General features: G+C 45.3%; 2 protein-coding genes across 15 annotated transcripts in view; both read left to right on the top strand.

Moving 5' to 3' along the window:
• TIAL1 (TIA1 cytotoxic granule associated RNA binding protein like 1) overlaps window positions 1–11079 on the top strand; it is a 21305-nt gene extending 10226 nt beyond the window's left edge. For 5 of the 12 annotated variants that reach the window (XM_025994329.2, XM_025994355.2, XM_025994347.2 and 2 more), the window contains 10 exons: window positions 2021–2170; window positions 2444–2498; window positions 2656–2743; window positions 4636–4711; window positions 5910–6018; window positions 6341–6436; window positions 6541–6625; window positions 6856–6979; window positions 7315–7454; window positions 8266–11079. In XM_025994329.2, coding sequence (XP_025850114.1) covers window positions 2021–2170; window positions 2444–2498; window positions 2656–2743; window positions 4636–4711; window positions 5910–6018; window positions 6341–6436; window positions 6541–6625; window positions 6856–6979; window positions 7315–7454; window positions 8266–8392 — 1050 coding nt within the window. In that variant the 3' untranslated portion in view covers window positions 8393–11079. Of the gene's footprint in view, window positions 1–2020; window positions 2171–2443; window positions 2499–2655; window positions 2744–4042; window positions 4174–4635; window positions 4712–5909; window positions 6019–6340; window positions 6437–6540; window positions 6626–6855; window positions 6980–7161; window positions 7221–7314; window positions 7455–8265 lie in introns of those variants that run through there. The other 7 variants (XM_025994339.2, XM_072740226.1, XM_072740227.1 and 4 more) reach the window with 4 other exon arrangements.
• Window positions 11080–27214: 16135 nt separating this feature from the next.
• On the top strand, window positions 27215–67015 carry RGS10 (regulator of G protein signaling 10). Of its 3 annotated transcripts, none has more exons than XM_025994309.2 (5): window positions 27215–27351; window positions 39832–39950; window positions 41439–41525; window positions 52540–52683; window positions 66666–67015. In XM_025994309.2, exons 1-5 carry the CDS (start codon window positions 27270–27272, stop codon window positions 66810–66812), a joined length of 579 nt encoding a protein of 192 aa, XP_025850094.1. In that variant the 5' UTR covers window positions 27215–27269; the 3' UTR covers window positions 66813–67015. The 3 variants fall into 3 exon arrangements, with proteins under 3 accessions (XP_025850094.1, XP_072596324.1, XP_025850102.1); XM_072740223.1 differs by lacking the exon at window positions 27215–27351 and adding an exon at window positions 28005–28158; XM_025994317.2 differs by lacking the exon at window positions 27215–27351 and adding an exon at window positions 33245–33425.
• The last annotated feature ends 3428 nt before the right edge of the window (window positions 67016–70443 follow it).

Below are 70443 nucleotides of genomic sequence, written 5' to 3'. Positions count from 1 at the left end.
GAGGGGAGAAGGATTTGAAATGAATTTTTATAATTCATCCATATTCTGCAACTCCTACATTCAAATTTATAGATAGCTGTAAAATCTCATCTTGACGTTTATGTCATCCAACAAACATTGGTGACTGCTAATCAAGGTAAGGACACAATTGATCTCTAGAATGTCCCTTGGTGGCATAATTGGGAAGTGTCCAAAGAGCTAGGCGTTTATTTCCCTTTTCATAAATTCCATTTCAGTATATGAAAAATGCTTTTTTCCCTTAGTTTTGTGATTTTAAAATTTTTTTATTTATTTATTTTTTACTTGAGATATTATTTGTTGTAGATTCTAGGTTTCTCTCTATACTATCATGTTATGTTACCGATTTTAAGGCTAAAGAATTCTCTGACAGTGGGTTGGGACAAAAATCAGTGGTGTCTTACCTGGAATGCAGTGTGATGTGAGAGAGGGAAAGAGAGAGTGTGTGTGTGTATACACATGCATATATGCATATATTGAATGGGATTGGCCTGCTACTAGTTAGGTAAACTTGAAGTCAGTCTTCATGAGTTAGGGTAGTTTACTAAAGTGTCTTGTTATCATGGATCTACCATTGGACTCCTGTATGTTTTGCTAGAATTACCAGTGTTTTCTGTAAGGACCATCAGGGCTGAGGAGATAGTAAAATGAAAAATTAGCTAGCATAGTTTTTGTTTGCTATTTACCTTTACATCCTATCTACAAATGAATGTTATTGATAAACGTTAACTCTTTTACAAGAGGAATTTAAGCATGTTTTTCTTTGGAATCTTTTCCCCATTTCCTTTCTGTACCTCTTAACAGAGTTCACATGGCTACGACAGTGGGATTTTATATGAGAGCCCGTAGTTTTCTTGTCAGTATTAATGATCACACTTTTTTCCCCCCTCAAGGAAATGCCTTCTGGTTGCTTCGTCACTATTGTTTTAGACGTCTTATTTTGGATTTTTCTTCTAAAACTTTCCCGGAATGAAAAACCATGGTTGTTGAAAAGATCTTTATTTTATCTGGTATTATGTACCCCTTGTAAGTGCAACTAGAATTCCACATTTTAAAATAGTATTATTTTTTTTAGGGCGTTTTACGTTGAACAGTGATGAGTGTTTTTAGCCTTATGCAAAAAAAAATGTATTTGTACAATTTTGTAGTTCTTCAATACAGGTTGCAGTTTTATAGAATTCAATTCTGTTTTGGTTGTTATAAAGTTGTTATAACTTAGGTCATACTTTCTGATTGTCTTCATAAATGTCTCTTTGCCAACTCCTGTCAAGCATAATATTGTATAAAAAATTTAACGAAGATTTCTTTTTGTGTGTGTGATATAAAATTGTAGCTTTGTCCTGGCATATTTTATTCAGACATTTTCAGAAATCCTTTTCTTGATTACTAGCATACTTTTCTGGCTTTTGAAGACTGGATTCAAAGTATATAGAATCTCCTGTTCGTTAGAATAGTTTGAAAGATGGGGAATTCATTTCAATAGCAGATTATAAATTTGAAATTTTTGTTTTTATTTTCATCCCTTATCCAGGAAAGGAGCACATAATCATCTCATATGTAGTATTCATCCTAGTTTTTCGATCATAAGTAAAGTTTCTCAAGTTCGTTCATTTCTGTATTTTTTTTTTGTCATGGGAATAGTTTATGAAGGATTATGATGCATAAATAGAATTCATCCTTTTGAAAATTATGTTGGGAGAAAGAAGAGCAGTGGTAAGGAGTGGAGTGGTCCTTAAGGTTTTGTTAGGTCTAATATAAAATTCTATTTTATATTTAACATATTCCACCAGGATTCTATATTTTGCTTTAATAATGATAGTCATGATTCTATACCACTTTGATGGTTCTGTTTGAGTACAACAGTATTCTGAGGTGCAAAGTCAGGTGTAGCTATAAATCTTATTTTTTATTTTTATAAGTGTTAGGCTTTCATAAGCTTATGCAATCTCACCTTGTACATTCCTAGCTGTCAGTAATGTTTTTTCCTGGATTTTCTTCTCAGCAACCCGATAGCAGAAGGGTCAACTCTTCTGTTGGATTTTCTGTTTTGCAGCATACAAGCAATGACCCATATTGCTTTGTGGAATTTTATGAACACAGAGATGCAGCTGCTGCATTAGCTGCTATGAATGGGAGAAAAATTTTGGGAAAGGTAAGATAATACAATGATGGCACCTCATGAGTAATATATTTTTGCATGTCAAATTAGCTTGTGTGCGTGGTTTTTTGTTTTTGTTTTTAGCTTGTATTATTTTTAGCAAGTTTTTAAACAAATATTCAGCTCTGCCGAGTGATGGTTTTGCTTTATTCAACCTAGTGTTTTTACAAAAATTATCCTGTTTGATAAATGATTTAATAAGTGGTAAGTGTTATGGTTCTTAATGACATGCCTAATAATTGTATTAAATATAATCTTTATTTTTAGGAGGTCAAAGTAAACTGGGCAACAACACCAAGTAGCCAGAAAAAAGATACTTCCAGTAAGTACTCCTGCTGCATTTTACTGTGGAAGAGTTCTGAAATTATCCTGGCAGCGCTACCAGCTTAAGTAGGGTTTTTCTTCCCTTAGTATTGCCTGAAAAAGGCTTATTGTAGCTAACTTTTTAAGTATTTGATTACCAAATGCTTTGATTTCAGATCACTTCCATGTGTTTGTTGGGGATTTGAGTCCAGAAATTACAACAGAAGATATCAAATCAGCATTTGCCCCCTTTGGTAAAATATCGTAAGTATCATAATCAATACTATACTCTGTAGTGATAGGCAAAATTATATATGATTAACTTGTACTGGAATTAAGATTTTCTTTCCCTAGTTAGTGTGATTTTTTTGTTTGTTGGTTTGTTTTGTTTTGTTTTTTTTGATTAGTAGATGTTGTTGAAAATGTTAATGTCATTTCAATGTTTTGGGGTCTTGTTTTCATCTAATCCTGTGTATAATATGTTAAAAAATTTTTAAGTGATTGTTATCTTTGAAGCAGATGTTTGGGTGGAAAGCCTATTATAAAGTCCAACTTTCTGTCAAATGTTTTCAAAATTTGGTGGTTAACTAAAAGTGAATGTGATGTATACTGTGTATTAAACCTTTATAGGAAGAGTTTATAAATTGGGAAAAAGTAGGTAAATCCTTGGGTATATTGTGGTTAAATTGCAAATGTACATGTTTAATTATAATGATAAGTGTGTTTTGATATTTTAGCTGAAAAGTAGTACTATTATAATACTAAAATGTTTCATTGTCTGAGCCATAAATGTGGGATTAATTAGTGGATGTTTTTTTCTTACTGGTATTTGATTTCTGCTAGTTAGGGCCTAAATGTTTGATTTTTAAGAAAGTTTATGCTCAAATCTCACTTGTATGTTATGTGATCAAATACATTGGAAAATTTAAAGTGGTTTTATAAGTTCTATAAAATGTTTATTGCGATTTATCTTTCTGATTTAAATCTGTATATTTTATGTATTTCCTGTAGATTTAAATGAAACGTTATAGTACTACTTTACAGGAATATGTTTCACCTAAGAACAACAATATTTTTCTGTATACAATTTGTTGTTCTGTAGATTTATTTGAAAGAAAGATTTAATTCTTAATTTTCTATTTTGATATGTGCTTTGCTTTTTAATCTTTAAATGTGGTAAGTAGTACTGTTTTAAAAATCAGTATAAAAAATAATACAGGTTGCTGTTTTTCGATCTTTATTTATTATACCTGAGACCTGCAGTTTTTCTAAAGTCCAAGTCACAATTAAAAGTAATAGCATTCTGGTTATTTTGCAGAATTGCTCATAAGAATGGACAGGATCTTGAAGGCTAACTGCAAGGAACTGTGCACACTGGAACTCAGTTGTAGATTTTTTTCTCATTTCTATTTATTCTTATTATACATTATTTATATATACATATTTTAGTATTTACATTTTAACATTCTATATTCAGTGGAGTTCTATATTTCCAATCATTTTAACTTACTCACTAAAATTTCTGTGTAAATTTGTTGTTTTCGTACTGGTGTGCTTAGCATTGTTGTTAGTTTTTTATTCTCCTTTCTTAAATTTCTGAAAATGTCAATTTTTCAAAATTTACAGCTGCCCAAACTCCAAAATGATGGTAGAGAATTGACCAAGAAAAATAAAGAAATCTGTTAACAGGCCATGTATGCCTTTTTAATTCCTATTTTTACCTCTTTTTCAATTTTTTAATATTTCATATATTTTGTATCACTAGGCAGAAGACATTTAACTATTTAGAGATTGCATGGTAAAGTAGTTAGTATTGTTACAGTAATTTATAGAACCAGTAAACCTTAGAGGACACTAGCCAATAGAATATTAGAAAAGGAAACTATTGTTCCTATTAATCTTCCAATTTGAGCATTTAGTTTAGAAAGTGCAGGCTATTTGATTAGGTTGCATGTTTATTACATGTTTTTGTCCTACTGCTTTTTTCTAACAGGTAAAGAAGCGTTAGGGAGAGTTCAGGAATGGCAGTAGTTAATTAGGGCTAACTGGAATTTTATTTAAAAAAAATGCTCACAATACAGTGTGTGTGGTTCCTTTTAGTTTTTATTTTGAGGATGACTCTTACTTCCCTCATTTAGCTGTGCTTCTTTTCACAGGGATGCCCGAGTAGTTAAAGACATGGCAACTGGAAAATCCAAAGGCTATGGTTTTGTATCTTTTTATAACAAACTGGTATGTTCTTTCAACTCAATGTAAATTTAATACAAAATTTAGCCGTTTATTAATTGGAATCTTGAATATTCTTAGATGTTGACTATAAAATTTCTATGTAATTTTGTGTATTTTAATAGAGTATAATTGTTTTCTTGGAAATAGCTAGAAAAAGGCTGATTATAAGAAAGACTATTATGGTTGCATTAATGCATTGGTGAAGGTAAGATGCTGCGTTGGAAGTCAAACTCGACTAGGACGTATGAAAAAAGAAAAAAGAAAAGACTAGGACATATGAACTCATCTCAGAATTTGGAGGGAAGTTAAATTATATTTAATAGTTTTAACTTTTAAATTGTCATCCATACTTTTGTAGTTAGAATATTAATGACTATGGCAAATTATGTAAATGAAAATTAAAGTGATTCATCATGATTTTTGCATGTATTCTTAAAGAAAGAGGTACCAGGCTGTCTAAGCATTTGTAGTAACTTTAAAATCGGATGATAAAGTGGGCTTTGATAGTATTTAGACCAGTTTTAGCGACTTTTAAATTACCTATATCTTATTGAAGTGGCAAGATAAAGGTTAGGAGCTGTATTCTTTTGTTTAGATTCATTGCAAATTCACATTAGTTGTGATAATTAAATTCATTTTTATTGCCAGCATTCTAAATCCTAATGTGGAAGTCTTCTGTCTTAAAATGAATTCTTAATCTTGTATCACAGTCATAGTCCATTGCTACTAGAATATAGATTTTGGAGTATGTAATTTAGACCATAGTATTGGGAGTTTCTGTATAGTCAGTAAAAGTTACGTTTCAGATCAACCATTAAATTAAGGTATTTGTGAAGAACTTTGTTTTATGGGATTCTTGATTTCCCTCTTTCTGGTAATCAGTGGGATTATGATTTTTTTCTTACATATTTGAATTATAATCCTTTTCCCTTGATGCTTAAATGCTGTCCTAGTATTTTGAAATCTGTGAATAAAAATAGTTTTGGCATATCGCTGAAGTTCAGATTTTTTTTTTCCTTTTTTTTTTTTTTGGTGATACTAGTTCAGTTTTGTTTATTTAGGATGCTTAGTGAATTCAATCCCTTTACTGGTAAGATTTATTGGCTCAGCAGTGCCAGCATTTTATTTCATCTTCCCGGGTCTTATATGCCACAATTTTCTTCTCTGTTTGTAATTGCTTTCTTTCTCTTTTTCTCTGTAGGATGCAGAAAATGCAATTGTGCATATGGGAGGTCAGTGGTTGGGTGGTCGTCAGATCAGAACCAACTGGGCCACACGTAAACCACCTGCACCTAAAAGTACACAAGAAAGTAAGATGTGTCTACTGTGTGTGTTAAAATTATGGATACTTCACCAAATCCTGAATTAGGATAGTCTTAATTCCTTAAAATATAAATGTTATTACCATTGTAAGGCTCGTTTCATCTTGAATTTAATTGTCTGGTAGTAATTGGGCTTTGATAATTTGATAATTAGCATATTTGGAGCTGTGAACTAGCTGATTGTTTAGATCAAATCATGGCGTCAAGAAAATTCAGTTTTCACCCTCAGTTAGGTGTATCTCCGTACATAGTAATCAGTTTGGTAACTACTGTACAATCATGAACATTTTTGTTTTCCTTCTGTATATAGATAACACTAAGCAGTTGAGATTTGAAGATGTAGTAAACCAGTCAAGTCCAAAAAATTGTACTGTGTACTGTGGAGGAATTGCCTCTGGGTTAACAGGTATAGTGTATGGTTCCCTCCTCCCCTTCCCTGCAGAGCTGTATCACTCTTAGTGTCAGTATCGTAAGCCTTAAGTATTTTATTTGTGTGTTTTTGTTTCTCAGATCAGCTTATGAGACAGACTTTCTCACCATTCGGACAAATTATGGAAATAAGAGTTTTTCCAGAGAAAGGCTATTCATTTGTCAGGTAAAATTCTACCTACAGGTTACTCCTTTCTTTGACCCATGCCTTTCAGTTACATTACTTGATACCCTCAGGTATCAGGTAGGTTGGGCAACATAGTACTTTAACCTACCTGTATGCATACTGTTCTTTAGGAAAATGCCAAGTTGACAGTTACAAACATTTCTATATTTACTGTGTAAGTTCTTTTTTCTTTTAAAAAAGGACAAAACCCTCATATCTTCCCCTTTTAGATTTTCAACCCACGAAAGTGCAGCCCATGCCATTGTTTCAGTGAATGGCACCACGATTGAAGGACATGTTGTTAAATGCTATTGGGGTAAAGAATCTCCTGATATGACTAAAAACTTCCAACAGGTAATTCGATTTTTCACAGCACTTTTTAAGGTTTCCATCTTACATATCTACATAAAAGCTTTAGAAACTCTGTAAAATAAACAAGATAAAGCATATAGCTGCTTTCAGTTTATTATATTAATGCTTTTTCAAAAGTGATTATTTTGCGGTATTAACTGAATCTTAATACTTTCTTTCCACAGGTGTCACCACCCCAATAAACTTAGACAATGATAAATAACAGAGTCCTATTCACATAAGGGTGCTTACTTAGTTTTTCTCTTCCTTGTCTCCCACTTTCTTCAAATACTGTGTTTCTTACTTATTCCCTAAAACAGTAATTTGCTTTTTCCTAGGTCGACTATAGTCAGTGGGGCCAGTGGAGTCAGGTTTATGGAAACCCACAACAGTATGGACAGTATATGGCAAATGGGTGGCAAGTACCGCCTTACGGAGTATACGGGCAACCATGGAACCAACAAGGATTTGGAGTAGAGTAAGTTGTTTGGGTTTTTCCAGTATAGAAACATACAGTTTTGACAAAAGAAATCAGAAGTATGTTTTTCTAGGGAGAATCTATCTCAAGTAAATTCAGCAGGCTATCTGACATTTTTTAGAGTTACAGAAATCTTATGAAAAGTGATTTATAGTGCTAAAAATGTGCTTTTTATTACCTAGGTTACTTTGAAGTAACATTTGTGTCCTCCTATCTCTATAAGCTGTTGGTAGAATTTCATTTCATTTGCATTTCTAATCTATTTTATCTCCTCGTTTATTTTTGCATGGAAGAGGTCTTTGTCTAGATATGTTTAGAAATGTAATGATTTCTGTCTGTTGGGTTGTGTGAGAAGTCTAAGAAATTATGTGGTACAGAGTAGCTTGCTTTTTTTCCTTTGTTCATAAAATGGTTTTGTCCTTTGCTTCTTCCCCAGGTCAGCCTAGATCTTTATTTTTACTGATTCCTTCTTCCTTCTTTTTCCGGCACGAATTTTGTGTTTTTTAAATTTCTTAAATTGATGTACCATGTGTGCAATAAAGGATAGGTAGATGATCTGTCATTTTTAAAAAATCAATTTTGAGATGTTCTTCAGAGAAGTCATTGTGTTAAGTTGTGATTATGTTAACAAAAATTTGAGACTAATGTTAGGATATGGATTCTACATGTGTGGATGTGTGTCATTTATTTCTTTGTTCTTTGTTGTAGATATGTTGATTTCTTGTTTATGATGGGGCTCTGATTTTTGTATAAAAATATAATTTTTTCTTTGTGTTTGCTCAAGATGTTTTGTTTTGTTTTGTTTTCCAAGTCAATCACCTTCTGCTGCTTGGATGGGTGGATTTGGTGCTCAGCCTCCCCAAGGACAAGCTCCTCCCCCTGTAATACCTCCTCCTAACCAAGCTGGATATGGTATGGCAAGTTACCAAACACAGTGAGCTGGGACTCTAAACAAAATTGTAATTCACGATAGCTTCAGTTTCCTGTGACACTCTGAAGACATGAAAGTAGACATCGGAAAATGAAAATATTTATTTTAAAAATTGAAATGTTTGGAACCTTTAGCACAGCTTTGCTTTGGTGAAGGACACATGTCTTCTAGTTCTGCCTTTTTAAGTTTTTGTTCATGATGGATATGAACATGATTTTTCTTTGTGTACAAAAACTAAAATAAAGTCAATAAAGACAATTCTGACTACAAATTTTGATATAATAGGAGAAATGGGTAATACATTTTGATTCTTAAATACTATTCCATTTTTATCTTGCTGTTCAGTATTTTAACTCACTGTGTTTTTAAAAGAGCAAAAAAAAGGGAGGATCGTGAAAAACTGGGAATCACATATAAGTTCATCCTGAACCTTGATACTCCCCTCCCCTCCCCTGAGGTGGACCACATTCGAAGTCAGCAGGAAAAAAGTGTGATATTGAGAAGAAATTGCATGTTTTTGGAGTCGCTTTGGAGGAAATACTTTCTTTATACCTAAAGAAACTGAAGCCAGACTGATAAAGAAATTTTACAAACTAAATAAGGAACAGCATTATCTGAGTTACTTGAGTGAATCTTGGTGGTCCACATTAAGACATATTTTTAAAACTTTAAAAAGTGTTGATTATTAAAACTGTAGTAAATTACATTTCATTTGGGGGGGAAATTCCAAGTATGGTGTTTGTATTTAAGTCAGACAGTCATACTTGTGCTTTTACATGAAGTTTAAATGATATACATTGTAAATATTGAATAACTACAGTGTTTAAAAAGCATGCTTCAACATAGAAGTAGCAGCAATGTAATTATTTGAAGTAACACTTAACACACTCCACTGCATTGAATGCAATGGATTGATAAGAATGTTTAAGACTGACACTTCCAAGGTTGGCTACTATGTAAAATTAAAATTATACAAATTACTATACAGAAAAAGCCTTAATTTTAATTTCATACAAATCTTTGATGCATAAGTACATTTTAAAATGTCATTGGAAATTAGATTTTTTTTTCTTTACATCACTTGGTATGTAAATACCTTGATTAAAACCTTGTAAACCTATTCCAAGGTTCCTATAAGTTGTATAGTACAAGTGTTTTTAAAAAATCTTGGGGTGTTTTTTAAAATTAGATATATTTTGCCCGAGAATTTTTTTAACAAGATTGCTAAAACATCTTATTTAGACAGTTTGATGTACCAATTTATAATTGGGTATTCAGCTTAAGTAGTACACAGAGTTGTGACTTTTATTTTTATTTAACTTTTTTTTCCTTGTGGGTAGTGTGCATGGGATAATAAGCCTGATCAGAGGCTGAGTTGTATGTGTGCAGAGTTTGTAAATGAACCAATTGAGTAGATGTAGAATACTGAAGTTTGCTTCTGAGATATTTTTTTCAGGCTGTGTGGATAAAACCTGCCTCAAATTTCTATCGTAACAAGAATGTAAAAGATAAAATCCTATGTATTCGAATTCTGACAGCTAGAGGGTGCAAATGTTTAGGCAGTGTATTTGAAATGTTGCTTTGAGGCCTGGGCACCAAAATGAGAAAACCTTTACCAGCTAAGTAGTAAGATGCAATTAATACCCGCAAATTACTATTTTTTGAACGTTTCAAGTCTTACAATTAGCTTTAAAATAATGATGATTTTATAAATTGGTGACTACAATAATTCTGGTATTATTTTTCTTCTTCCCCCATTTACAAGAACAGTCAAATGTATTAAACATGAATATTTGTGGGGTCTGAAGTTCATCTTTGGGCCAGATTTGTTATGGCACTTTAGTTTTAACCACAGGAGTCATCTGTGACCCTCTTCTGTGTAAAATTTACCCTTATTTCTTTGTTAATGGCTAGCGTCCTTGGGGGATGTTATGGAAAAGTTACTTTATATTTTATAAGGAGAACACTCAAATTATATCAATTATGCCTCCTAGTTTAAAATTTCTTGAATATATGTGAAACTTGAACAACTAAAGACTTTTTTTTATATATTGATATTCTCAGTTTGCCTTTTTTGGTCTGCCAGTAAATTAAGTAGCTTATTGCAATAGCAGTTAAACGTAGCTGCAGTGTTTCCTGGTTGTATATTCTATGATTTAATAAAATTATCCAGACTAGTTATATCGCCATAGTAAACATATTACTGAAGTGTCCTTCGTCTCAATCTGAAAGAGAGAAAGATTTCATGATCAGTTAGTGGAAGTTATTTCATATTAAATGGTTTTTAAAATACAAAGCTACTTATCCAAATGAAATGCACCATTTTAAAATACAACTGTCAAGCTAACACAGACTCAAGTCTATTTTATAATAAAGTGAAGTCAGTGCTATCTTGATCAACTTAAGCCTAAGAATCGTTGTCTTTTCCATGTTCATTAAAAACAACAGCAGAGATTCTTTGGCACATGACAAAATGTTTCTTATTTCTTAATTATTTTGAGATTTATTTTGGTGATGTGTTTCTGACTGCCATCTTTGCTCTAATAATCTCTCTACTAGTATTTCCCCCATATCATTCCCACTTGATTTTTATGTCTGCTGGCAGTGAGAGGCTAAAATGACTGGCCAACGTAAGCCAAAGCTGTAAACCACAGTTGAAGTAAGTCTTTCAATAAAGACTAGACTATATGATAAGTGGCTTTTTCTTATTGTCGTTTATTACTTAATTATTCCTTCCAGGCTGCCATGAAATGCCAAGCAGTTTTGTTGTAACTTATTAGTAAGGTATATGGAATATGCATATATTCAGGATCTATGTGTTATGTATAAGTGTCAAAAGTCCATTGGCTTTGTTGAATTAAATTTTTTAATTAAAATTTAATTTCTGCATATGGAGCAGTAGAAACCTACATCTTTCTAAATTTGTATGCTCTCCTGAATATTAATATAGTAAAATTTTATTAGAGTCCCCAGATAATGGAAATCATTGTTTTACCATGTCTAGGTTGATCTTTGGGAGTATCTGCGAATTAAGTTTGCACTCAACAGACAAATCAGAAAAATTAAATCTTACCTGTTTGTTAAAAATTAGTATTTGGACTTCCACTTAATACAATTTAAACCTTGAAGTTGGTTTTTAGTGTGCATTGGAAAGGTGCAAAAACGATAAAGACTTTATATAAGCCTTCTGTTCCAAATGAGCAGGTTTTGTTAAATGTGAATTCTATGTGTAGTAATGAAGTGTCCTACTTTGTCTGAATAGGTTACCATGAGTTAGAATGCCATCCATTCTATTTTGAAACAAGGAAATAATGTGAATAATCACGACTTCAAATAAATGTGTTCATTAGTACAGATTATTGTGAAATGTGGGCTCCAGTCTGCTCAGATGGATCTACTTTGGCAATTAGTATGGAGGCTAGAAGCTAATTCACAAGGTACTTTGCATAAACATCTTTTTGGGGGGCAAGAATGACTTGGTTTTAAAATTGCCTAAATGTGAAGAAGGTTCAGTTTATATCTAGGAAGTTTAGGAGGGGTGGGGATGTATATATAGTTGGGGTTTTTTGTAATCTTGGGCAAAAGAGACAGGGCAATAATAATAATTGACTTTTTGATCTAGTCAATATTTTGAGGGAAGAGAGCTTAATCCACATCCTGTTCACAGTTTGGTTTTTAAACAATGTCAATGAGAGTGACTGTTGACAAAAGTTATGTATCAAATTATTGTCCTTAAATGTTCTAACTCAGTTCTAATACAGTTGCTAAATTTGACTTTTCCAAATTGTGTTTTTTGCAATCACTAACCATTATTTCTCTGAAGTGTTCTCTGGAAAAGTGATCACCATCTAATGTTTTGAAGTCAGCTTTGAAAGTCTGCCAGACAAATGCAACTGGAGTGCTGTCTGCTGGCTGTTAGAGGAAGGGCAGGCTAAGCGACATGTTGAATAGTAATCTCGGTGGAGCTGTCCAGTTGATCTTGCAGTTGGGCTCAGCTCGCCTACAGATCTCCTGTTTTGACTCTGCTTTGTTCTGGTGAACTGACAGACATTCGCAAAGAACCTAGTTGCCAGGTGATACTCAAAAACTGCATTTTTGAGGTAACAGGTTTTGCCGTAAGTAACCAATTGGTATCATAACTTGCCCAATTAGGTTTTTTTTTTTTTTTTTCTTTTCCTCCATCTTTCTTCCTGGGGTTTTGGTATACCAATGAAGAAAAGTCCAAAACCATCCTGACAAAATGGGCATGAAGTATGTAGCCTTATGCAACCTGCCTGTTTTGAGAGTTGATACTACCATATGTTTTACATTTTCACAGTTCGTTTTACTGTTTGAGAGTTGTGATTTGAATTGTTTGATAGGTGGTTTATTTTTTATTTTTATTTTTTAAAAGATTTTATTTATTCATGAGAGATACAGAGACACAGGCAGAGGGAGAAGCAGGCTCCATGCAGGGAGCCCGACGTGGGACTCGATCCCGAGTCTCCAGGATCACACCCTGGGCTGAAGGCGGCACAAAACCGCTAAGCCACCGGGGCTCCCCCAATAGGTGTTTTATATAATTACTTTTGCTCACAGAAGTAAAGCTAATTCATAAATCTTAACATAGCTAAACAAAATTGAGAATGCCGTTTTAATGATCTTAGTTTGCTTTTTGAAAAAGACTAAACTTGTAAAAACATTGTTAGTTTCCTTTAGCTAAGTAGCTAAGCTATATTTTAGCCTGTGGCCCCTCTCAGACTTGGTTATCTGTTTAATGAGGATTTGGACTGGATGACTAGGATAATAAAGGGGGCTGAGGTCCTTGATTTGGTGGAAGAGTGTTGATATGGGAACAGACCGCACTGAGCAGGTAGAGCAAACCATGGTGATCAGGGCTTCAGTGCTGATAATTTTATAGGTTATTTAGTTTAAGACCATAGGCACATATGAGGAAGACTAGGAGACTCACCAGGTCATTGAAAATAAATTATCACCAACACTTTTGTCTTATTTACTGGCCTTGATCATTTCTTTGCAGTTTCCTTTAACGTGTATATCTATTAATGTACCTATATGTCTGTTAGAATGTGGGGTAGATGCTGCAATACTAAAATACTGCCTTTGAGTGTTTTCGGTAAAATGGGATTAAGATACCTTTCAAAATCCACATTTAGTTTATTATAACCAGGAATCTTTTATTTTTAAAAATGGACAACTGCCTTTCCAGATTGCTTTGCTATTTTTGTATCTTTGGTTCTGTCAGTCGCCCTCTGCTAGAATGTAAGCTCCATGGGGGGCAGGGACTTTTGGTGACTGCTCGAACCCTGGGACTTACAGAACGGTGCTTGGCACATGGTAGATGTTAAGTAATGTTGAATGCCAAGACTATGATGTAGGAAGTAAAGGTAAACATTTTAGTCTCCCTCTTAAAAAACAGAACATCTAGTGTTTTACTAGAGTAGAACTTGGCCAGAATCAACTGGGTGCTTGTCAAAATGCAGATTCTGAGTCCCCACAGTTGTGCTTGAAGGCAATCTGAAATAAAGTTAATTGGTGTGGATTCCTTTTTTCCTCTTCTAACTCTTGTCCAGGGAAGAAACCCCTATTGCCCATGGTCACACATTCTCCAGAAAAAAATGGATTTTGGGGAGTTCATGATCTCTGTAATCGCTACCCTATATAGCTTGTCGGACATCTTTTGAAGGTGATTATGTTCTCCTTGTAATGTACTTGGGTGCAGCAAGTAGGAGCCATAGCTGCTCTTCCATGGCACTCTTCTAAGAATGTGATCCTGGGCCACAATGCCAGATAGTTTAAGGATTACTCTTTAGGAAGAGGGGCTAACAGCAAGGCAGGAATTGGGTTCCTGGACAGGCAACATCTGAGTATAACAGACAACCTGGAAATAGCTGTGGGAAGTGACACAGTTGAGATTCTTAAAGTGGCAATTGTATATATAGTACATAGACTACATCTAAAGTCAGTGTGTGCCTCAGCGTATTTACTGATTAAACTGGTTAGAGCAGACGGCAGTTTCTTAGTTGTTTAAGTGAGGATGAGAAGACAACTTATAAAAGACTTGTACAATGTTGGAAAACAGGTCATCTGAACAGTGATAGTCTTTCATGGCATGGTGTCTGCCATGTGAGCGCACAATTAAAATAGTGTCTTGTTTAAAATTTGGTTTGCCTTTCTATCCTGAAGGGTAAATATTTAGTGAAGACCTTATATTCTGTATTCTTAGTTTGGTTGGGTCTTAAATGTGCCCTGAATCTGGCTCTGCTGTCAAAGGTTTTAAATTTTCATATCTGGAAATTACTTGGATTTACACACCAGTAATTTATTACCTCTTTCAAACAAATGTTTTGTTTGACATTAAATTTGCTGATGATTTTGTTAGACTTACTAGGCAGGTGACAAAATGCAAAAGCAGAAATAACCAAAGCCTGTCATCGTGTAGATCTTGTGTCCGCACCCCCTCTCCCCCCACTGCATTCTTCCCCCCAGTCAGACTGTTGTCCTCCATCTGCACCACTGCAGGAGCTCCTACCTCATAGACATAAGTACGTGCCTGAACATTCCACAGGAGAGGACACGTGTGTGCACAGCTCTGAACTCTGAAAAAGGGAACACAGACGAGATGGCATGAGATCGGGCAACGATGTTGCTAGCACCCAGAAGCTTGCCTGCTCTTCTGGATAGCTCCATTCTTCTGCTAACATAACTGGTAGCCTGATTTCTGTGACCATAGATTAGTTTGCTTATTTTCTAACTATGTAAATATGGAATTAAGCGGCTTATATCCTTTTGTGTCTGATTTACTTAATGCTACGAGTTGTTGCATGCCACTGAGTTTTCAATTCTGTATGTAGTATTGTGTGAGTGTCCTGCAATTTATCCATTCTACTTTTCATTAAGCCCATGGCTTTCCATTTGGGATTTACCTATAGTGCTCTAATGGATTTTTATAAATGTCTTGGGGAACATATGTACTCATTTCTGTTGAGTGTATACCCAAGGATGGAATTCGGGGTCCTGTCGTGTGTCTGATGCATTTCAGTAGCTGCTGCCCCACAGTCTCCCAAAATGGTTACATCAGTTTGCACTTGCACGCAGCATGTGAAAATTCCACGGACTCCCCACATTACCAACAGTAATCATTGGTCTTTTTCATTTTAACTGTTCTGGTATTTTTCCTAAGTTTTAAGCCCTTAGTTGTTCTGACACAGCAGCCAGAGTGACTTTAAATTTTAATTTAATTTACTGTTCTGTAGATAATTCTTAAGCATGATACCTAATTCAAAAGATACACAGTAAAACCCATTCCTCCCACTCCTCTCTCCTAGCCATACCATCTAGTTCCCTCTCGAGATGCTGTCTGGTATTTTTCCAGAGATACTCATTTATGCATCAACGTTTATTTTCCCTTTCCCCCAGAAATGATAGCATGATGTACATATACTGTCGAACACCTTTCTTTTTTCACTTGATAAATCTTAGTATCCTATAAGAGTGCATCGATTTTTTCTTTAAAACCGCTACTAGCATGTAACCTGAAAATGCCTCTGTAACTTCGCATTGTACTTAGCATGAAATCTTAGCCTGCTTCACAGGCTTTCCAGCTCTGCAGGACCAGGTGCCCACGTAATCCAGCCTTCCCCACCCCTCCATGCCCTCTCCTTTAGCAAGCTCTAGTCACCCGATCGATCACGTCCTTTATTCACTGGGCACTCCCACCCCCGGGCCCTTGCATATGCCTTCTTAACCTAGAAGGTGCTTCTACTGCTGTCTACCTGGCTGTTTACATCGGCCTGTCACTGTTCCCAGAAGTCTCTGTCCCTCAGCCCTATGTGTAATCTAAGGGTCCCTCAGTTATGCTTTCATTATCCCTGTATTTTTTTCTTTATGATCCTTGAGATGCTAGACATGTAGTTATGTGATTACTTGATTAATGATATTCAACTAGATTATTAATTCCACGGGGGTAGGGACTTTGTCTCGTTTACCACTCGTGGCGTCTATGAGTTAGGTGTTTAATGAATAGTTGTTGAGTGAATAAATGGATTTATGTGAGGTAAATTTGCAAACATACAAAGGGCTTAATGGCAAGTAACAAAGTAGGACTGGGGCAGAAGGAAAATAGGTGCTTGTGTACAAATTTGCTGTAGCAGTCTGATGGTTAGAGTAAGGCAGACGTGTTGATAAAGCAGTACAGGCCATTCTATCTTCCAAGATGTAGTTCCTATGCTTCCCACCATGTTGCTTGGGTATGAGCCACCGACAGCCTCCTCTGGCAGCCCGGGCGGCTATTGCTGGTGAAGAGAACCCCAGGTCTTAGGTGTTCTGGGAACAGGCAAATCCCGCTTCTTCCTGAGAGTGCCAGTTGGTGTTCTCGAAGGTGCTTGTGGCAGTGGTTGGAAAGGAAATCTCCAAGGGAAGCCAGTTGGAATGCCAACATCTTCCCTTCCGTCCCCTCTTCCCCCTTTCTGACGCTACCAACCAACCGTTCCTATGTTTACCATTGAGTGGACCCTTTCTCAGCTTCCTGATGGACTAGAGTAAGGCAGGGTGTTCAAAAGAAAGAAGTCGAAATTAAAATTAAAAAGATCTTGAAGTTAAAATTTTTAAAAGTTCTGGGGACCATTCCACCAACAATATGCATTTATTGTATTTGAAAAGTTTCAGACAATTGTTGCCAATTTTCTTCAACTTTCAATAACTTAAGCTGAAAATTTTACCATGGATGTAAAATTATTATATAATATATATTATATTATATATATAATAATTATTATTAATAAATTATATATATTATAAATATATATAATTGTATGTATATATAATGTAAGTATATATGTGTATAAGTGTGTGTGTGTGTGTATATATATATAATGTATATATTTTATTTTACAGAGGAACCCCCCCCCCCCCAAGCTAACAGGTGTTGGTGAGGCTGTGGAGAAATTAGAACCCTTATGCATTGATGGTGGGGATGTAACAATGATGCAGCTACTCTGGAAAACAGCATGGAGCTTCATCAAAAAATTAAAACATAGGATTACCATAAGATCCAGCAATTCTACTGGGTATATATTCCAACAGAAAGCAGATTTTTGAAGACATAGTTGTACCTATGTTTATAGTAGCAGAGTTCACAACAGCCAAGAAAGAGAAGCTACTCAAATGTCCATTGGTGGATCAATGGAGACACAGACTGTCAGCCTCGAATGCCGGGAACATCTGACATGCGCTGCAACCTGGATGAACCTTGAAGACAATAGCTAAATGAAATAAGCCAGTCACAGAAAGACAAATACCGAATGATTCCACTTACATGAGGTTTCTAAGGTAGTCAAATTCATAGAAACAGAAAATACAGTGGTGTTTGCCAGGGGCTGAAGGAAGGGAATTGTTTCCGGGGTGTAGTCTCTGATTTGCAGGATAAAAATGTTCTGGAAGTCTGTTTCACAACAATGTGAATGTATATAATTATGCTGAACTGTATACTTAAAAATGGCCACAATGGTAAATTTTATGTTGTGTATTTTTGCTGCAATAAAAGGATATGATTTTTAAATTTTATAGATCACATATAAAAGTTGTAATAAGCAGGAGAGCCACTCCTGCTTGGTTGTAAATACTTAGTTCCCTTTCAGGTTCATCCACTGCTCTCCAAATCTGGGTCTCTGTGCAAATGTACTCAGCTTCCCTTTTGTTAGGTGACTGTTCTTAGATACTTTTCCTCTTGAGAAACACTACACTTCCACATCTTTGCCTTATTAAATGTCCATTTTATATGAAAGAATTTAAGTCTTTGACATTAGGAGAGTTAAGATCTCAGCTAGTCACCAGGTTATTGGTGGATTGCCTTTTGACTTAAATTGTTTTACAGTGATTTTCATCTACTGGCATAAAAATATTAGACCTGAAGAAAGAAGGTGGATCCAGTACGAGGAAGTTCTAAATGCCTGCAAAATGTAGCAGATAACATTTTTTATGCCTCAGCTGCCCCGTGTCCATTTAGACTATAAAGTCAAGAATGGTATGTTTGCGCTCAGAGAATTTACTGCTGTTTATGTTGAGGGTGAAAAAAAACTCTCTGGTGACCATGACTAAAAAAGGTTGAGGATAATGGTGGCTGAGAACAGACTTGGCCTCAGCTGGGAAAGATTGTTTGAGGTTGTAAATGGTGCCTGGCAACAAATTTTACCTGTATCTATAAATCCCTTCAAAATATGGCCTCTATCCAGAATGGCACTTTATAGCCTATTATGTAAATGTGTGGGACTTACAGTTATTAAAGAAAGTGTTTTGGTATTTATGACTGGAAGCACATAAAACTAAGTACCGTTAATGGGTTCTCCTGTCTTTATCAATAGAGATCATCTAATGATACGAATAACCAGAAATTTGTGGTATTTGCCTCACTGTCCAGGTAACTCCTTATGGAAAGATCTTTGGGCTTAAACTCTGGATCTGACGATGGCCAGATCTCTGTGTGGAATTAATTGAGACATAATTACTCTTGAGAGACATAAGCTGTACAAATTGTTTCTGGGTGGCTCAGCGGTTAAAGCATCTGCCTTCGGCCCAGGGTGTGATTCTGGAGTCCTAGGATCGAGTCCCGCATCAGGCTCCCTGCATGGAGCCTGCTTTTCCCTCTGCCTGTGTCTCTGCCTGTCTCTGTGTCTCTCATGAATAAATAAATAAAATCTTTAAAATAAAATAAAATAAAATAAAATAAATAAAATAAAATAAAATAAAATAAAATAAAATGCATTTAGCTGTGGGCTGCCTGACTGGCTCAGTTGGAAGAGCATGCAACCCTTGATCTCAAGGTGGTGAGTTCAAGCCTGACTTTGGGTGTAGAGATTACTAAAAAAATAAGTAAACTTAAAAAAAAACACACACACATTTAGCTGCTGTGCTGACAACCCTCACTGCTTTTCAGCTAGCTTAAAACTCATTTAAATATGTATATATACATATGCATACATATATGTGCACATTTGTGTTCATATGTGTATACATACCTATACATATACACACGTGTATTTTTCTACCCCAAGTATATTCAAAATCTAAGATACGGCGTTGTATATTATTTCAGTTTTTTCTTTAGGGTGCAAAAATTCACATGTAATGTTCTGTTACACTGATAAACTGACACTGATAAACTGAGAACATAACATGGTCAACATTTCCTGAGAACTTGGTCAGTGTGTATGCAGAAGTAGTAATTCAGGAAAGTTTCCATCTGGCTAAGATTTAAGCAAGAAAGGCATGATTTACAGTCCCCGTGTTTTTGTCAGATGAGTTTCTTATATGTTTACTAACTTTCTTATTGATGTATTTTCTACAATTACATGTAAAGCAGGTGTAAACTAGCTTTCAGGTGAAATTGGATGGCTGGTCAAAAGGTACTTGGAAATCATACATGGTAACAGTTTAATGATCTATCTTTTGAAGATTGCTTTCTAACTGAATCTTGGTGGGGTTTTATGATTTTAAAAAGCATTTTAAGAGTTTTCGAGATCAATATAGAAGCATAGATAAATAACTGGAAAATAAAAATCATTAAAACTTTTGCATTTTTTAATATCAATTAGGCCTGGGTAAAAAAAAAAATGATTATAAAAATGTTTTTTATTGAATTCTGTCTTGGGCACAAGGTGTCCATTGTTTTTATTAAGTAGTAAGAACATTTGTGGGTTTATTATATAATGGCGATAAACTTTAGTCATGTAACTTTTTTGCTTTTGTAAAGTGAATCTCTTTTAACCATGCCAGATTCTATATATCCAAGATGTGAAACATACATTTGTCCTTAAAAGGAGTCAGCTGGAATTCTCTCTTCCCAAATGCTGATTCCTTTGAAGTCGCTTTTGAGCTTGGTTTATAAGCCACATGGGTCAGTTGACCTAGTGATTTCACATCTGTGCCTTCTATCCCCATGCTGGCTCCTCACTGCCACATCTCACACCTCAGTCTGCTGATTTTCATCAAATAGTTTTTTGGTGGTTTCCCAAAACCAGTTAGGTCCAGAAGATAATGTTCACTATTAGAAATACCTATGAGAATATGACATTCCAAAGGAGAAGTTTTTGAAAAGGTCTCAGCAGTGGTGGCTCCAGGTGCCTCAGTAGGGTGTCTGCGTGATCACGCTGAATGGGCCACACTTGGTGGGAGATGTGTGTTGCAGTGCAATTGTTCAGGAACCCCCAGATAGTATCACGTTATAGTCACGCCTTACGTGTGTATGTGTGCATGTGTACCCATGCGCTTTGTGTTGTTTTTCTTGTTTGCCTTTCAGAGGATATTTTTGAATCTGGATTTGAAGGAAGGTCCAGGTTAAGAATCTTAGATTCTTTTTTTTTAAAAGATTTATTTATTTATGAGAGAGAGAGAGAGAGAGAGGCAGAGACACAGGCAGAGGGAGAAGCAGGCTCCATGCAGAGAGCCCGACGCAGGATTCAATCCTGGGACTCCAGGATGGTGCCCTGGGCCAAAGGCAGGCACCAAACTGCTGAGCCACCCAGGGATCCCCAAGAATCTTAGATTCTTTAACATTTAAAAATAACACCAGGGTACAGGGTTACAAAGTAGACACCTGGAACAGAGATTCTTTTTTTTTTTTTTAAGATTTAATTATTTAATTAATTTGACAGAGAAAAAGAGAGAGAGAGAGAGAACAAGCAGGGGGAGTAGCAGGCAGAGGGAGAGGGAGAAGCAGATTCTCTGCTGAGCAGGGAGCACGATGCAGGGCTCAATCCCAGGACTCTGGGATCATAACCTGAGCCGAAGGCAGACGCTTAACTAACTGAGCCACCCAAGCACCCAACAGGCATTTTTTTTTTTTTTATAATTTTTTCCTGGGTGGGAGGCAGTTGTGGAAAGAACACTGGGAGCCAAGAGACCTGAACTCCAGCCCTCCTTTTTCACCTGTACCTGTGACATCGAGTAGTTCTCCAGTCCTCCCAGAGGTCTTGGAGATGTTTTCTACATCTATAAACTCCCATATCACTGTGTTAGGGAAGATCGCATGAAAATAAGCTTGGATGTGCTTTTTAATCCATGAAGAGCCACAGTTTTAGTTGGTGATCTAGCCATCCTTAGAGACAGTCTAGGATTGACATCTCTCCAACAGACTGTTAAATGAGGAATATTTCAAACAGCATTTAGAATGGCGCATATAGTATGTGCTCAGTGAAATGTAGCTATTACAGTTATTAGTGCTATCACCAAGTCTTAACTCTTTCCTTATGTATGAGGCAGGTGGTGGTTGCTGAAATTTTTAAAAACCGATTTTTATTTTCACTAAAATAGTGTATATGTGTAAGAGTCTTAAAAAGTCAAATGGTATTAAAAGCCAATGAAAAATAGCAGTCCCCTTCACTGTCCTTTCCCAGGTTTACTATTCAGAGGCCACTCTTTTAAAACTTGAACGGTTTCTTCTGATACTTACCTCCATGTCTCATGAACAATACACAGTGCTGCTGTTTCTTTTTTTTTTCTTTTTTCTTTTTTAAGATTTTATTCATTCATTCATGAGAGACACAGAGAGAGAGGCAGAGACACAGGACAGTTTGGGTTCTGAACCTTTGTATGTGATCTGTTTTTGATCTTTGTAAATTAAAAAAAATTTTTGACAATTTTGTTGAGATATAATTTATATGCCATAGAATTCAACTATTTGAACATAGAATTAAATGATTTTTGGTATATTTGCAGAGTTGTGCAACCATCACCATAATCTAATTTTAGGACTTTTTCATCATCCCCCAAAACAAGCTCATAATTGTCAACAGTCCCTGACCACTCTCTTTGCTTTGGGTTTGGGTAACCACTAATCCACTTTCTATCTCTTACCAATTTGTCTATTTTGGACCTTATATAAATGGGACTATATGATGTATGCTATTCTATGATGTTTTTAAGGTTCATCTGTGTTGTAGCATGCATCAGGACTTAATTCCTTTTTGTTGACAAATAATATTCTATTGTAAGGATACAGCATGTTTGTTTATCCATTTGTCAGTTGATGCACATTTGGGTTGTTTCCACTTCAGGGCTATTATCGACAATTTTGCTATGAACGTTCTTGTACAAATTTTAGTGTGGACATTTGTTTTCATTTATCTTGAGTAGATATGTATGAGGTAGACTTTCTGAGTTAACGGTTTCTGTATTTCCATCTGCTTTCAGATTTCTTGAAATCTCTCTCCTATTATTGCCTCCTTTCCCATATACCTGGTCCAGGTGGGTTTATACCCTACTATAAAAATATACCTTGTTTTTAACAGCTTTTCTGTCAACTGATTGGGATTTGAGGAGAGAGGAGATAAGGATTCTCTTGCGTCATCAACGCATTTCATTGAGTCCTTACTCTGACAGACACTCTTCTAGGTGCTGGGACTATGGAATGGAAGGTATCGTGAATGTAGGGGCTGTAGGGAGAAACAGAGTAAACATAACAAGTAAAATAAGTATGCCAGAAGGTGCTACATGCTATGCAGAAGCCCATGGCAGGGGGACACCTGGGTGGCTCAGTGGCTGAGTGTCTGCCTTTGGCTCAGGTCATGATCTCAGGGTCTAGGGATTGAGTCCTGCATCAGGCTCCCTGCAGGAACCTGCTTCTCCCTCTGTCTATGTCTCTGCCTGTCTCTGTGTGTCTCTCATGAATAAATAAAAAAAAAAAAAAAAAAGGAAGAAACCCATGGCGGGGGTGCAAGAAAGGGGGCGTGGAAGAACAGGAGGTGGGGTTGCCATTTTAAACACAGATAAGATAACATCTGGATAAAGATCTGAAGCAAGTGAGGGAGTGTGCCATGCACACACCCAGGGCGGTGTGTTTCAGAGGGAATAGCCAGTGCAAAGATCATGAGGTAGGAATATGTGGAAGCATTGGAAGGATGAGGAGGTTTAGTGGGAGCAGATGAGTTGGGAGGCAACTGAAAAGTTGCCTGACCTGAGTTGGAAGACCTGAAAAGGAAGTCAGAGGGGAATGGAGGTCTTGGTCATGCGGGGCCTTGTTAGCCTTGATAAGGTCTTGGGCTTTCTCCCCAGTGCAGTTTAAGCAGAGGGTTGATATGGTGAGACTTCCCTTGTTTCACTGATACCTCTGGGTACTGGGTATATAACAGACCAGAGTGAGGCGGAGGCAGGGAGGCCCATAGGAAGCTGCTGCTCTAGTCCAGGCAGTGAGTGGCACCTCGGACAAGGTGCTTATAGTGGAGATGGAAATGGTGAAAGCATGGACTTCTGGGTTTATTTGGAAGGTAGAACCTACAGGATGACTTGATGGATTAGACGTGAGGTGTGAGAAAAAGAATGATCAGAAATGACTCCCAGATAATTGGTCTGAGCAACTAGAAGGGTGGAGTTGCCCTTAATTGAGATGAGAAGCCTGTAGGTGGAGCAGGTATGGGCCAGAAGGGGAGGATCCATTCTGGACACACTCCATTTGAGAGGTCTCATTAGGCATCCAAGAGAAGATGTCAAGCAGGCAAGCCCAGGCTGGAAAGAGAAGTGTGGGAGTTCTGTGCTATAAAAATGGGATTTCATATGGACTTAGGTGACTATGATGCATCATGTGGGTTCATCAGTTGTAACAAATGTACCACTCTTGGGGAGGTTCTCATGAGGGGGTTGTGCATGTTGGGGGGCAAGATGTATATTGGGAACTCTTCTGTACATTCTGTTCAATTTTGCTATAAACTTAAAAGTGCTTTTTAAAAAGTGTATTTTTTTTAAAAAATGGTATTAAAAGCCATGAGACTTGATGAGATAGTCAGTGAACTAAGTATGTAAGAGAAGAGCTCCAAAGACCAGGCATGCAGTGCCCACTTTTACGAAGAAGGTGGCAGCGGCAGGAGCAGCAAACCGGGAAGAAGGAAAACTAGGAGAGTGGGGCGGGGAAGAATGGGCTCAAATCTCTCAGGAGACCTAGGAACACATCCTCTCTAAAGCTTTCTGGACCTCAGTTTCCTGATCTGCAGGGTAATAGCTGACCTTCAAGGATCCCTCCGGCTGTGGGATGCCATGAATGTGTCACTTGAAATGCAAGGGAGATCAAAGATGGGAAAGGCCATTGGTGTCTGCTTGCTCCATCCATGGGAAATGGAGAGTCTAAAGACTCATGTTGTAAAAATGTGGGTTTAAATATTGGTAGGTTAAGCCCTGAAGAGATTTTTGACCAGTTTCCAACTACTGATTTTTCTTCCTGATTTAAGAGTATATACACCACAGAAACTTTGCAAAACTGGAAAATGTAATAATGAAAATTAAAAACACCCCTTATCCCATCTCTAGATAAATGCTAGTAACATTTTGGTGTAGTTCTCTGCAAGTTTTCTATATATAAAAATAGACTATATTTCCTCTCCTTCCCCACTGAAAAACTTCTCTATATCTGTATCCTGATTTTTTTCAATGAAAAAAGCAGTTCTTACAACTGTTAAGTATCTCATCATAGGAATATACTGTCACTTAGTCACTCCATTAATGAGTGTTTATAGCAACTATAAACAGCACTGATGAAAGAGGAGTTAGGATGTTCAACTGTACATAGAAATCTTTGCCCCTCAGTCTTTCTTCCACATAAATTACCAGCTGTAGAATTATTCACTGGTCCAGTGGGTATAAACATTTTGAAAGCTTTTATGTATGTTGCCAAATATGCATCTTAACACATCTGCCTCTCTTGCCTTCCAGAGAGGTCGTAACAATTTACTTTCTTCCTTTCTCTGTATCAATCGCATCACTGTTACTAACCCTTCCCATTCTCCCTTTTTTCTTTTAAAATGCCACTTCTCAGGATACCTGGGTGGCTCAGTGGTGGAGCGTCTGTCTTGGGCTCAGGGCGTGATCCTTGGTACAGGGATCAAGTCCTGCACTGGGCTCCCTATGGGGAGCCTGCTTCTCCCTCTGCCTATGTCTCTGCCTCTCTCTATGTCTCTCATAAATAAATAAACAAATAAATAAAATCTTTTTTAAAAAGCTGCTTCTCACTGCATATAGGCTAAACTTTACACTAAAGCAGCAGTGGAAGGGGGAGCAAGAGTAATTCAGGTTCCAGTATATTTTGTGTTTCTATATGTGCCGGGTACTGTGCCCAGTGGCTTTCTTGTTTATTGCTGGGGAACGCCACACCCTTAGGATGGAAGTGGCATCCTTTCCCCGTCCAATCCCACGACGGTGTGTTTGAAGACACTTAGCTGGGCTGCTATATGCCCAGGACTGGTACCTAGGTCTTGACTCCAAGGCAGGCACTTACTTATAAATCTTACTAGACACCTCACCTGCCTCAACTGGCCCAGAGTACTCTTTAGGAGAGACCCTAAAACATAAGAAACTCTATAATATATTCACAGCTTACTAATTTTTTAAAGTTTCTGAGTAGAACAAAAAAATACTGAACTCCGAAGTCAATGATCACTCTGACAATCCTGGGCTCTCTTTCTCCTTGCCTGGCTGAATGAAAATTGTTCAACCAAGGATGAGACCAGCAGGGGTAGAAAGAGGTCAAACTGCTTCTTCCTATCCACATTGGTTATCATCATTTGAGAAGGCTTGAGATGAGCTACAGAAAGTGAGTGATGCTCTCTGGATGGTGGGCACTGTCAGCCCACATGCAAACTGCAGGGAGAACTTAATCGTGTGTGTGTGTGTGTGTGTGTGTGTGTTTTCTTTTGGCAAGCTTCAGGAATCGTGAAGCTCTATACTTGTCTATTTGGTCTTTTATACAGTGCATGTTGATAACTGGCTTCTGGATCTTGAGACACTTAAAACAGATATTTAAAGCAACTTCACTAAGACAGACTCTTCATGTCCCAAAACAGAAATTTTAAACTGTACATTAAACCTTGACCATGGTCTTTATTTTTGAACTCACCATCTGATTTGCTAACAGTGCAGTGAAAGTGGTTTGAAGCTGGGCGGTCTTCCCCTTACATCAGAAAGGCCTAGCTGCCTTCTTAGCTCAGAAGGCATTCATGGGTATGTCTTAGGCCACAGCGGGCATTTCAGGACACTGTGGGGCTGGACCTGGCAACTGGCATATTTAGCTATGCCTGATGCTTACCCATTGTGCCCGGCTCCTTATTTCCTGTGTTAGGATTACCTGTAATTTTACCTGTAATTTGGTCTCCAGAGTGGTTTTCTGGGGAGGTGCGCTGCACAGATACCCTTGGCATTGCTTTGAGACTGTAGCCACTTCATTCGGATCCAGGACTCTGGGATTTTCAAAGCCCTGCTCTTAGGCAACTGATGAGGCCGCTGCCTGTGGTTGCAGTATGTTACAAGGGTGTGGAAGCAGGTGGGGAGCCCACCCCCAAAGCAGGCTAAGGATAGGAGGAAGAGGGTTTTTTGTTGTTGTTGTTTATTTTATTTTATTTTTTATTTATTTATTTTTTGTTGTTGTTGTTTTAAATCGAGGTTTTCTCCCGGGCTCTAAGCTTATTCCTGGTCACTGTAGTGACCATCCTCACAATCCCCATGGTCATCTTCAGGAGCCAGAAAATCCTCTTCTGGCAAGAGAGGAGAGGGGGTGCTTAGAAATACTTTGAGAAAAGTGGCTTTGAGGGGCCAAAAGGACAGAAATGAGAAGCAACAGTAGAAGGCCAGAAGATGGGCTGGAATTGGGACTGAGCGGGTGGGTAGAAGGAGGGAGGAAAAATGAGCAGAACGGGCAGCTCAGAATAGATGATATAAAAGAAAGTGCCAGCTAGTGAAAACACTGCAAAACGATGGGTGGCAGGGCCCGACGACTGGGGAGCGGTTTAGAAAAATAGCAATTAGCACAGCTAAAAATAAAGACCAATTTGGAGACAAAGCCAGATACACAAGGAGAAAAATAAGACTCGCCAGAAAGACAATTCTTCGGGAACCGAACGCTCAAGAAAATGAGGCTAATGACACCCCCTTCGGGGCTGTTTTGCACGGAAACGAGACAATGGATGGAGCGGGGCGCGCCGCGCTGCGCAGGTGACCGGCGGCGGCGCGGTGGGAAGCGGAGGGAGCGCCCAGCGGACCCGAGCGGAAAGCGCCGCCGGAAGCCGCACCACGTGTCCCCGAAGTCGGAGAAGTGTCCCCGGCCGGCGGCGGTGCGGGGCAGGGGCGTCCAGGGCGTCGGAGCCTCCGCCGAGGCCCGCCCCGGAGCCTCCGGGCCCCCGCAGGTGCCCCCCGCAGGTGCCCCCCGCGCGCAGCGGCCCGGGGACCCCGGAGCTCGCGGCGAGGAGCCAAGGCGGGGCCCGCGCCCCGAGGGAGTGCCCGGCCCGCGGGGAGCCCGGGCTCGCAGACCCGCCAGGCCGCGGCTCCCGGGCCCGTGCGGAGGGGGCGCCCCTGCCCGCCGCGCCGCCGAGGCGCACGGGGCCGCGGGCTGCAGGGACACGGCGGAGCGGCGGGGGCCCGGGCCGGGCTCTCCCTCCGGGCCTCGGCGTCGGGTCACCCGCGGCCTCCCGCGCCCCCGGGGCTGGACAGCGGGGCCCCCGCGCGGGCAGGGCGGGCAGGGCGGGCAGGGCGGGCAGGGCGCACGGAGCGCGCCACGCGGCGGGGCGGGGCGGGGCGGGGCGGGGCGGGGCGGGCGGCGCTGAGCAGGCTCCTCCTCCTCCTCCTCCTCCTCCTCCTCCTCCTCCTCCTCCTCCTCTCCTCCTCCTCCTCCTCCTCCTCCTCCTGCCCCGGTCCTCGGGCTCAGCCGCCGCGCCGCCCGGCCGCTCCTCCTTCCTCCCGGGGCCACCGCGGCGATGTTCAACCGCGCCGTGAGCCGGCTCAGCAGGAAGCGGCCGCCGTCAGGTAAGCGGCCCCCGGGCCCGGGGCTGCGGGTCGGGGCGCCCGGAGCTGCCGCCTCGGCCGCCGCTGCCCGCCGGGCCCCGGGCACCCCCGCCCCTGTGCCCGCCCCTGTGCCCGCGCCCCCCGAGCGCCCCCGAGCGCCCCCGAGCGCGCCGCCTCCGCCGCCCGCCCGCGCCGTCCCCCCCGGAGCCCCTGCGGTCGTGGCCGCGGCGGGGCAGGGCCCCGAACGGCGCCCCGGGGAGGAAGTTTGGGCAAAAGGGGGAACAACGGCGGTTTTCTTTTGAGTGATGGTCCGGAGGGACAGGGGATCCCACGCGCCCCCAAACTTCGGAGGGAGCGCGCGCTCCGGACCCGAAAGCGGAACGTGGCGCGGGGCCCGCCCCGTCTGGAGCTCGCCGCCCCCCGCGGGTGATGCTCGGGAGATGCTCGGCGGGGCCCGGGGCGGGCGGGGGCGGGCGGGGGCGGGCGGGGCCCCCGGCGAACACCGGGGTGGGGCCGGCGCATCTCCCCGGCGCCCGGGGCGCGCTGACACTACCCCCGCCTCGCCGGGCTGCCACACTGGGCCAGCCGGAGCCTCACTTCGGAGCCCATTTGATAAGACAAAGAATCCTCGGTGACGGTGAGCCCGTGGCTCCGACGCCAGCCGTCGTGCCCCTTTCGTTCCCAGTTATAGCTGCGCTCCTGCGAGCCCCTACTGTGGGCCCGGGTCTCTGCTCCCCAAGTTTTGTGTCTTGTCTGCACCCTGAGGGGCGACCCTGTGAGATAGGGACAGGCAAGGCCACTTTGCACAAGAGGGAACGGAAGCCAGGAGCTATTAGGTGACTCGGCCCAAGTCACACTTAACTGGGTGATGGAGAATCCTGGAAACCCAAGTTTGCCCAACTCTGGAGGTCAGAGGCTTTTCTGCCCCTTCCCACTCCAAGAGTCGCTTCTTTCTAGTGCTAAGACTCTGGACACATTGGTCCGTGTCCTGTTTTCACTGAATATCGTATTTTATGAGAGACGTTGCAGTTGAGAGGATAGACTGGAACCAGACCCGCTGGGACAAAAAAATCCCACCTCCGCTGCTGTTGAAACTTTGTACCTGTGCAGATAAAGATCTGCAAAATGGGAACCAAACAGCTGTCCCTCTGTGAGCACTGGAATGGACCTGGTTTCCCACCCAGCAACGTAGGCAAATCTTCGCATTTAATATTCAGGACACCTCTAATAAAGGCGGATTTCATAGGGTTAGTGGAAAGAGCTTATATTTGTGGCAGCGGGCTCGTAAATCTTGCTGTGTTGTCTGTGGGTTAAAGGATTCCTTTGTGGGAGGGTGTTCATTTTAGGTGTTCCATGTCGGTGGGTATTCACTCACAGGAGGGTAGTCAGAACCTGGACCCTAGAGTTCAATTCCTGGCTCCCATCCTGGCTATCATTCAGTGACCACTTGACCTCTGAGCCAATTGCCAAATTACCAGGAAATCTGAGAACTGATTACTACGTTTCACCATGGAAATGGGCAAATGCTAAAAAGCAAGCTTTTTTTTTTTTTTTCCCCTAGGATAGCTGGTTTACTAGCACACCCCTGCATCTGTTTTCCCCTCTGTAAAGTGGGTTTCATAGAGTCCTGGGATTAAACACACCAGAACATATGAAGTCCTTAGTGCACATAATAAATGACTAAGAATGGTTAGTTTCCCCCTTTTATATTATAAACAGAGCTGCTCTGAACATCCCTGCCTGGTTATTCGTTGCTTTGTGTCATTTTCAGGCATACTGGTTTTGAAGAGTGTTCCATGTGTGAGGATTGTACCCCCAGAAAGATTGGGGCACTTTGTAGGGACATCGGTGGAGTATACCTCTTTCAGGGCATCTACTTTTCAGCCTTACGACATGGGATGAGGTCACAGATAGAAAGATTGGTAGCTAAGCATCATGGATTGGTATTGGGGGCCTGGCCTCCAAGAGCCCAATCTCCTTGGGATTTTTAGGCTTAAAGTGTGCCCCACTGATGGGAAAGGCAAATGAGGCCCAGACATTTGGGCATCACCATCCAGCACTGAGAAAAGGAGTCAAGTGAGAAAGGGAATATGGGACCCTAGGCAGAGATGCTGGGAAGCCAGCCAAGCGATCCACGGGACCCTGTACATTTTTATTTGGTAGTTTTGATTTTTTTTTTTTCCTAAACTGGCTCTCCAAATTGTATAAGCTTCCAGCCCCACAAGTGCTGGATCCACCCCCTGGAGGCCCCTGATATGGACCTGGCTGCTGTCCTGCCTCCCAGAACCTTCTACCGTAGACTTTTCCTGCTTTTCAGCAAAACCTATTGGAGACAACGTCTTCAAGCTCAGAGTTTGGAGTCTCTAACCCCTAATTGCAAGGTTCAAAGTGTGATTTCCTTATTTTCCTTTTTTAGATTTCCCAAAGTGTGTTCGTGAACAAACTGAGGGTGGGAAGGAGGTTGATAAAATGCAGCTTTCCAGGCCATAACCTGGACCCACAGATTCAGTCTTGGGGACTCAAGGTGGCAGGGAGAGTAGGCTGAATTTTCAATAAGCGCCCTAGTTGATTCTTAGGCCACTGAAGTGTGAGGACCCCTTGAAGGAATCTGGCCACCCTCTTGCCCCCCACCACGACTCACACTGTTGGTGGCAGTTGTGATGCTGCTCACTTGGAAAGCAAAGCCAAAGCCACAGCCTCCCCTCTGCGAATGGACTGAGGGGTGACCCGTCGAGGGAATCCCCACCCTGCAGGCAGGCCTCGGCCCTCCCCCGAGGCCTGTTGTCCATTATCCCATTAAACCCTTGGGACCAGTTTCAGATTTATTACTGGGCTTAAGTTTTTATTTAAAGATGACAGTCAACATAGCAACTTAACGTCTTTGTTTTAACAAACCCAGCAGCAGAGCAGTCTTGGCCTCTGGGGAAACTTGCCCTGCAGATCATCACTGGCTCAGGCCAGTGGGTTCAGGGAGAGCAGTTCAGGGACAGAGGGGCTGGGCGGTCCGAGGGGTGTTGTCTTATAGGGGCCGTGAGCCGGCTGGATCGGTGGTGTCAGCTCTCAGTGCCACCCAGAGCGGCCTGGAGGCTGGCAGGTGTCAGGTGCTGCTGGAGCTTTCTTTCTCCTCATCGACTCTATGTGACTGATGTCTCCTTTCCTCACTGTTAGAAGTTGGGGGGACCCCAGCAGGTTCCTGGTGGGCCATTTCCTGGGGCTTCCTGGGAGAACCGAGGCACATCTCCTACCTCGATGGAGTAATCCCCTCCACCCCGGGGGCCGCTGGGCTCGGAAAGTTGCTGTTTAAATTGTACTAAATTTACTCTCCCTGGTTGTCTTCTGCTTCCCCCAGATAGCTCTCCACGGCAGCAGCCCCGAGAGGGGCGGCGGGGGCAGGGGGGGCCTGGGCAGGCCGCAGCAGCAGTTCCTCGATAAGAGCCGTCAGGAGGCATCCACTGCCGGGGGTGGGGGGGTGGGGGAGGACACGTCTCCATGCAGACTTCTGGGGCCTCATGCCCCTTCTAGGCCACTTCGAATCCTTCCAGGGCCTTGCCAGGCGCCTGCAGGTCAGCCGTGCCGCCCCCTCTGCGTCTGCGCAGCGCGCGGGGACCCCTCATCTCTCCCCGGCCTGCTCCCGGGCTCTCACTCCGCCCGTGGGTGGCTGCGGGTTCCCACTTCTGCCCCTTTTGTTCCTGCACAGTGTCCTCTCTCCTGAGCCCTCTCCCAGAGCCGGGTCTCCCTGTTCCCGCAGGCCCGCTCTCCCGGCCTCCCTGCCCCTGAGACGCAGCCTGCCCACTTTGTCTGTCCCTGGGCAGCTGCGGAGGCCACCAACGGGCAGAGCCACCCATTTCCCACGGGACAGACCAGAGAACGCAAATGTCTGACCCAAGTCCTGAGCCACCTGCCTGAGTTCACGCAGTATCCATTTAGTCATCGTGTTAAGTTATATTTAGAGTTAAAAAAAATATATATATATGTATATATATAAATACGAACATGGAGCTGACCACTTTTCTCCTTCCTGTCCTCCCACCCCCTTCTTCCTTTTCTCCCCTTTCTTCCTTTCTCCAGTCAGGACATTGAAAACATGCCATCATCACCATCCCTGAACACCCCAGATAGTTTCTCATGTCAGAAACGTCCTGATCCACAGGAATCTGCTAGGGGTTGCTGTGTCCAGGGAGAGGCAGTGGCTGGCTGAGGGACAGGCCAGGAAGCCCTGCTCCCCTGTACTCCCCCTGTGTCTCTTGATTTTGGTACCATGTAAATTAATACAATGATCTCTTTCCTAAAAACAACCCGAGGCTGTCTTGACCATGTCAAGACAGCTTACATGGTAAATGTCTCCTTATCCTTATTCGCATTTGTTCATGAACCAGTGAAGATAACTTCATGCCAGCCTGTGGCATTGTGGGCAGGCAGCCAGCTGGGAACTCCTGGTCTCATCTTCTCAATTAATTTTAAGTTCCGTGAGAAAAAGGGCCCCGCCTTTGACTTCTTGCATCTGTCACTGCCCTTCCCTTTCCAGGCTCTGCGGCCAGACGGCTTAGGGTGGTTGGGTCCCACCTCATCCTCTTCTTTGCTTGGAGCACATTACTGAACCTCCCCGTGCCTCAGTTTCCTCTTCTGTAAACCGGGCCACCGAGGAGCCCGCACCTCCAAGGGCTGCTGTGAGGTGGAGGCGGGATCTATAGCAAGGGCTCAGCCAGGCAGCTATTTTTACGGCTGTCCTGCTCCCCTGCCTCGCCCCCAATCTATCAGAAAACGTCCATCAGGGTAAACACGAACAGGAGTGCCAGACACAGCCGACCCTGGGGAAGGCACAGCTCCTACTCGAGAAATGCTCAGCCTCCCTCCTCCTCGCCGGGCGGGTGGGCCCCGGTGGAGCCAGGACACATTTGTGCATGAGTGTCAGGCCCTGGGGGCAGCACAGGGCTTCTGGGATGTGAAGGAAACGTGAAGGCCGGGGTCTTCCTTTGCACCCCCAGGATAGGGCTCCTGGGTAATTTTATTTTTTCTGGGCCTTTGCCTAGAAAGTAGAGATTCTAGGGAGGCTACAAACAACAGTCTGGCGTTCTGATTTCCTTCCCTCTGGTAGAAACTGGAAACCAGTGGCCATCTGTTGTTTAGTCCACTCAAAAGAGGATGTGGATGGAGTCTTGTTTTTCCTCCGGACCCAAGGGTGCTCAGGAGCCCCCGCAGCCCCCGGGCAGAGACACGAAGCGTCTCTGAGAAGGCAGTGGGTTTCTGGGCTGCGTGAGACGCCTCGGGTGGACCCCAGAGCATGGAACGTAAGGAGTGGCCCCCACCCCCGTCGGCAGATGTCCTCAGCTCGCCCACTGCCCGGGTGACGGCGGGGCAGGGCAGGGGCCCGGGGGGGACTGTGGAGGGCAGACGCAGGTGCAGAGGCGACCTTTGCAGACACCGCCTGAGCACTTGGCCCCTGAGGTCTGGGCTTCACGTGCAAAATTATGCCAAGATGCCTTTTCTGAGCCCAGCCAATCCTGTTTGCAGTCTGCTCTCCTTCTCTGGTCTTTGATGCTTGCTATTATTATGATTATCTTAATACTTTTTCGTTCTTCTTATTATATTCTGCTAATTCCAGTTCACACAAACCTCCCCACCAAGGGAATTGCATGCTCGAAGGGTAGTTATTCTCAGACGTTAGATACTGGAGCCGATAAACACTTAAGTAATATTTAGATAGAGTGTTTCCATGACCCAGTTTCTCCAGAGCCTTACATAGATCACCAGTTGTAACAAACCGATTTTTTTTGCTTCTAAGTTTGGATGACTTAAAAAAAAAAAGTAATACATTTGATGGGGTGTAGTTGATATGAGGTTTTAAAGATTTAATGTATTTATTTATTTGAGAGAAAGAGAGGGAGAGGAGGGGCAGAGGAGGAGGGAGAGGGAGAAGGAAAGAATCTGAAGCCGATTCTGTGCCGAGTGTGGAGCCCAACACGGGGCTTGATCTCACAACCCTGAGATCATGACCTGAGCTGAAACCAAGAGTTGGACGCTTAACTGACTGAGCCCCTCAGGCGCCCCTGATGTGAGGTTTTAAATAAAGTTCTGAGGGTGTGCACTTTCCTTGAATATTTACAGGAGAATGGTGTGTGTGTGTGTGTGTGTGCGTGGGAGGGGGTGAGTGTGTGTGTGTGTGTGTGCGTGGGAGGGGGTGAGTGTGTGTGTGTTACACCAAACCGCTTCAGAATTTCGAGTGAACATTTCTGCCTCTTCCTGGGCTTGAATATTGGGTTTGTTTTCTTTAATAATGCTGTAAGTTTTAGGGGTACTTAGGATGGACTCTTTGATGATGTGCATTGACTTTGCTTTGAGGAAGCTGTGTATTGAGATATTCCCAGGACGTTTTTTGCCTTGGGAAAATTGTCCATGCAGGATCATTAGCCAGGCCTTCCTGCAGACTAACAGGAGGGATCCACGCTGTGGGCATTCAGTTCCGAGGAGTGTTACAGATGCCTTTTGCGTATGGATTTCCAAAGAATTAATGTCTGGCGAAACTCTCTGGTAGATATGACATCACAGCATCTATAAATAATGCATTACGAAATATGCTGCCAGCAACCAGCCTCAGCCATCTGTATCTTTGAAATAATGGCTTTTGCTGAAGTCAGAAACCACCCAGAACAACATCAGTGTAAATGGAGAGTGTCTGTACTTTGTGTTTGCATGTGAGATGATTCTGGCCCACTCTTGTGTGGGTTTTCCTCTGCACCGAATTCCCTCTCGGTTTCCTCAGTCTTTTCCCACGGGGCAGCTGCTGTCTTTCTCTTCAAGGCCGTTGTCTTCTGGCCTCAGCATTTATCAAAAACAAAGATGGCACAGGGCCTCGTGGTAAAGCACATGTGCTGTGGGCCTGTGCTCTGAGCGCGGTCCCCCCTTTCCCAGCTGGGGGACCCTCCCAAGTCACTGTGCCTCATCTGTGCTTCCTCCTCTGTGAAGTGGGGATAATCGTAAGCTCACCACAGGGCCCTGGGAGGTGTGAAGGATTTAACCCCCCGTTGGAACAGCACCCAGCACAGCGTAAGTCATTTATAAGTGTTCACTGTTGTTATTAGCTCACGATAGATTAATCTGAACATAAGTTTATTGAAAAATAAGTCTTGGGACCCCTGGGTGGCTCAGTGGTTGAGCATTGGCCTTTGGCTCAGGTCAATGGGGGTCTTGGGGTCCTGGGATTGAGTCCCTCAGCAGGCTCCCCACGGAGAGCCTGCTTCTCCAAGTCTCTGCCTCTCTCTGTCTCTCATGAATAAATATATAAGATCTTTAAAAAAAGAAAAATAAGACTTGTGCCTACAAAAATCTGATCCAAAATGCTTTAAAGACCTCAGGAGGTTAATTTTTTTTTTTCTTCATTGCAAGAATATTTTAAAGGTGAACTAAACAACAAGACAAGATAAAAAAGAGCCGGACAAAATGGAAACAAATGTTATCACCAGTAGTTCCCTCCTAGCTTGAGTGATCTTAACGCTGCTAGAAAAGTAGGTTTGACTTTTTTTTTTTCCCACCTGTGCATTCAAGGCTTACTTACTTTCTTTCTTTTCAATATTTTATTTATTTGCAAATGAGAGACACAGAGAAAGAGGCAGAGACAAAGGTAGAGGAAGAAACAGGCTCCCGGTGGGGAGCCCCATGTGGGACTCAATCCCAGGACCCTGGGATCACGCCCTGAGCCAAAGGCAGATGCTCAACCACTGAGCCAGCCAGGTGTCCCTCCAGGCTTACTTTCTTGTGTGATCCATCTAAAATGGCAACTTTTATCAATGAAAAAGCAAAGAAGAAAATTATACCTTCATGGCTTCAAGTGCCAGGAATTGGGAAGCTGGGAACTCTTGGTTTTCCTTTATTCTTTTTTTTTTTTAAGATGTTATTTATTTATTTATTCATGATAGACAGAGAGAGGCAGAGACACAGGCAGAGGGAGAACCAGGCTCAATGCCGGGAGCTGGACGTGGGACCCGATCCTGGGACTCCAGGATCACGCCCTGGGCCAAAGGCAGGCACTGAACCACTGAGCCACCCAGAGATCCGGTTTTCCTTTATTCTTAAGCTTGGAAATAAACCTGCTTACTCTGGAAAAAGGTTCTTCCTTTTTCTGATGATTACTGGACTGACTGTAACATTTAAGGTGAACTTGTCTTAGGAAACCTTTACTTACATGCATTGGGAAGTAGCAAAAGTCTCCTGAGGAGGGGACCCTGAATAAAAAAAAAAAACGCCCCAGGTAGAGCGGCAATCTCTCGGGCAGTGCCAAATGGGGCGGCCCTCGGCTCAGTCTCACAGGAGGTCCGGATAATGACTTGGAGAGAAGATACACCATTAAATGAATGGAGTTTGCAAATGCTATTCTATTTAGAGCTATCTTTTTATATTGATGCCAGTCAAGAAAGATTAAGGAAAAAAGGCATAGCCAAAAGCTTTTATCAAAATTGAGAGACAAGCAGGAAGTCTTGGAAAAATTGAAACCAATACTTCTGGGAAAAGCAAAAACATACATCAGACAGACTGTGGGTAGAAGATTCCTACAGTAGGAATGGTTGGGGCAGAAGGTGGGCAAAAAGGCAAGAAGGAATTTGTCTTTATCCAGGACACTGAAGCCAGACACCAGTGGCCGTGGCTATGGAGAGTAGTACATCCTGGTGGACTTTCGGAGCCAGCCCTGGAAATTTTGTGCCTTTATGTAACAGTGTGGTGGTAAAAATATTTCATTACTTTTGACGGCAGGGAGATGATAGCCCAGCTGAGAACTGAGAGGAAGGGCCATTTATTTGCAAAGTCCTGAAGCAAATAAGAGCAGCCTCTTATTTGGAGCAGCCCTGGGGTTCTGTGCAGGTGGTCCTGGTAGGGACAGTCACCTTCTCTATACTGGTCCCAATATAGGTTCCACTGAGCAGTTCTTTGGTTGGGTCACCTTGGATAGATCATTATACCCTCTAAACTTTTACTTCCCACTCTATAAAATAAAGAGACTAGACCAGACTAGTGCGTATTGAATTATAAGACGTTTTGATCAAATGAAACCTAATATGCAAGATGATTTGAGTATGAATTAAGGGTTGGGGGGAGGTGGCAATTATCGAATGGTGGGGCTAGCTATCGGAGCTCTCAGTTAACCAGAAGATCTGGTTAACCAGAGCACTCTTTTGGTTAAATGGGAATCCACCATGTATTTATTTGCAAGACAGCGTGGCAGTAAAAACCCCAATGTGGTTTGGTTTATTATTGAAAAGGATGTCAGGAGTTCTGGAACGCTTTCAGACCAAGGTCGAAAACTTACGGGCAAAGTAGGTGTTGTGTGACAGCAGGAAAAATTTGTGGCTGCCTAACATTGTCCCTGGGAGCAGCCCACTTGTGTCTCCACGTGTATTTACTTAAGAGAAGATCAGCTGAGGAAGTGCAGCGAATTGTCAAGCTGTATCCCCGAACAGGAGAGTAAATTGGTGAAATGCTTGGCAAAATGAACCCTTGTGCTGAACTTTCTTATAATGGTGATCCTTTGATTTGATTTATACTTTGTTGGGAAGAAACTCAGTGTTCAGAAGCTTGCCGTCCCAGCATTTGCAAAGAGAGCAGGAAACTAATGTAATATCCACGAACCGAAGATTCACTTTAGAGAAGCGTCAGGTCCATTTATATTGTGTTCAAGTGAGTTTGCTTCTCAATGAAAGGGATAGATTTGCCCCAAATCATTCTCTCGTGCTCCATCACCAGTGTGTATTGAAACAGCCCCCACCCCCTCTTGGGGCTTCTGGCTTCTGCTTTTTTTCTTTTTTTTTTTTAAGCTCCGGTCAGCCAGCGAATGTCTAAAATCCAGATAGTTCTCCCAGATGCTGGGAGACAGAGTCTCAGCTGCTTGAGAAATTAACACGTGTGTTGACCCCCAATAGAACATGAAAGATCATGGAAGCTGAGTTACTCTTAAGTGCACTGTATTCAGATACAACTTTCTTCTAAAAACATTTTATTTTATTTCCAAAAACATTTTAAACTGTATGGCATCCTAGCTATTTGCAGCAATTAATATTCTTTTTTTTTTAAAGATTTATTTATTCATGACAGACACAAAGACATAAGCAGAGGGAGAAGCAGGCCTCCCACAGGGAGCCCAATGTGGGACTCGATCCCGGATCCCGTGAGCCAAAGGCAGACCCTCAACCGCTGAGCCACCCAGGCGTCCCAGTAATTAATATTCTTAAGACTTTTTTTTTTCACTTATCCTTTACAAATGGTTAGCTTTGCTGATTTTTTAGTTAAAAGCTTACTTTCTCCTACATTCAAACTTTTCTTTATAGAAATATGCTTCTACGTTGAATTTTTTTTAAAAGGCAATGGAGAAAAAGCATTAGCTATAAAAAGTTCACTCGATGGATCATTATTTTAGGGAAGAGGAGAGAGGAACTAACATTTGTTGAGAGTCCACTGTGAGCTTCTAAATGCCTGATGTGCTTCCCCTTTAGTCCTTTGGATAACCAGAGAGGTAGGAGGATTATCTTTATCTGGCCCACAGAATTTTGCCTCTTATCACACAGTTTGAATAGGCCAAACTGGGTTTGGAACCCGGGCCTATCGGAAATGACATTCCATGGGTTTTCCTTGGCTCTAGGAAGGGGCTGAATTCTGTAGAATGAGGCATGTTTGTGTTGTCACTTCCTCTCAGGCAAGTAAGTTGACAAAGTGTGTTAGCTGGAGGTCCCCCCATCCCCTTTCCTTTAGTTAAGAAACTCTTGAGAAAGAGAATGCAGCAGAGGTGCAGGTACGAAGAGTTGTTTATTCAATCTACACACACAGGAATGGTGTGATGCCGAACCATTATTGGAGGCAATGGAAAAATCAGTAATACCCATCCGGTTATTTTAAAAAATATATTTTATTTATTTTTTTCATGAAAGACACACACAGAGAGGCAGAAACATAGGCAGAGGGAGAAGCAGACTCCTTGCAGGAAGCCCGATGTGGGACTTGATGCCAGGGCTCGAGAGATGCCTGGGATCACACCCTGAGTCGAAAGCAGGCGCTCAAACACTGAGCCACCCAGGCGTCCCCCATCCGGTCTTTATTTACAATTTTGGTATTTTGTTTGTTATGGAATTTTTTGCATATTTTGATTTTTAAAATCTTGCGTGAAAATACCATTTATCTTGATGCCTGAGTTTTCTTTTTAGCAACCCCCTGAAATTTTGCACCTGTAGCCAGTGCCTTCCTGTTCCCACCCTAGGCCCAGCGCTGGTGCATCCTTTTATTTACGTGCCAGCCAATGAGCTGCTATGTGTTGCAGGTATAAGAGACACAGAAGCCTTCAGACTAGCGCATCAGTTATCCAAGTCATCACACGACAGCATGACAATTACAAGACAGTGCAGAGTGCAGTTGCCGTTGTGTCAGGGTCCCTGGGAGGATGGTGGGAGAGAGACTTGAGGGCTGCCTGAGGGTTGGCCAGAGGACACGTGGGTGGGGGAAGGGCGATGGAGAGTGGTGGGAAAGGAGGAAAAGGCAGTGCCTACCCCCTGAGGTTATCATCGGGGCTGGAGTGAGTTCCCCATGCTAAGTGCCTGGGGAAGATTCTGGTACGCGACCTGTGATAGCCACAATGGTGATGACGCTGACCATTATATGCAGATATTTTTAAATGAAAGTATCCTTGGGCCACATACACATCTGAACTTTGCTTTACAGACATCCACAGCAGCGATGGGAGTTCCAGCAGCAGCCACCAGAGCCCCAAGAGCACAGACAAATGGGCCGCCTCCCTGGAGAATCTGCTTGAAGACCCAGAAGGCGTGAAAAGATTTAGGGTTTGCCTTTTTCATTGTTGATGGGGGTGTGGGGGTTTGGGGGGGTGGATTGCAACACATGAAGTAGTTTAGACACCTGTGGGGGGAACACAGGCTGGTTTCTCACACTCTGTGCCCCAACCTGAGAATAAGGACTTCTCACTTGCCATGGCCACGATGGAGACGCTGTCGCTCTCCCGGGTAGCCGTGGACCAGAACTGAGGGGCATGCCCAGACTCTTTCTGGTTTTTGTATAGTTGGATGGGAGGCGTTAGGGGTGGTGGGTGAAGAGGTACTTTGCTCATAGGTAAAACCTACAAAGAGTTTCCAGCTCTGTGACGTGTGGGAGGGGGTGGTCTGGGTGTCGCTGATGTGAAGGTTTGTTCCCTTGGGTGTTGGGGAGGGATTCTCAGGATTCTATTTTTTTTTCAAGACTGTATTTATTTATTCATGAGAGACACACAGAGAGAGAGAGAGAGAGAGAGAGAGGCAGAGACACAGGCAGAGGGAGAAGCAGGTTCCATGCAGGGAGCCCAATGTGGGACTCGATCCTGGGACCCCAGGATCACACCCTGAGCCAAAGGCAGATGTCAACCACTGAGCCACCCAGGCACCCCATCTCAGGATTCACTTTTAATCCAGTGAGAAACGAGGACAACAGCTGGAAAAATGAAGTTGAACTCAGAGAGGAGGGCTGAAGGACGGGGGGTGTCAGGGCTGCCTAGAAAGAACTGTTTTGACTAGCAGAAACCCCAGGTGTCAGTTTAGAAGAACCACATGTGAATTTTGAGAACACTCCAGGTCTGCCTGAGTCCCACCGACTTCTGTCTTTAAGCCCTGGCTCAGGTCAGAGTGAGCCCTGATGCTGTGGGTCCCCGTCGTGGTGCTAAGGGACGGGGTGGCGGGCCAGCCACCAGGATTTCCTACAGTCCTGGATACCAGGCCGCAGTGAGCACTGTGTAGATCTCGGGCAGGACCCTATTCTGTGCACAGCGGGATAGCAGGCTGTACTGCTAAGCCCCCAACATCAGCCCCCGCCCCCCACAAAGAAAGAAAAAGAAAAAAAAACCTCACCTCCAACTTAAAATAGTTTTCATCATGGCATTTTTAGACATGCTTAATATGTTTCTTTTCTTTTGTTTAAAAAAATGGGCCTGATTTTAGAGGAATGTATTTTGTTTAAACACTGTCTAGAAGGAATGAATATATCTCCCACTTAAATTTACTCTTTGGTAATTTATTGTCATCTTAGACTTGTGAGTAGATTCTTGCTTCATTTTTACTCTTCCTTACGGTGTCCAAGTCATCAAGCTCAAATGCACATGAAATTCTAGCTTTAACATTAAACATACGCTTTGTTTTTCAGGGTGGAGGTGTCAAAGGGAGATTGAACCGTACTCATTTGTTGCATTTAGCCAAACCCATCCCTGAAGGAAAAGGCATTATTTGTTTGTTTTCTCTCTTTGAAGTGGAATACTGCTTGATATTTTTTCCTCTCGTTATCCATAGGAATTTTTAAAAAAGGAATTCAGTGAAGAAAATGTTTTATTTTGGCTAGCATGTGAAGATTTTAAGAAAACACAGGATAAGAAGCAGGTATGTCTTCCAGTCTGTAATCACGTTCTTGATATTTTTTTTTCTCTCATTATTTTTTCTCTCATTGCTGCCTTTCCAATAGACTTTGAAATTGCCTAAAGAAATCTGATCCATAGGGGGTTTGGGGAAGGACCGAAGCTTCAGATTAGGTACCTTGTGTTGATCAAATATTAATAATTTTTAAAAGTGTGTTAATTTTTAAATGGAGCTGTTCAAATGGACACAGAGTTGAAGTAAAAATAACGATTTCTGTTATTTCGAGTTTATCATCGTGCACGATTTTTTTCTTCATGAATAAGTTATGAGGATGCTTCCCCGGAGTTTGACATGTTGGCATTTTGTACGGATGTAGTAAAGCGATTAACAGATGTGTGGCGATAAAAGCGCAAGTCAGATCAGATAGATTGTCAATTATTCAGCGTATCTTTACGAAACATCCTGTAGTTGGCAGGCGTCCTACCTAGAAAGTTTCTCACTGTTCTCCCGGGTAGATGTGTGCCCTTTGCAAGAGGAAGCCTTTAATTCTGATGTCAGTGGATTTTCTGTCCTTGAAAGTGGGTGTCAGGGGAGGTGGAGGAGATGATAGAGAACAAGGCCTGTGGATTGAGTGTGTTCATGAGGCCTATGCCTATGTATTTCTCAGAGGCTACCAGCCAGATGCCACCAGGGGCTGGTGAGTAACAGGAGTCCATGAAGCTTTTGGTGTGAGGCTATAGGGAGTGGTGGGGACTGCTGTGGGTAGCGGGCCCTGCGTCCAGGGGCTGTGGCTGATTCTTTAGCTGACTAAATGAACGCTTTGGGGCCTGTGGCTGTCTGGGCTTTCTGTGCTTTGAGTTCTGTCTGCCGGGGTCTTCGCTTGCCCACCCTTGCCCGCAGAATCCTAAGGGGTGGGCCTTTCTTTCCAGGGCAGCTTCTTCCATCTCCAGCCCAGTGCTGTCTGGTTTTCCAGAGAAGCTGGACTTTTGGATTCTTATGAAATCATCCCGATTTTATAAATGTTGGAACTAATTTGTAAAAAATGTAAAATCTTGCCTGCCAAACAAAACACATCCACGGGCAGATGCAGCTTGTGGACTGCCAGCTTTTGAGCCTCTGTCTCCAAAAGCTGGACTCCACAAAGCCAGCAGCGGTTACATGTTTGTAGACAACAGCTTGGAAAATGTTCATCACTGGTTTGCTCAAAGCCTTTTCCCGACTCAGACACACTTCCCCCAAGATGGGGCAGCGAAGCCTTCCTTCTACCGCTTTCTTCTCTGTGGGTGGAGGGGGTGGAGGGCAAGGGTGGATGCTAAGATAGGTTCCCTTTAGCTCAAATTTCCTAGGTCAGCCTAGAATGCCAGGCAAGTCCCTTGGCATTTGCTTCCTTCAGGCTTCTTCTCCTCCCTTCAGGCTTCTTCTCCTCCCTGGACAACTTTGTCTGAGCCTCCTGGGTGGTGAGTGGCCTCTGGGGAAAAGCGAGCAGGTGGGCCTGCCTGCCTTGGAAGGCTAGGATGCCACCCTGGACACAGGAGTGCTCATTGTTTTCCTTCAGCCCCAGTGCCCAGGACCACTGTCCATAAATGCTGGACTGTGCAATTGATTTGTCCAGCCTCAGCCTAAACCCTAGGTGAGAGCCAAGCAAGCAAACATGTCCATTCTTCTGCCATAGTCTATGTGTTGGGGCTGAGAGGGGCCTACAGGTCTGCTGTCCCTCCTCCCACCACCCTACCACCCCGTTGTACTAAACGGAAAGCTGAGCCCTCACCCCCCCACCCCCACCCCATCCCACGGCTGAGCTGGGACTTGGACCAGCATTTCCAGGTCACCGAGACACTCTCTCTGTACACCATGCTTGTGCGTCCTTAGTTTCAGTTGATTCACCAGATCTTTGGGGAGTGTCTGCTCAGGGCCAGGCCCTGAGAAGAGTGTGGGAGACACACACGGACAAGACAGATGAGCTTCTTTAGGGAACAGGCATATAAAAGGAAAGCAGCTTGTTTGTTCAAACAGCCTTTGCAAGTGTGCTGAGCAGAGAAATGGGAAGTGTGGGTTCCCCTGGGGCACAGGTGGGGGTCGGTGGGGGAACAGAGTTTGGGGGTGGAGTTTGAGGGTAAGGGTAGTGTTCCTGGAATAGGGGACAGCATGTGGGGGGGGATGGCTTGGAGAAATGAGCCAAAGGCAGGCCAGGTGATGGGAGAGTGGTGCTTGAGGGGCAGGCTGGCTCTGTTGCACTTAAGGCTGGAAGGGAGGTGGGGGTCACACCCGGGGAGCCTGGGAGTCAAGGTGAATGCTGGAAGGCCGCAGGGTTGGTTTGCACTGGCCCATCCACATCCTATAGACAGAGCTTCCAGAATCTGGCAGCCCCTTGCTGCACCCCCAGCCCTGACACCCAGCATGTGACCCCTGGAAGGTTCATGTCCTTAAGCCTAGAACATGTCTGGCTACTGCTTCCGGGCAGTGAATGCCTCACCTGCCAGCTACCTGAGAAGACAGACAGTGCTGGGAAGGAAGCAAGCATCCACGAGGCCCGTGGTGCCCGGACCTCAGTCTGGGGTATCACCCTAAACCTCATGACTGCCTCCATCCTTCCAGATGTGCGGGCTGTGGTTTGGGAGGATACACAGCAGCTTGCTGATGCCACCCGGCTTGCTGCAGATGGGGCCAGGGTGTAGATCCAGGTCTCCAACTGCGGGGCCTGTGTATTCTCCAGCAGGTCTGGCTACAGGGGAAGTAAAACCGGGAGTAAGTTCTGAAGCACTAATTTTAAAAAGTGGGGGAGGCCGGAGGCCAGAGGAGAAGTGAGCCCAACTGAGTTTCACAATAAGGCTTGTCGTGTCTGGTCCAGCGGTGAGTGTGTCAAGGGTGCATCTCTACAGTGAACTAAGGCAGTGGTGGGATCGGTGTGAATCTTACTTTGCCTCCATTGTTTTATTTATTAGTTATTTATTTTTAAGATTTATTTATTTGAGAGACAGAGAGCATGGATGGGAGGGGCAGAGGGAGAAGGAGAGAGAGAATCTCAAGCAGACTCCATGCTGAGCACAGAGCCTAATGTGGGGCTCAATTCCATGACCCTGAGATCACGACCAAGAGTCGTACGCTTAACTAGCTGAGCCACCCAGGTGCCCCTCCATTATTTTATTTTATTTTTTATTTTTTAATATTTTATTTATTTATTCATGAGAGAGAGGCAGAGACACAGGCAGAGGGAGAAGCAGGCTCCATGCAGGGAGCCCGATGTGGGACTCGATCCCGGGACTCCAGGATCTACCCTGGACCGAAGGCAGGCACTAAACTGCTGAGCCACCCAGGGATCCCCTCCTCCATTATTTTAAATAGGACCCATGCTAGCTTGTCTTTTTCATTCTTTTACTAGGATTATTTAGATCTCTCCAGAGCACTTAACCAACTTATCTGGCACCTTATGTGTATGATTTCTTTATTTCCTCTATACTGTCTTGGCTTCCCTCTATCCTGCAGGCTCTGCAGGTCTGAGATCAATGTCTTCTCCCCACTGTATCCAAGTGCCTAGAGCAGCCTGGTACTCTTTACTTCCAGTGCTCCCCACTCAGATGCACGGGCACCTGAAGACCCACCAGAGGCGAGGTCCCAGCCCCCTCCCCTCCTGCAACGGTGACAGCCCCGGGGACGCACGTGTTTGCCCAGAAGCTCCAAACAGTGGACCCGTGCTGTGCTCCTGCTGTCTTCCCCGGCCTGTGGCCGCTTAGGTTGGGAGGGTCTTGACACTCGTCATGTGTGGCAGGGATGCTGGACTTTAGGGAGTTGGGAGGGTGACACCCCACACCCCCACCCTCCTTGTGGCAGGGATGCTGGACTTTAGGGAGTTGGGAGGGTGACACCCCACACCCCCACCCTCCTTGGAATCTCTAGGATGGTTGTAACTCAGGGTGTTCATATGCAGCAGGCAGCTTTCAGAACATGTCTCCCCCTTCTCAATTTCTTTATGGCTTGAAATTTTTCTATAAAGTGCCTCTCCCCCATGAATTAGCACGAGAGATGGATCTATCTTCTAAAACCGAGCAGCATTTCTGAGTTATAAAACCTCAGGAGAAGCTCCAGTTAGTTTGTACAGATTTGGAAAAACCAAGCTGAAAGTAGGGGTGAAGTGGTGGGACAGTGCAGGTTTCTTTCTTTTCTTTTCTTTTTTTTTTTTTTTTTTTAAGATTTATTTATTTATTTGAGAGAGAGAGAGAGGGAGAACCTGCGAGTGTGGTGGAGAGGGGCAGACAGAGAGGGAGAGAAGCTCAAGAAGACTCTGAGCTGAGCACAGAGCCCAACGTGGGGCTCTATCTCATGACCCTGAGATCATGACGGGAGCCAAAATCAAGAGTCAGACGCTCAACTGACTGAGCTACCCAGGTGCCCCACAGTACAGGTTTCTAATAATCATAGCTAAAAAAAAAAAAAAAAAAAAAGGGCAGCCCCGGTGGCTCAGCGGTTTAGCGCCACCTTCAGCCAGGGCCTGATCCTGGGTCCTGGGATCAAGTCCCACATCAGGCTCCCTGCATGGAGCCTGCTTCTCCCTCTGCCTGTGTCTCTGCCTCTCTCTCTCTCTCTGTGTCTGTCATGAATAAATAAAACCTTAAAAAAAAAATCATAGCTCCGAGAGCGACTTGTACTAGTATTTAAATATAATGGTACCTTGCATTTTTATAGTGTTTTAGCATTAACAGAGTTATGGGGGTGAGGGTCTATGGTATTTATGATTTTTATTACATACTATTTAACACTACAACTTGATCTAGGATTTAGCGTGTTTGAGATTCTTATCTAAAGTACTGAAGTAGGGGCGCCTGGGTGGCTCAGTCGGTTAAGCATCTGCCTTAGGTTCAGGTCATGATTCCAGGATCTTGGGATCGAGATCCACATCAGGCTCCCCGCTCAGCAGTGAGTCTGCTTCTCCCTCTGCCCCTCCCCTGTTCATTCTTTCTCTCAAATAAATAAATAAACAAAATCTTAAAAAAAAAATAAAGTGCTACAATAAAGGTTTTCCTAAAAACCATCTTTTTTGTTAAAAAAAAAAAAAGTATTAAAAATCCCAAAGTGACCCATGCTCCTCCTGGAGTAAGATGGGTTGGTTCCCTTCACCCCGCAGCACCTTCGAGTTCATCCCCCACTCTGGTTCGTGCTGCGCCTTTCAGCATGGGCTTGGCTGGATCCAGGCTGGCCTGCGTGGAGCTCAGCTGCTCCCGGTGTGGTTTAGGCCCAGCGTTGGCTGGCCTGCACCCCCGTTCCTTCCGAGCTAACTCATCACTTTTAGATATTATCTACCAGCTTCCTCTTGCTATAACTGAGCTTTCACTTACTCGCATCCCTGTCTACTGTATTTTCATGATTAAGACTCATCTTTCTTGTTTGCTGCCGAGCCAAAGGGGATGCTTCCATTACATTTTTTCTTCTTGGACCATCTTTGGTTTTCTTATTTTTATAACATCCAGTAGCCTTCTAAAATGCTTGATGTGGTGTCGCATGGGCTCAGGCCTCTTGGTTCACCTCTGCAGCTGGGGTTCACTTGGGGACCACCCTCCTGGGGCCCGCTGACCGCAGCTCCCCCCGGGGTGTCCCCAGATCTTCCTTTGCCACCAGCACTATTCCTGCTTCTGGGACCTAGCACCTCCTCGGTCCCAAGTCACTCCTTCATGCCTGTTGTGGTACAGCCAGCAGCGGCTTCTTGAGGAAGGGGACACGGCAGGTGGACATTTAAAGATCTCGTTGAGTGAAAATGTGATTTTCACCCCTTCTTTCCCACTTCACTGATATGGTGATGGAACATAGAATTGAATTCTAGGTTGACATTGTCTTAGAACTTTGAACACACTGCCCCATCGCCTTCCATTTTTGTTAAGAATTAATATATTATATGTAAACTATTTGTTTTGTTCCCTTTGTTTTTTTCCCTCTGGAATAGCATACAGTCTCCTTTTCATCACAAATATTCTACAGCTGTATAGTCAGAGGCTTTGGGGGGTTGGGGTTCACCCACCGTGTCAGTGTTTCATGGAGCGTATTGATCTGGAAATGTATAGTTCGAGCCAATGCTCTGTTGTTATGATTGTCATGACTTTTTAAAAAAGATTTTATTTATTTATTCATGAGAGACAGAGAGAGAGAGGCAGGGACACAGGCAGAGAGAGAAGCAGGCTCCCTGTGGGGAGCCCGATGCGGGACTCGATCCCAGAACCCCGGGATGATGACCTAAGCCAAAGGCAGGTGCTCAACCCCTGAGCCACCCAGGCGTCCCTGTCATGACTTTTTATAACTCCTTTCCTCCCACTTTCTCTGGTCTCTTTCCCAGGGATGGCCCTCATCCCCTGGACTGAGCGACGCCTTCACTTTTATCTTTTTTCCCTCCTCTTTTTTTTGTCATTTCTTTGGCTTTTGATTCCTACTTCTCTTTTGGAGATTTCAACTTTATTTCCACATCCTCCTGTGGAATTTCTTTCTGCTTTTGTTTTCTGTAGACTGGGGGCCCTGTTTAATCTCTTCCTGGCGGCCACAAGCCTGATGTGCTTGGAAACCACACATAGGTCCAGTGTACGGGGCTGGGAGGACTTTGCTGGGGGTCCACCTAACTATATGCTGTCTCATCCTTGTTCTCCTCAGGCTTCTGTTTGGCAGCTTCCCTAAGTTTCTTTAGAGGAGAAGATTCTAGCTTCCCATGGAGAAGGGAGGGGGAAAACTGCTCAGGGTTGGGGCCCCTTGGGGGTCCTGGGGGTCTAGCAGCTTCTCTCTGCTGCCCCCCTTGTCCCTTCTGTCTGGGCAACCTGAGACCCCTGAGCTCCTGCCATTTTCGGAGGTTCCTTGTTGGTACTCCCCGCCTCCCAACACCCATGCAGGTGTACGCTTGCTCTCGGCAGAGTCAGCCACTGTCCCTCCAACTGCTTTCCATTTCCTGAGCCAGTTCTCAGAAATATTTTCGAATCCTCTACTTGATATTTTCTTTGCCTCATTCTTTTTCTGGACCATTGCCGGCCAAGTGGCGGGAGTGGACAAGAGCGGGCTGTGCAGGCACGTATAAAAGGCAGACTGAACAGATCTTGGTGACAGGTGCAGTGTAGGGGGAGGCATGTGTTGGGGACCGCGGCTCCCAGTGTCCAGGAGTAGAGACTGCAGGACCCACCGTCCAGGAGGGGCCACTTGGTTCTTTGGTGTGTTAAATTGGAGGTGTCTGTGGGACATCCAAGCCCACAGTTCTAGAAATCGGTTGGCTACGTGGTCCGTAGCTTGGGGGAGGGGGTTGAGCTGAAATCTTGGGAGAGCATGTGGTTGGGAAAGCAGTTCCCCTAGGGCAGAAGTCTGGGAAACCCAGAATTTATGGGGGGACAGAGAGACAGGAGCCTCCCAAGGAGACAGAAACAGGAAGGTGTTGGAGGATCCTGAAAGGGCATCTGGGGGCCAGAGTGTGGACCAGAAGAAGTTCTGAGGGACTTAGGCACCAGGCCGCATCAGGGAGCTGCTGGGAGGCCGTGCTGGCAGGTGGGCGGAAGCCGGGCTGAGCGGGTTGAGGAGGGGTGGCTTGGGGACAGTGGAGGCGCCAAGTGCATGCTTTTCCTTTGAGATGTTTCTGTAAGAAGTCAGGGGTGGGGAGGTCATTAGCTATAAGGGCATGTGGACTAGAAGGAGGTTTTGTTTCATTCTCCCAGTGGAAAAAGTTTCAGCACTCTTAATGGATGAGGGAGAGGGGCCAGAGCATACACAGCAACACTCTTCTGAGCTCTGGAATGCTAATGCTTTTGTTCTTCTGAGGAGATTTCTGTGTCTCGGGCTGATATTAAAACGAATTTGCTTCTCCTCAACATGCATCGGCTGAGGGAGCAGCGTCTGAGCGCTGACTTGTGTCTGCACATTGTTATGGCTGATGCATTGCCAGGTGGAAGGAAGGCCCCAGACTCCTGGGAGAAGCTCATCTGGGTGCAGACGCCCCCACAGGCAGTCCTCAGGATGATGCCAGGAGTCATCACATGGGCCCCGGGGGCAGAGAATCCTTTTCCGGCACCTTCTGGATGGTCAGGATCAGATGCTGGGCCTAGTTGCTCTCCATGGAGCAGGTGCTCTGGTGGAGGCTGTCTGGGGTAGGGAAGAGAAGCTAGCCATCCTTCCAGGTCACACCCAGAACCAGAGACCCGAGTAGCTCCTGACAGGAGCTAGAATAGGGTTAACAAAGCTATGGAAAATCTACCAAAATAACTCGAGAGACCCGGTTCTTCTTTTTTGTTAAGAGTTCTCGGCATGGGCACCAGGCCTTCCCGTGACTGGCTTGTGGTCTGTAGTCTAAGGGTTTCCCTTTCCAGTCACGCTTCCTACCCCGGCCCAGATAAGCTTTGTGGCTGAAGCCATTCCCCTATGCGTGGGGGCAGCCACAAACTAGGCCGGCCCTGGCCTGGGTGCCTCGGGGACTCCGCACTATTCTCCGACAGACTCAGGAGGGGTGGCGGGGGCCTCAAGGTGGGGCTGAGCCACCGAGAGGCTAGGATATCTTCAGGCCCCCCAGCCTGCTTCCTCTTCTCCTGGTGCCTTCCATCCTTGTACTACCCCTCCCACCCCCACCTCTAAGCCTCAAGCTACTCATTACACTTCTCCTTTACAGAACCACCCAAGATAGTCTGGATTCATCTGGAAAACGTGTGTGTGTGCATGCATGCGCACGTATGTGTGTGTGTGTGTGAGATAGAGAGAATGTTCAAGGGAGAGGGGAGACCCAAAGTGATTTCTATTTCCAGAGTTCTGCGTGAAGTTTGTTGATCAGACTAGCTGAAACTGTATTTTTGTGAAGTATTGTTAAAACAGGAAGTAGTTCTCTAAAATTGTTCCTCACTGACAGAAGGGGTGGTGGGAGTGAGGCTCATGACTTCATGGAACGGTCGGTCTTTGAAAGGCAAAGAAGCTCCAAAGTGCTGCCCTCCCTGGGTCTCTGTGATGGTCTCCAGACTTGTCCGGTGGAGTAGCCATATCTTGAGATGCTCCTGGGTTGTTTGAGTTTGACCTCAATGAACTGTTCATAGTAACGGTTGATCAAGAAATGACACCAGGGCCTTGGGTGTTGACCCCCACCTGGGGATTCTTCTTGCAAGTACTGTCAAGACTTTCTTTCTGGGGGATAGGATGGTCAGGCCTCGGCCTCACGGGGTCTTTTGTCAACCAGTCCCTGGAACCAGAATAAGTTAAACTCCCCTCCTTTCAAGCACCAAATATTGAAGGCTTCTGGTGGTTTCTCTAAGGCTGAATGTTTCCAGAGCCTGGGCTTTCCTGAGCTGAGCTCTGCAGCCTGTGTGGGGTCCCAGGTGGGCTCTCTGGAGGGAATGGTAGTTCTGTAGGCCCCACAAAGCTCCCTGTACTCGCCCCACATCATGGCTCCGTGGCTGCATGTCAGAAGCATTTGTCTCCTGACTTGCTCTGTGGGGTGAGGTACTAGGTTAGGCTGTAATGCTCAGAGGACCGACCCCCATCTTTGCAGCCAGCGAAGTGCCTCCTTTCTCTAGGAGAAAATAGAACCCTAGGGGGATGCCCTGGAGGACGGGCTGCCTTCTGCAGCCCCAGCAGGGAGACATGCTGTTTTTAAGACAAAGCACTTACCCTAAGTGTTTTTGCTCCAGGTTTTCGCAGCACCATGAGTACAGGTGGGTATATCTTTTCCAGTTGTGCTTACAAGCCTTTTAAGGGCCTGTATGTACTTAGGGCTGATGTTTTCCAGCAGAACGGCACTTAGGACTCAGGGGACAGCAAGTGTTCTCCTCTTTGCTTGTACTCCTATCCCATTACCAAAAAATCCCTGTCCTGGAATGCAGACAGATGGTACACCTGGAGGCGGTGATGAATCTCATGAGTGTGGAACTGGGGTAGGGGGCGGGGGTGGTGGTAGAATTGAAAGGCTTTGGAGCCAAACAGTTCTCAGTTTCCCTGCAGGCTTCTTGAATAAGCCACAGTATTCTCCTGTGTCCTCCCCAGGGAGGTGGTGCCAACAGGAAACGGCCGTTTGCTCGATGCTCAGGGGATTAAGGAAATGGGATCATGGCTGTAAAACCCCTGGCATGTGTCTTGGGCATAGTAGGTGTTGGATGAGTGGTTGGGATCGGTGTGCATGGTTTCACTTGATTTTTTTGTCTTTTTTATTTTTATTTTTTACTTAATTTAATTGTTTTGGAGGTGAGGAGGGGCAGAGGGAGAGGGAGAGAGAATCTTAAGCGGACTCCACATCCAGCATGGAGCCCAACGTGGGGCTCAATCTCACGACCCTGAGATCATGACCTGAAGTTAGGAGTCAGATGCTTAATGACTGTGCCACCCAGGCATCCCAAACTTGATCTTTTAAATTGTGATGAAACACACACAGCATAAATCTTACCACTTAACCATCTCTCAGGGCTTTCATTTTTACTGTTTTCATCATTTTAAAGTGTATAGTTCAGTAGCATTAAGAACACTTGCATTATCCAGTTCCGGAATCTTGTATTGCCCTAAAGAGAAACCCCTTACCCATTTGCAGTTGCTCCCCATTTCCCCTCCCCCAGCCCTGGGAAACCACTCATCTTTCCATCTCTATGGATTTGCTTATTCTGGATCTTTCATATGAATGGAACCATGTAGTATGTGGCCTTCAGTGCCTGCTTCTTGCCCTCACCATGATGTTTTCTAGGCTCCTCCATGTTGTAGTGTGGGTCAGTGCCTCCCTCCTCTTTATGATTGAACAAGATTGCCTTGAGTCCTTAATTTGGAGACTTCACAGGATAGTCCTGAATGGTGCAGTCAGTCATTCACTCTGGGCCAGGATTCTTTCTGTCTTCATTTCCCCATAGATAGTATAGCAATTTCGTAACAGGAGATGCAGCTACAGATGCATGACAGGGGTGGGGGTAGGGGCTAGACCAACCATGAGCCCTCCCAGAGAGCTTAGCCCTGGAGCAGCAGCCAAGAGCTATGGAGGAACAGCAGCTTCTGGGTCTGGCTGGAGTAGAGAACTGGGTGCAGTGGGGAAGGGCTGGGCTCCCAGATAACAGGCTCCCTGTGTCTCCTCCAGATGCAGGAAAAGGCAAAAGAGATCTACATGACCTTTCTGTCCAGTAAGGCCTCGTCACAAGTCAACGTTGAGGGGCAGTCCCGGCTCAATGAGAAGATACTGGAAGAACCGCACCCATTAATGTTCCAGAAACTGCAGGACCAGGTAACCTGTCTTCCCAGCTGGCACTTGGATGTGACACTTACTCCTAGGCTGGGGAGAATTCAGTTAAAACGAAATGTTAGACACCCCAGAAGCCGTCCCATCCAGCTGGGCAAGTTGAGGCATCCTGAGAGGCTGTGGTTGGTGAACTAGAGGGGACTGGAATGCCAGGCTCAGGATTTGACCCGTCAGAGTCTCCCGCACACCTGCTTACTTTTCATCTACACACAGCTTGGACCAACAGTTATTATCTGTCTTCTCCACCCAAATTAGAAGGGAGGCTGGAGCTATTCAAGGAACCTACATGGAGGAAGCAATATGTAACTGCTAAAGGGAGGAACAGAGAGAAAAATCTAGAAAGTGAGCACGAGGACTCACAGTGGTAGGGAACCTGGGGCCGTTTTTGGTGCAAATAATCTAAACATGATCATGCACTTCCAGCGGCCCAAGACCGTAGGCTAGTTCATAGTGAGGCTCCTGAGTTATAAGGAAAAAGGTTAACGTTTGACAGTTTATTCCACTTAAAGCAGGAAGAATTGAGTTTAAAAAAGGACCTATAAAGGGTAAATTAGTTTTCTAGCAAGCTTTTTTATGAGATTTGCCAGTGGTAATAGGAAAAGGGATGAGATTGCACTCAGAGATTCCTTAGACGTGAATTTGCAGATGTGACTATTCAGAGTGTGCTCCGTTCTTCCGAAATGTTATCTATACACTTGTGGATGATGGAACACAGACAAATATCAGACTCTGCATGCACTTTCCTTACTAAGGGAGCAAAGGCTTTCCTTGGCTCACAGGTGGAAATTAGCTTTTAGCTTTATTCAGCAGCCCTCAAAGGTAAGCAAGCCCATACCCATCTGGAGGGCTTGTTAAAACAGACCCTGGGCCTCACCTCCAGAGTTAACCTTCAGACCTGATGGTTCCCGGGTGGCCTGAGACTTTGCCTTCCCAGCAAGTTCCCCGGCGACGCTGAGGTTGCAGGTCCTGGCACGACACTCCGACAACTGGTACAAGACCTTGGTTGGCCTTTTTGTGATCGTTGGGAGCATGCGCAGAGCCCAGAGCCTGTCCCAGCATCTGTGATGCCCCATCTTTGCTCAGCATCAGATTAGGAAACAAGTAGCAAATACAAATTTGAAAAGTAGTTTGACTACTAGTTGACACAGTGGCAAGTGCAAACTCCATGTGAATCCTTAATCAAATTTAGGTGTTGAAGGAGTTCCCGTGGGTGCAGGAGACTAGTTGAGGGCTTCCTGGAGGTGGTAGTTTTGAGCCAATGGGAAAGATGCCATGGACACGGATTTGTGGAGTGAAAGGAAATAAAGTAGAATGTATGGCGAAAAGGCATTTCTTTTGGCTGTAGTGCGTAAGGATATCTGCTCCACCTGGATCTCTGGGTCCTTTTTTTTTTTTTTTTTTTAAGATTTATTCATTTAGAGAGATAGGGAGACCAGGGGAGGAGGGGCAGAGGGAGACACTCCTCAAGCAGACTCCCCACCAAGTGTGGAGCCCCATATGGGGCTCAATCCCATAACCTTGACTCAGGTTATGAGCCTAAACCAAGAGTCAGACACCCAACTGACTGAGCCATCCAGGCACCCCATGGACCTCAGAGTCTTTCAAAAGCTCCCTAGAGTCACTCTAAAATACAGCTAGAGTTGAGAACCTGGACTGAACCCCCCTGTTGTCCTAGACTGAAAACTCAGTAATAACAATATTTACTATTCAGGAGTGCCCTTCAGTGCCTGATGCCAACTTGGCACGTACCATCTCCTTAATCTCCAATGCATGTTATTTTTCTGATTTTGGTGATGTGAAAAGCAAGGTTTGGGAGAGAATTATGTGGTTTGTTAGCACAAAGTCACACAGATAGCAAGAAGTGTTAGAGGCCAGGTGCATTCTCGTCCACCTGTCTTCAAAGACCCCACTTTCTCTGCTACACTCACAGCCTGGGCTCCTGGGGGCCTCTCACGGCTCCTCAAAGCCCCAAGAGACCAGCTGGAGCAGAGGGACTGGAGAGACCGGGTGAGCACAGGCAACCTCATTTTCCGGGACTGCAGAAGCCAAGGTAGTAGTGAGGAATGCAGTAAGCTGATAGCCCTGCACTTGATGGGACCGCGGGCTCCCCAGGACCCAGGCCTCTTGCAGTTAGTCCTGCAGCACATCCTAAAATGGAACTGGACCCCTGTGACTGGGCACGCTCCCCTCGATGCATACATTGCGGGGGTTTGCCAGCAGGGAAAGGCGGACACACAAGGAATAAAGGCAGATCTTTTTTTAAGTGACAAAGAAAAATATTTTAAAAATTACTTTTACTTACCTAGCTATGAAAGTCATACATGCTTAGCAAAAGGAGCTTAGGAAATCAAAAATATAAAGATGAAAAAAAAATTCGTAGTTCTATACCTGGAAAAAAACAGAAATAACATTTGATTTCTAGATTTTCCGTCCTTTCGTGCAAGCACACATGCGCAGACGCACACAGCATTGTGCCACAATGCAGTTCAAAGGATTTAGTGTGAAGAAGGTACTTGTGTATCCTGTTGTTAAAATTCACTGATTTTAGAGGGAGCAAGGTGCACTAACTCTCTTTCAAAGGTACAACAAGGTGGAAACAGGGTATTTGGCATCTGAGCTGATTCCACAGTGAGTCCCTGGGAAGGGCTTCTGGGTTCTGTTCCACTTTGGAAAACTCTGCCTCGTGAAAGCCTAGCTGGTAACCATCAAAATGTGTGCTCAGCATGGTCCTGCGGTTCTCTGCTCCCAAAAGGCCCCCCAGAGGGCCCTGGTTTTCTAAGTGAAGGAATTTGAAGCTGAGAGGCACATATATGGAACCAACCACAAGAGTTCACCTAACTTGAATCCCACCCGGCTCCATGGCTCTGGCTTTGTTGAGCACCACTTGGCATCAAGGCAGCTAGCTGTCTGAGCCGCCTGCTTCCCGCTCCCTACCTCCCAACCCCGTTTGCCAGGAAGACTTCGGGGAGCCTCAGCCCCTCCTCAGGGCAGCAGGGCCCCAGCCGTGGAAGTGCTGATAGGGCAGGATGGACTTTAGGACACAGTTAGAACCTAAAAGGGTGGGAAAATCCTCCCTGGGCATTAAATCAGATGACCCCCCATCTGTGCATCTGATTTAAATGAAAAGCTTCTTGGTTCTTCATTCAAGTCCTGTTTATTCTTGGTTTACGCACAGTTCTAGCGGCCTCTGCTTCTTAGGTCACAGCAAATTGGAAGTGCCGGTAGAAGCTGTGCAGCGATGGGCAACAAGAAGCGATAACCGACAGGCAGGGAGGAGACAGAAAAACGAAACTAAACATAAAACCACAGCGCAGAGATATCTAGAGCCACCGCGTGTGGGCGCCCCCGGCCCCACACACCACTGTGGGGGCATCCCTGTGCTATGGGATGGTGGCAACACCAGTGATTCTGATACCCCAAAGCATCAAGTTTGAATTGTGGTAGACATATTCTGTGAAGGATATGTTAGACGTTTTAAGATCTTAAAAGAAGTTTGATATCTTACGAGAAGTTTGGGGGCTCAGAACTCTGTCACTTTGAAAACTTATGGAAGTGGAGGGATCGTGCTCCGATTTAACTCAGTTCTGCAAACACAGCCCCTCTGTGCGCTCTGCACATGCGGATAAGGCCAGGAGAGGTGGGGGTAGTACTGTGGCCGTTTCCTTGGAACCTTAGCCTAGAATCAGAGGACAAATTTAAGTTGTGGGAAGCAGGAAGGAGGAGGCGACCTTACAAAGAGTTGATTTTTTTCAATGAATTGCAATTTCCTGCAGTGTCTTTTTTTTTGTTTTGCTTTGTTTTCTTCTTTTAAAAATCCACTGCTGGCTGGTCTATTTCAGCTCTGGTTGGCTTGCTGGTATTTGTTCTTTTATTCACTCCCTTGTGCCACAATGACGATGGAGAGCCCACTGTGTGCCTGGGACTGTGCTAGGAACTATGTATGCAGTGAGAAAATCAGCCCCCGTCCAACCACAGAGACAGAAAAAGATAAATGCCATGAAGTACCTACAGCAGGTGGTGGACTGAGAGTGATGATTGAGGGGGGCCTACTTGGGATCTAGTGGTCAGGGAGGGCACCCCGAAGAGGTGGCTGAGACCTGAGTGGCAAGGAAAGCCAGGTGAGAAGGGAGCAGGGCCTTCCAGGGAGAGGCAACAGCAAGCACAAAGGCCCTGTGGTGGGGAGCCACTAGGCGTGTTGGAGGAGGTCCGAATGGCTGGAGTATATAGTCAATGAGGACGGCAGTAGAAACTAAGTCAGGAGGGACTGGCCAGGGTGAGGCCCTGAAGCTGTGGTAACCAGTTTACTTTCAAGGATTTTGAATGGTAACTCGTTCTAGAATATGCCAGTTGGGCTAGTAAGGTTAGGGCCTCTTCAAAGATGGGCACCTTGGCCCTGATCCCCAGCTCCAGCCGTGCCCGTGTCTCATGAGCTGTGCAGGAGCCTGATGATGACTCGGTGGTGCAGAGCCTCTCTGTACCAACTGTGAACCCGCAGCCTCCTGACCATGGCTCATCATTTGTTCCCTGATGGCCTGACATCTCCCTCGCTGCTCATCACTTCCTGGATGCGGAGCTCACATTTACTGTCAGGATCACTGCGTGTTGGGTGCGCTGGGCGGGGGACGTGGGGGCTCTTGGTGTGGCCTCTGTGTCCTCATCTACGGCGTGTGGCTTCTGGCAAACTCTGCTGCCCCTCGGAGCTGCACAGTGAAGCCATCTAGAACCCTGCAGCGCCCTGATGTTGAACAGCCGCTCCCTGCCAGCCACATCTTTATTTCCTTAGGCCTGACTTTTCCCCCCTTTCCTATGACCTCAGAGTTAATTAGCTGTGACACATTGGGCAAGATACAGTCTGTGCCTCAGCTTCCCCTTTTGTGAAATGGAGATTATGATAAGACACTTACAAGGCGAAATGCAGTCGTGTCTGTGTTTACTCAGAGCCCTCTGTGTTAACTGTGCGTGTCCTTTAGACTGTCATGTGAAGATAAACTTTAATTTCATGCAATAGTTCTTAACTGGGGATGATTTTGTGCCCCCCCCCACAGCCTGCCCAGGGGACACTGGGCAGTGTCTGGAGACCTTTCTGGCTGTCACAAGCGGGGTGGCGGGGGGGGCCACCAGCAGCTCCTGGGCAGAGTCCAGGATGCTGCTAAATATAAGGCACGGGACAGCCTCACACGACACAGAATGATCGGCGCCAAGTGTCGGTGGTGCCCAGGCTGGGAAAGCCCAGCTCAACGGGACTCCCAAAGGACTCCCAAACCCGCAGCGGAGCTCGTGGCCTCAGGCCCCCACCGATAACCAGCCAGGGTCGCGCGGCTTTCTCCAGTGTCGTGACTTCGGGAAACACGAGGGCCGAGCCCCACCCCCCCGTGGTTTCCACGATGCCTCCACGTGTGCATCTCATGGGACTTAGGGGGGGTGGTCCCGGGGAAGTGTGAAAGGTCACTCCAGGGGACGGCGGCACGGCTGGCCTCAGGTCACCGCGCGGGGCGAGAGGAATGGGTGGGCTTGGGGCCCACGGACCTGGCCTGGGCCGAGCGGTGGCCTTCCTCGCTGTCCCCTCCTGGTCGGGGCCACCCCTCGCCTTTGCACATGCTGTAGGGCAGCATGAAACCCCCACCAGCGCTCTCCCTTCTCCAACACGCAGGGAGCAAAATCGATCCCCGCAGCCTAAAGCGCTCCTCTTTGTACGAGAGAGGACAGCGCCCGTCCCCGGTGGCCCTGTGAGCTCAGTGGGCTGGGAACACGTGTCCCGTTCTGTCGCACGGCTGGGAGCTCCAGGGAGGAAGGCCACCCAGGGCCCGCTCGGCCAGCATTAGCCCTGAGCGCATCCTGCTACTGTGCCATTCAAAATCCTGAGCAGGTTAATTTTAAAAATTAATTCTTTTAAAGATTTCATGTATTTATTTATTTAGAGAGCAAAAGCGGGAGGAGGGGCAGAGGGAGAAGGAGACAGAATCTCAAGCAGACTCTGTGCTGAGCGTGGAGCCGGACACCAGGCTCCATCCCACGACCCTGAGATCATGACCTGAGGCTTAATCAAGAGTCGGATGCTTAACCAACTGAGCCACTAGGCACCCCTAAGAATTACTATTATTATTATTATTTTAAAGATGTTATTTATTTATTCATGAGAGACAGAGAGAGATAAAGAGAGAAAGAGACACAGGCAGAAGGAAAAGCAGGCTCCATGCAGGGAGCCTGATGTGAGACTCGATCCCGGGTCTCCAGGATCAGGCCCTGGGCTGAAGGCAGCGCTAAACTGCTGAGCCACCCGGGCTGCCCACTATTATTATTTTTTAAATATTTTATTTATTTATTTATTTGACAGAGAGGGAGTATGAGCAGGGAGAGAGGCAGGCAGAGAGAGAGAGGGAGAAGCAGACTCCCCACTGAGCAGAGGGCCCGACACGGGACTGGATCCCAGGACCCCAGGATTATGACCTGAGCCAAGGACAGATGCTTAACCGACTGAGCCACCCAGGCACTCCTAAAAATTATTTTTAATTGTTAAATAACTACATGTTCATTGTTGAAAAGAAAAGAAAATTCACATGACCTATGAGGGTCTGAAGTAAAAAGTTACACACCCCAGGCCGTGCCTTCTCTCTCCCTCCCAGGCAGTAATGCCCATATGTTTCAGATCCTTCCAGACCCTTCCCTGAGAGTATAAGAATGGAAAGCTTTGAAATCTGCTCAGTGACGTGACATTATGCCATGTCAATGATTTGAAACAAAACTCTGCTCCTATAAGTTTCTCAGCACCATCTTAAACCCCTTTCTTGCCCTGATGCCTCGGGTTTGGATTCCACAGGATTGGGTTGGAATCCAGTTGGTTCGCTCCGGGACAGCAAGGAGACTGGAGATGATGGGAGGGTCAAGGTCATTGCACATGACAACTTGAAATCATTGCTTTTTTGGACCATGAAAAAGAAGGTTTGAGGGCAAGCTCATTCTTCTTCCTTAAACCCGAGGGATCCCAATGCTTACACTTAAGCAGGTTTCAGATGCTGCCAGGACATTCCCATCCAGGTTTCTTGCTAAGTCTGGTTTGGGGGAAGGGAGAATGGAGGCAGCTTTCTCCACGGAAAAGGAAGCCTTCAACCTCCGATGCTTAAAAAAAATGTAGAAAAGACTTCAGTGAGATGTCAATGCTCCCAGCCACATCCTTGACAGAAAGGAACCATGCGTCCGGCCCCTTGTTAGTAGTGTCTTTTGTCTTTTCTTTGAATTTCCCCAGAACCCAAGAAGCGAGAAACACTTCCTTTTTAGACATCAAGAAGAAGGGGTGGACCAGTTGGTGAGGATCCAGCAGTGGGGGAGGGGCATGACCCCATGCTTCCGGGGTCATGTAGGGGTCCACTCCCTCCCTCCACCCCTAGTATCTTCAAGTCTGCAGTGGGGGCTGAGGCTGGGGACCCTGGGCGCCTCCGTCTTGTGGGTGCCAGCTGACATCAGCCCCTAAAGATTGAGCCCAGTCCTGAAATTGGCATTTCCCAGAGTGCAAAGCCAGAAAGGGCAGGTCATGGGTTTTCATTCAAATGGAAGAAAAGTTGGCTCCCTCCATCTGCCACAGCCTTTGCCTTATGAGGGATGGGGTGGGGCAGGAAGGATAGTATTTGAAATACTTTGAGATTTTTTTTTTTTATATAACTCTAAAAATGTGTTTAAGGGAAGAAGATCAGAGGGATACTAGAATAGCTTTTAACTCTCCTCCTGATGGCAAAGGCAAAATTAAAATACCTTCACACCACGTATAAAGCATGTCATTTGGGCCTTGGATCCGAGTGTTACGGACTCCAGGAAAAAGTAGATGAATTGACCCCTGCTCCATGGGATAGCACCCCACCCATGGGACTGTGAGGGGATTTCACCCTCGAACAGGCGTCTTTCCTCCTCTGTCCATGTCCACCTTCTTTCCAGAGTTCTAATCCCACCAGCATGCTGTCCCTGTCTGGCAGCCTGTCCAGGAAGCAGGAGCACTATCCAGGATAACAGAAACATCCACGGCCCAGCCTGGCAGGTTGGGACAAGTATCGAGCTGAGCTGCTGTGCAGCGGATGCACCCCACTCAGTAGATGGCGAGGCCGTCTGGAACTTGCGCGGTGGGGACATCCCTGTGTGTGCCCTGCCCCGTGGCTTCTGATCATTTCATAGCCTGAGGACTGGAGGGAGGGAGCTTGCTTTCTTCGCACTTTTTGTCTGTACGTGTGGGTATGAAAGCATGTCTGTGGTCTGGGTGTGTGGGAGGAGAGCACGTTCTAGAAGTGTAGTTCAGAGACCGTGGTGCTTGCCACCTTCTTTCAAGAACTCAGTTCTTGAAGCAAATATGAAATCCCACTACTAAAACGTTTTGTTGCATTAAAGGATTTATTTTTTCTCCTTGTACCCAGTTGAAATCACATGGCAGAGGGGTTTGAAAAGGAGGGAGGATGCTCATTTAGGTCTTTTAATGTTCCTGCTGTCTGAGAGGCATGAAAAGATTAGGCTTGAAACACACTTGATGGAGACAGTGATGAAATCTTTACTGAGGAAGTTTAGGCATCCTGTCTTCTCCATGGATGAGGGTGCTTCCCGGAGGGGGTCCTTTCCTTGAGCAGCAGATTCGGAATGACCTACGGTTGCAGCACCCCATGGCTGTTTTCCCTTGAGGAAGGGGAAATCCTAATCAGTCAGCACCCTGGGTCTGAAGAGGGAGAGTCCTGGTCATGTAAGGGGACCTGGCACAAAGATGCCCACAGGCAGGGGGGCTCCCTCTCTTTGCCTTTATCACTGAGAGTTTCGCCTCCAGCCTCCTGCAGGAGTGGATCCCAAGGCAATGATGCTAAATAGGTTATAGACAAGGCATGCTGCCTACAGATGTGGGGCTGCCAAAACTCTCAACCTGCTGAGCCACAGCTGTCTTGGCCAAAAAAAAAAAAAAAAAAGGTATGGAATGCACCTTAGCTGCCAACTGGAGTTTTCTACTTCATTGGCTGCCTGTCTCTCAGAAGGACTTCTGCTCTATGGCTCTGCTCCGATGCCGTCTGTCCACCTGGAGCACCACCCCGCACCCCAGATTTGTCTCCACCTTCTGCTTTCTCTTCCCTGCAGACAACTTGAGGTGTGTTGGAAGGGTGATGCTCTCAGTTCAGGCCTGGTGAGGCCAGTTCTCCCCATCAGAGAGTCCTCATTTTGTAGAACCTTCTGGAACACCTAGGGCCATCTCATTTTCTGTGCTCCAGTAAGAGTGAGCTGAAATCAATAAGCTGACTGTTAGTTTCCAAGGGCTGTCTTAACAAATTATCTCAAACTGAGTTGCGTAAAACAACAGAAATTTAATCTCTCGGTTCAGGAGGTCAGAAGTCTGAAATCAAGGTGTCGGCAGGGCTGTGCTCCTCCCATAGGCTGTATGGAAGGATCTTTCCCGGCTTCCTCCTGGCTTCTGGTGGGGACTGGCATTCCTGGTGCTTCTTGTCTTGTAGCTGCATCACTCTGGTGGTTGCTTCTGTCTTCACATGGCCTCTTCTCTCTGTGTCCCTCTGTGTGTTCTCTTCTTAGGAAGACCCTGCTCCTTGGAAGATGATGTCACCGTGACGATATCCTCACCTAACCCTATTCCAAATAAGGTCACATTTTGAGGTTCCAGGTGAACAGACACTTTGCAGGTCCAGCATTCAACTGACTTTTAGGGATATTTGTTTCCCATTTATACACACAAATGCACTTTTTTAAAAAAAGATTTTTATTTTTATTTTTTTAAAGTATTCTCTACACCTAACATGGGGCTCGAGCTGATGACCCTGAGATCAGGAGTCACAGCTCTTCCGACTGAGCCAGCCAGGTGCCCCCACAGATACACTCTTGGAGAACATACTTGGAATCATTGTTTCTCATTTTCATACATTTTAAAAATTTAATGTTCAGTCTTGTAACGCTCACCTATTACATTCTTTCACGTCTCTCTTTGCAGCCTTCATTTTTAGTGACTGCCTATGGGTCTGTCAGGTGAGTGGTAGGACTGCCTAGTGGTTAGGAGTAGGGGCTCACAGGGCAAGGTGGCCAGCGTTCGCATCCCACCCATCTCTCTTGGGCTGTTACAAGCTGTGACGCCCTCCAAAATCCGAGGTTGAAGTCCTAAGCCCTAGCACCTCAGAATGTGACTGTGTTTCAAGATAATTTTAATTATCTAATATATCTAATCTAAATATCTAAATCTAAAATCTAAATATCTAAAATATCTAATATACAGATAATAACCCTTTAAATAGATAATTTTAAGGAGATAATTCATGTAAAATGAGGTCATTGGAGTGGGCCCTACATCCAATATGATTGGTGTCCTTCTAAGAAGAGGTGACACACACAGAGGGAGGATCGTGTGAGGACACAGAGGAAGACGGCCACTTATAGAGCTTCTTCAACTCAACATGGAGGTACATCTTGACCATAAGTTGAAAATATTGTAAGTTGAAGATGATATTTAACACATCTAACCTACCGACCCTCATAACTTAGCCTAGAACATGCTCCAAACACTTAACATTAGCCTACGGCTGGGCGAAATCATGTAGCACAAAGCCTACTTTACAACGAAGTGTTGGATATCTCACATGGTTTATGGAATATTAGACTGAAAGTGGAAACAGAACTGCCGTAAGGGTGTGGGGTGGTTGTCAGTATGAGCTGTTTGTGCTTGTGATCGGGGGACAGACTGGAGGCCGGGGCCCAGCGTCACCAGCAAGGAACGTACTGTGAATCGCTAGCCGGGGGGAAAAGATCAAATTTCAAAGTTTGAGGTACAGTTTCTATTGAATGTGTGTTGTTTTTGCACTGGTATAAAGTAAAAAAATCATAATCTGAGCCATTTTAAGCTGGGATAAGGCACCAAACTTTGAAGGCCTAGTTTCTTCTCTCTGCAATCAGGTCTCATCGGGTCCCGGTGAGGATTAAAGGAGAGAATGCTCGGTGCGCGGCCTGGCGCTGGGCTGGAAGGTGCTCCCGGCAGTCTCGGTATCCCCTGCGTCATTTCGCCAGTCCCCTGTCATTGCACGGTGGGTGGTTTCTGTTCATTCATCAGGCGAATGTTTACTGGACCCCAGTCGCGGCCACTGGACCCCAGTCGCGGCCACTTGCCCTGTGATGACTAAGACTGTGGCCTGTGGTCAGCAGCCAGGTACGCTGCCTTTGGCCACTTTCTTGAAAGGGATTTTTGGGAGCATTCTCTCTTCTCCGAGCTGTTTTCACCAAGCACCCCCCATGGGGGGCCCTGTAATGGGGGCACCCTGTTGCCATATGCTCTGAGGCCTGTGCCCAGGAGAGCCTTTGCTGATGGCAGTGATGAGCTATTAGGCAGCTCAGAGCCCCAGAAAATGTTGGGAGCGATAGCCCTTTCCTTTTTCCTTTTCCCATGGGGGTCTGATGGCTGCAGCCACCACCCGGTGACTCCACAGCCCCTGGAGGCGGGCGAAGGTTCCTGGCGGAGGAAGTCCTAGCCCAAAAGCCTTCATGGGCATTTCACACCTGCCCACGGCAGGGAGTGGCCCTTATGTTCCTGTTAAATAGTTTGCAGCCCTGTCCCCTCGAGCTTGCTGGCACTCAGTGGCCCCTTGGGATCTCGAGCATTCCCCTCAGCTGAAGCAACCCCCTGCCCTCTGTCCCCTGCCGCCTCCATCCCTGGGTGCCTTTTTCTTCTCTTCTTTGAAGTGTGAGCCTCAGAGCCACGACAGGCAAACAGGATGTTCCACTCCCACATGCAGAGACTTCAGACGAGACACTTGGGTCGAACCGCATCCTGCTGGCAGTGGTGGGTCCCATCTGCTGCGGACCTGGTGTGGGAGGGGTGCAGGGCTGGGTGCCAGGAGGGGTACTCATGAGGTGGGCTTCATGAGTCACTCTGAGCCTCATTCCAGACTTCCTGACTAGGTGGGCATGTCACAGTCCCCTCTGGGAGCCCTGTGCCTGGAAAAGCCAAATAATGCAGGTGGTGATGGATGGCAGCACCTGCGCAGCATGTTTGTGGGAGGCTGCGGCATGTAATGGCATTCCTCATCCCCCGCCTTGCCCTTGGCTATGATTTTTGTGTTTTCTGGGAGATTTTTTTTTTATTGTTGTTTTAAAATGAATGATTTCTGCAAACCCCAGCAAATCAGTCTAGGATTGCAAAATTGCTATAAAATAGGTGATGGCCATGGAGAGACACAAGGTGGGGATTTATGGAGGCGTGATCTTCCTGAACAGCTGCAGATCTGAGGCAAGACTGGAGGGACACCCAGGGAAGGGCAGGCAAGAGTGTAAGAGTTTAAGGAAAACACAGAGTCCTAAATCTTCGCTGAGCGGTGGGCTTGGAGGATTAGCAAAATGATTTAGGCGCTTCTCCTGGGGGTGAAGCCATCTTGGGAGAAGGAAGGTATAAAGGCGGAAGGTTCCAGGTCTCCAATCCCCCAGGCAGATGTTCTGAGTCCTTAGACTCCATCAGACATTCAGTTTTCTTTTCTTTCTTTCTTTTTTAAAGATTTTATGAGAGAGAGAGAGAGAGAGAGAGAGAGAGAACGTGTGCACACAGCAGGCAGAGGGAGAGGGAGAAGCAGGCTCCGAATGAGCCACTCAGGCGCCCCAGACATTCAGTTTTCAAAATAGTTTGCCTGTGTGTTGGCTGAGGTCAAATTTTAAAGATGTCAGGGAGGACCTGCGTGGCTCAGTGGTTGAGCATCTGCCTTTGGCTCAGGTCATGATCCCGGGATCTTGGGATCGAGTCCCACATCGTGCTCCCTGCGGGGAGGGGAGCCTGCTTCTCCCTCTGCCTATGTCTATGCCTCTCTCTCTCTGTCTCTCAAGAATAAATAAATAAAATCTGAAAAAAAAAAGGATGTCAGGGTTTTACCACCCACTTGAAAACCCTGCCTGGCAGTGAGTGACATTCTAGACACCCCTAGAACTTTCCACTTGAGCCTGTCATAGTTCAGTAAGCGAAGACACCAGGGTACTTGCAGATTTTCCATCTGCAGAATGTCCTGAAAATTCAGTTGAAGGGTTTGAGAGAGAGACAATGAGGGAGATTTCTCAAGAGACGTTACTCCATGACAGCCGGAAAATACTTTCCTGTTTGCCTCTCCTTTCTCCACCACTTTTGTAGGGCAGGGGAGGAGAGTGGCAAAGGATTGGGGTAGGGGAGTGGGGGAGAAGGGAGGCTGGGAATAGGGACGGTGGCTAAGAAGAGAGGGGGCGACTCTCTGAGGACCTGTGGTGCAGGAGGCAGCCCTCTAATCCAGGGGACTTAGGATCCGGGATGGGTGGTCCTCTCGTACCCCACGAGCACACAAGGGAGTCCCTGCTTTCCCAGAGCCACGCTCCTGGGCCTGTGTGAGTGCGCAGGTGTCCGCAAGCTGCAGCCAACTGCTGCTTCCTTTAATTAGGGCCTGTTCCCAGAGCCTCTCCTTGCTAAGACTGTGGTTTCACCCACCCCTGCCTGCATTAAATAAGCCCTATTTTTGTTCCTTGGCATAATAACAGGTTTATCTGAGACCTTGGATGCCAGACTTCTGGGGGGTCTTAACAATATCGACATCACCTGAGGTGACCGTGGCCCTCCCAGTAACCACCCTCTCTACAGGAATGGTTTCTGTTCGGCCATCTCCAGGTTCTGGTGAAATCCATCCCTGTGTTATCTGTACAAATAAAGTGGAGATTCTTAACGGACCTCTTGATACAAGGGTATGAATCCGTGCTGTCCACATTCATACTTCCGTGGAAGATAAAGATAGATTTGTTCGTGTGGCAGTAACTATTATATTCCGTCGAGACTCATAATGACCCAAACCATCCAGGAAACCTTCCTTGCCCAGCACACGACTTAACTTGCTTGGTGTGTTTTGCACATATTTGCCTTCTTTGGCACACGGAAGGTATTTAATGAACATTTGATAGAATGACTCATGGTCTGATTAAGCCTCAACCTTTAGACTCTTTTTCCTTTTTCTCCTTAGATCTTCAACCTCATGAAGTACGACAGCTACAGCCGCTTCTTGAAGTCTGACTTGTTTTTAAAACACAAGCGAACCGAGGAGGAGGAAGAAGATCCCCCCGATGCCCAAACTGCAGCTAAAAGGGCTTCGAGAATTTATAACACATGAGCCGCCCAAGAGCTGGCAGGACTGGCGGCTGTCAGAGGCAAAGGGACTCACTCTCAGGACCATGCAGGGTTTCTCATTGCTTTGTTATCTGTAAGGACTGAAATGTAAAAAACCCTCCAATGGGACATGTGTATTTTATTAACTGCTTGACCTGTAAGTTTTGCATGATGGCTAATCTTACATAAAACAACAAATAGCTTTGAGGTTTTAGTTCACAAACACACACACACACACACACACACACACACACACACACACACACACAAGCGGAAGAGTCCTTAAACACTGGATACTTTGAGCATTTTGTAGCCTGATTAAACATCCTGTGAGGCCACCAGGTGAAACTTAGAGCCACCTGTTACCTTTAAGTCTTTGCCCGGCCTCTGCGGGAGGGGTCATGCATGTCCACCGATTCACTTGGCAAATCAGCTCAAGAATGACTTGAGTTGTCAAACCCAGGCCCCTGGGGGTGTCATCTGTCAGGCGCCTTTTTGGATTAAGTACCTGTCGAGAGTAAGTTCCGACCTGGGAAAGGAAAAGTCCTCACCGACAGCCTCTACAGATTTGGGGAGCTGTGTGTGAGCATCATCAGAGGGTTCTCATTTCTGGTGTGTGGGTTTGTCCTGGTTTTGCCTACCGTCTGTGACATCTCATGCAGCACAGATAAATAGTTCACCTTGACAGAAACAGGATCTCAACCAGGAAGAAAGAAGGACACATGTGAAATTGTTCAGGGTCCCCCGTGACAACGCAAGGCGGTGTTGGACGAGCTCGTGGCACATGGCCCGTGCCGATGACGGAGCTGGTGGGATGATTCGTTCCCCCATAGCCCATCTGGGGACACATTGGAACCCTTTCTTCTCTGTCCTACCCTTTACTGGACTTGTTAACTCTGGGCTTGACGCTTCAATGAGGGGAAAGAAATGGTCTTTGAAAAGTCTCTTCGTGGGTGGAGAGGCTGTGCTTGAAATCCTGCTTGGCCCAGGCTGTCCCAGCCAGCCCAGGTGCCACCCACACCCCCCTTTCCGAGCAGAGCCCAGCGGAGCCCAAGGTCAGGCCCAGTTCCCTCCTGCCGCTTGCTCCCGCCATCTGCTGCTGCCAGGCCTCTCCAGCATGTTTGCCAAACCTCCAGCTCCTGTTTGTACAAACACAGCAACCAGACTGTTACTTGCGAGCCTTCCCACTCAGACGTTTCCATTTGCAAAATTCCCTGATGTCGAGGGTGACCATGTAGTTTATTAATCACACCAGGATAGTTTTGAGAGAGAAGGGAACTAAGTTTAGTAATTATGCTGGGATAATCGGCACAGACTGGTTCTATTCTGAGTGAGCCATTTGCGATGATGACCGTCCCCTCCCGTGACCACTCTGCTGTTCCCCTGGTTCCCCAGCGTCACAATGTCCATTCACTGTGGTCGAAGGTTTCCTGTCCGTCCACCTCCGGCCTGGGGAAGGGACAGCCTTCGGGAGCCATTGACTGCTGAGAACCAAGTGATTTGACTGTGCATTTATCAGAAACAGCAAATGCTCGATCCCTTGGGTGGGGGGATGTCTGTGCCTTCCCCCAGGACATCCCAGACAAGCCTTTTCTCTGCCTAGGGCGAGGTAGTGACACTGAGACACACACCCAAGGGACATGTCATCCATCCTCAATTTGCAATTTGCAGTTTCCTGAGCAGGAAAATGTAGAGCTGCACACCCACCCCACCACGCCGTTGCAGGTAGAGGGTTACTTGGGGTTGCCAGGGAGTTGAACAAGCGGGTCTGTGCTCCCTTTGATGAGCCTGTATGGGACTCAAAGAACCTTATGGCTTTTTCCCTCTTTCCACTGGGCTCAGAGACCCTTTAGAGTGGTGGTCTCTTTATAAGTGCTCGAATAAAGGAAATATCCAGAGTCAGCCCGAAGATGATCTAGCAAAAGAAAAGCCTGTCACATGGGAGCTGCCTGAAAAGCTGAGAGCCAGTGGGATGCGAGCCCCGTACGTTTAACCGCAGCGTGCTCCTACCGGCGTGAACTCCTGCCACTTCCTCTGGCTTGCTCCCGCCTGGCTGCCCACATCTATGCCGCCTGCACAGCTGAGGCGTATACAGAATTCAGCTTCCTGAAGCCACTGTAAAAGCAAGCCGGAAGTGTAGGGAATCCATGCAGCCAGTAGATGCTTCTAGCCAGCTTTTCACCCTCGCCCTGTCTGGCCATCCATCCACTTGTTGACTAGGATCTCCATTGTGTCCGCAATGCGCCAGGGAGTATGTTAGGTGCCAAGATTCAATGGGGGTGGGGTGGGGTGGGGAATGAAGCAGCCACTAGGAGTCATGCCCTCGTGGCACGGACAGGTGTTACCAAGAACAGATTTTGTTCATACTCAGGTGTGCTGAGGAGATTGAGAGATGATGACCATTGCAAAGAGAGTCTGGTACAGGTCCTAAGAGGAGGGCTAGGCTGTGCCACGCAGGGCTGCGCGGGGGAGCCACCAGGGCTGGTGGGGAGGCAGAGGGAGCAAGGGAAACTGTGGGCAAAGGCATTTATTGTGGTTTCCTTGGGAAAGGCAATGCAGGGTAAGCAGGCTTGGATTGGCTGGGTTGAGTAACCTCCACAGGCTCTGGGGGCCCTGGGGCTGTCCCTAGCTGTCTGGTACCTGGGCCCAGGTGATGAGGGCAGGTGGCCCAGAGTGTGAGAGTCCTGTGAGAACCTGATAAAGGATGTGGTTGGGATATGCATCTGGATCTGTTCGTTAGCCCCAGTGGTTTGCTATCTCTAAGAGCTGGTGAGCCCTGCAGGGATGGCCCTCGATGTCACGGCATCAGAAAAAAGAATTAAAAAAAAAAATGCTTAGTACAACAGTCTCGGGGCCAAGAGACACTCTCAGGCCATGGATGTGTTTGACAGGGCATGTGTGTTAAATCTTTCTATGCAAATGCCTTAGGCAGAGCTTGAGTGTCACCTCTCGTTGGCCGCAGGCCCTGTCACTCCCCATTGCCTGTGACAGGCCACTCACATATTTATGTGCTCTGCTCACTGCATAGTGTGTGCCCCGATCTCCACTTTACTTGAGGGCATTGTCCTCTGTGACTTTGCTGTCGGTAATGATACCTCCAGACCCACTCTCTGACCTGCCTGGCTTTCTAAGCGTGGGCTGTGGCCCGTGTCCTCTGCACGGTCCTCACTACCCTGCCTTCTCAATGGCAGCTCTCCCTCTTAGGCATGGCGGGGGCAGCTCACCTACATGCAGAACCCCCCCCCCCCAAGTGCTTCTCTCCCACTGCCCCTTACACCAAAGCTTAAAAAGTGGGGGAACTTGGGGCTCCTGGGTGGCTCAGTTGGTTAAGCATCCGACTCTTGAGCTCAGCTCAGGTCTTGCTCTCAGGATCATGACTTCGAGCCCCACAGTGGGCTCCGTGCTGAACGTGGAGCCTGCTTTTTTAAAAAAGTGTGTGGAGGTGGGAGAACTATTTCCCCCATTTTAGAGAAGGGAAAACCAGAACCAGTGACCTGACTCCAATGGGATCATGGACAGAGACTTACTGACCACCTACTATAACCCAGGCTGAATTCTAGACACACGAATCTAGGAGCTGAAAGAATGAGGCACAAACCCTGCCTTCAGGGAGCATCTGGTCACAAGATGAGGTG

This window comes from Vulpes vulpes, chromosome 15, assembly GCF_048418805.1.
Source record: "Vulpes vulpes isolate BD-2025 chromosome 15, VulVul3, whole genome shotgun sequence".
Classification (NCBI taxonomy): Eukaryota; Metazoa; Chordata; class Mammalia; order Carnivora; family Canidae; genus Vulpes; species Vulpes vulpes.
Note: the sequence above shows the minus strand (reverse complement) of the source record. Positions and strands in the feature narration are given on the sequence as shown.

Bases quoted from the DNA above. Each gene is read 5' to 3' on its own strand.
- RGS10 (XM_025994309.2), top strand. From the start codon at position 27,270: ATGAGGCTAATGACACCCCCTTCGGGGCTGTTTTGCACGGAAACGAGA. The intron at 27,352-39,831 runs GTGACCGGCGGC...TTTGCTTTACAG, and splicing joins GGGCGCGCCGCGCTGCGCAG to ACATCCACAGCAGCGATGGG. The intron at 52,684-66,665 runs GTAACCTGTCTT...TTTTCTCCTTAG, and splicing joins TCCAGAAACTGCAGGACCAG to ATCTTCAACCTCATGAAGTA.